Source organism: Mus caroli, chromosome 19 (genome assembly GCF_900094665.2).
Source record: "Mus caroli chromosome 19, CAROLI_EIJ_v1.1, whole genome shotgun sequence".
In the NCBI taxonomy this organism is placed as follows: domain Eukaryota; kingdom Metazoa; phylum Chordata; class Mammalia; order Rodentia; family Muridae; genus Mus; species Mus caroli.
In genome coordinates this window covers 26,362,193-26,428,968 of record NC_034588.1, presented here as the reverse complement: position 1 = coordinate 26,428,968, position 66,776 = coordinate 26,362,193, and the positions used below count along the sequence as shown (strand labels likewise).

Here is a 66,776-nt window from a genome sequence, read left to right as displayed (position 1 = left end):
TCTCTCTCTCTCTCTCTCTCTCTCTCTCTCTCTCTCTCTCTCTCTCTCTCTCCTTCCTTCCCCCATCTCCTCTAGTTGAAAGATTGAAGTAGCAGCAGATGAGAAAGAAAGACTGGTCTGGCTATAGCCTGGTCCTGGCCCTATCCCTTCCACAGTCTGGCATGTGGTCACAGCCTCAGCATTGTATGGATGCTTGTGTGTATTTAGGAGGTTTTCTTCAAGTAGATCTGGGTTAGATCAGACACAGGGGTGGAAAAGCCCCCACCCTCCAGCTCCATGCTGAATCTGGCTGGACTTTGTAGGGATTAGCAGGAAGAAGAGAAAAGACTTCAGGAATGAGAGAATCTGGTGAAGATCCCTGCTCTCTCGTGGATGTAGATGGCAGAATTAAGAACAGGCCTGTTCTTCAAAGCTATAGCAACTCAAGAGGCAGGGGGTGGGGGGTGGGGGGGAAGGCAGGGTGGAAATTAGTATGGGCAACTCCAGACAGAAGCTGGGGACTAAAGGACCTTCAGAACCAGCCGATCTCCCCAGGGCTTCTCCCACCAGAGCTAGTCAGGGCTATGACGCGTTCTGGAGACCAAACTGAAAGGGATTACAGTTCCCGATGCCAATGCCGGGCCTATATCCCTTAGCCTTTCGACCCGGAAGCGGATGAAGAGCATGGGCCAAGCAGAGGAGGCAATTAGACTAACGCTCAGGTAAATGAAATCAGATTCTCACAGTGACTCTCAGGTTTCAGTTTAGGGGAAAAAAAGTGAAGTGGTAATTTACCTTTTCAAATATAGTCAAAGGTATCAGAAGGGACTGCTGACTCACGCTTAGGTGTCCAGTCAGTGGTTCCTGAAGCGGTTCAAGTCCGGGGCTTTTGGCTGCTCTCTAGAATCCCCGGGGGAACTTGGAATGCACAGAGAGGTACCCTGGGGGTACTGTCCAGACACCCCAGCTGGGACTTGGGAGTCTGCTTTTCTCAAAAGTGCTCAGGTGGTTCTCGAGCAGTCTGCCCTGCTTTGATTTGGTGGCTTGGCATCAGGGAATTCATGTGATTGATGTCCACTGACAGACATCATTAAATGGGTCAGAGGGTGGAAAGAAAGGTGAAGCTATGAGACAAGCTTTGCCTCTCTCTCTGTGTGTGTCTGTCTCTCTGTGTCTCTGTCTGTCTGTCTGTCTCTCTCTCTCTCTTTCCCTCCCTCTCTCCCTCCCTCCCTGCTCTCTCAGGTGAGCTCATGTGGTAGTCTCCATTCCAGCAATAGAAGAGGAGAATGCCGTTTAAATTTAAGTTGCTCTCTCGTGGGTGTAGGCGGCAGAGTTAAGAACAGGCCTATTCTTCAAAGCTATAGCAACTCAAGAGGAGGGAGCAGGGTAGAAATTAGTGTGGACAGCTCCAGACAGAAGCCAGTCTTCACCCCTCTCTAGCTGTGTGGCCTGACTGCTCAGAGCCCTGGCCTACAACACAGGGCTTTGTGAATTATAGCCTATAATGTACATAGAACACCTAGAAGTTATTCACTCGAGTATCTAGTATAAAATAGGGCCTACTACTGGCCCCTCTGGTTTAAGGGACATATTAAAAACCAGCAACTTCTTGGTGTCAGAACTCTGAGCCAGGTTAAGTAGAAAACAGAAAAAAAAATTGTTTTAATCCTACCAGCTAATTCACAAATGCCACTTTAATTGCAAGGCTTCTTGTGAAAACGTCCAATTATCAACAGAGGATGTTCTCTTACTGAGTGTTCTCTTCCAAGGCTGGGGATACAGACCTCCACAAGGCAACTGTGTCAGCCTCAGGGGCTTATGCCCAATAGACAATGACAAATGAACAGTGTTGCCACAGGGTGGTGAGGGATGGGGACACTTGTGTACCTTCCAGCCTTCTGAGACAGCTTCCCTACCCAGAGACCTGGGTAGGTCTGTGTCTCTCAGTGTGATGGTGATGGGCTCAGCTTGGGTCGCAGAACTCTGACTAAGGGGACCCAGGGAATGAAGAAAGTACACACAGACATATGTGTACTGTGAAGCTGGGATCAGGTGGGGTTCTCTAATCCACCACTATGGCCAGTACCTGCAACCTTTATAAGGTACAGCGCAGGGGAGGCGCTGGCTAGTCTGGTAGAAGGTCTCGGCAGATGAGTAACCTCAGGCTGTAAACGTTTCCCATGGGCCAGTTGGTCTTGGAGTCCTTGACAGGCTATGCCCATAATGAAACACGCATTCACTCAGAACTTCCCTCACATAGGAATCCCTCTTCTCCCTATATCTTGGCCTGGAACAAGGTGTTAGTGGACACAGTAGGGCAGTGAAGTGGTACCACATGACTCACTACTGGGTAGGTAGCCATAACAACTAATTAATTCTAAATGGAGTGCCTGAAACAATGCCCTGTTAACGGAGGAAGCACAAGTGGGAGGAACCGAGGGAACAGGAGGCCCACAAGACCCCAAGAACCCCCAGGGTCATCCGTTTGAATCCACAGCCTTCACTTCTGCCTTCTCCCCACCCCGTGACCCTAGCTCTTGCTCAGCTCTCAGTCCCTTCCGTGCCCCATGCAGCAGAACTGGTGAACTGATGCTCTAGGCCAAAGATACAGCATGGTGGCCGTTGCTTTGGAAGCAGGCCTTTGACCAGATAGAGCTCTGTTTCACCCCTTGTCAGCTGGAGATGTTAGACAAATGACTCCTCTAATTCCCCATTTGATCATCTGTCAAATGTGGATCATAAAAGACTTGCTTCTTGGAGCTACTGTACAGATAACGCGAGTTGATCCCAGAAGGTCCTCAGACCTTGGCTGGCACACAAGAAGTCCTCTCTGTGGCTTTTAGTCTTATAGGGCAACCAACCCAGGTCACATCTCTCAAATATGAGTGATTTAGTTCATTGACTTAACTCAAATTTTAAAATTGAAAGTATAGCTCCCCACCCCCACCCCTGGCACAAAATGAAACAATGTATCATTGTAAAAATATTTTAAGATACAAAAAAAACGTATATTATAAGGAAGACAGTAAAGAGTAAACCTCCAGATAATTGCTCTGTGGCTTTTGGCAGGCATAGTTGGCAGGCACTCTGTGCCTAAGCACACGTATCTGTAGACATGCCCTTCAAAGTAAGTCCCAATATGTTACAAGGCACTTTAGGGAACCAATTGCAAATACATGGTGGACATAGATCCCTGTGAGTTAATACAGTCCCTATAAGTATTTTGAGACTGACAGAAGTTTTCTTGTCTGGGAGCACCACAATTTATTTAACCTACTACAAGTCACGACCGTTTGACTTGCTTCTGACACGGTGCCTAACAAATCAATGGCAGCTGAAAACACTGCACAGACAAACTCTGAACCTCTGACCAGTCCATCCTGCCAGGCTGTGTGTCTGCAGACCGACCAGGCAGCAGGTGGGATGGCACACGTAAGGCTGTGGCTGCTGCACTAGCTCAGGGTGCAGCTGGGGGAAACCCTGCTGGCTGATGGCCAGTTCGTGGGTAGGCAAATGTCTGGAGGCTTTTCCTGTCCATGGGTTTTAAACATGCCCTTAATAAAGTGGATTGATTTTCCAAGGCTGAGAGGGGAGAATCTAGTGATCTGGTCGGCCTCTGGTGCCTTACAACTTCTCTGAATTTCTGCCTTTTCTAGGAAGAGGTTAGGGAAGTTTAATTGGCAGAAAAACGTCATGTCATTTTTTGAGGAACTTTTTTAGGGTTCAATCCACAGGGTATTTTACCCCACCCAAGCTTGGGATGATTTTCCTCAGACCCCAAACTCTCCTTATTCCTGATGGTGACTCTGCATATCTTCAGTAAATGAAGTCAGGGTGCAAGGTCACATGCACGAATGGTGGCTGGAAGCTGCGTTGGCTTCTATGGGCTAGAGAGGAGAAAAAGATGATGTCAACCAGGGAGGGCATGGCTGGCTGGGGAATGACTATCAAGGCCTGGTCAGCTTGGCCTGGCTCTTCTCACAGGTAGGGAAGGGGATTAAAAGCTTGGACCTTCAAACCAATGGTCACCTTATCTCCATCCACTTCCTCCTGCCTCCCACACCACCAACCACAACCATAGAGATCTAGCAAGGGCCATCCCAGAGCAGGGGCCATCCCAGAGCAGGGGCCATCCCAGAGCAATAGTGTTACCAGTTGCCACTTAAATGCAATTCCCAAGGAGAAAATCAGAAACACAGGCTGAGCCCCACAGAGGTGAGAACACTGCCATACAGTTCCACCTGCTTTGAACATATCCACCATTCTGCTGTTAAAACCCAGACAAATAGAGCCCTCATCGCTCTCATTTCCAAGTAGGGGAACTGGTGCCCAGGGAGTGGACTGTTGAAGGCTGCACAGAATTGTCTAGCTCTGGGTGTCTCTCACTTGCCACTGCTCCTCTTCATTGTTAGCTTCAGTGCTGGTTGTAACAGCATCTCTGATGCTGTCTTCAACCAGGTCCTCCAATGAGAACAGAGTTGTCCAGGAGACTCTAGAAGAGCTGATCTTCAGCAGGCTGCTTAAAGAGAAACCTCAAAGGTGACAAAAACAAACAAACAAACAAAAAAAACAAAGAAACCAAAACAAGCAAACAAACAAACAAACAAACACCCCAACCAACCAAACAAACAAACAAAATCCAACCCAAAACAACAACAAAACAAAAAACTTCCTGGCATAGTAGTGTATGATTAGCCTGGTCCTCAGCAGGCAAGAGACTATGAAAACAAAACAAAACAAAAACAAAAAGAAGAAGAAACAACAACAACAAAAAAAACTCTTCTCAAAAGCTGCTCAAACAAGGGGCTTGAGGGAGGGAGGACTGGAGAAAGGGCATCTTTGCTTTCATTCTTTGTCTGCTCTTGTTCCTTTCCTTGCTGCTTCCTGTGTCTGCTGCCCTCTGTTCTTAGGTGACCTACTTCACAATCAATAGTCACACTGCTAATGTCTCCTGCGGGTGGACATTCTTCATATCATAGACACAAAATTTGTCAGCACAGATTTCCTTGTCTAATAGTGTGAGAAAGTAATCTGATTTAATAAGCGTTTTGGACCACATGTCCAGGTTCAACTTAAGACCTCATTATCCTCGGGGAAACAAATGAGGTATCTAATGAGGTGTGCAAGGGTCAAGGGCCCTTTAAGATGCTCTCTGATGGGAGGTGCTAAGAATGAAGGGAAGCTAGTTATGACGGCTCATGTGTGTAATGCCAGCACTTGGGAGGCTGAGACTAGAGGATAGTTGATAGTTCAAGCTCAGCCTGCAATATGCAGTACGTTCTAGGCAAGCCTCATCTATAGTGTAAGATCCAATTGTTGATAGTTCAAGCCTAGCTATATGTGTGTATACACACACACACACACATACACACAGAGTAAGTTTTAGGCTAGCCTTGGCTATAGTGTACGATCTTATCTTTAAAAATGAGGCAATGTGTCATCTCACAGTAGCCATGGTTGCCTGTACAAGATCTAGATGAGAACAAGCCTGTCAAAATGCCACCTTGGTGAGAAAGCTACTGGCAATTGATGGCTGCCAAAAGAGGGACAATCTCTAGGCACATGCTGATGGTAGAGTGCTCATACCAGAATGGATGATGACGTCACATACGACGTCCATATGGGCAGCACCAATTTACCTGAACGCAGGACTAATAACAACAACAAAGTTGGGTGCAGACAGAGTGGGGTTTGTAGGGGCATTGGAGAGATGTGATGTTGGGTGGATATGCTCAAACATAATGTGTACATGTATGGAACTTTCAAAGGATACATAAAAATAAGCATTTTCAAACAAAATAAAGAGACAGGAAGATGGCAAAGGGTAAAGTCAGAAAGCTATTGTGCAATGAACCGGGAGAAGACTGGCATACTGGAGGGATGGCTGTTCTAGAGAGGGGCTACAGTATCCTTCTCTTACAGATCCAATGGCCATGCCACATGGTAACCAACAGACCCTTTCTCCTATCAAGAGATTTTTATTGGCTAGACATGGTGTTTTAACTAAAACAAAAACAAAAAACAAAAAAACATTTGCTCCCTCTTCTTTCTGATAGGTGTGCATGATGCATGCACACACATGTGCATGTCATTTTCATTTCCAGTAACCTGAAGTTCAAACCAAAGCATTCTCAGAATCGTCTTGACATTTGAGGAAGTAGCCTCCCGCCTTATCTCACCATTCCACACTCACCCTCGGTTGATGGTTTCATAATTACCAAACCTGAGCTTTCCCAAACCTCTCCACAGACTTTCCCAATGTCTCCCTTTCACATAATCTAGGCAAGCTTAAGCAAGAATATTTTCCCCCTGCTCCATGATCTACATTCACCTAAATTTTGTGGCAAATTAGGATTTATGGAGAACCATTTTCCTCTTGGCTCCAGAGGTGTTTACAGCTTAAAGCTTTGGATCAAGCCACCCAGAAACATGACCGTGTCTTTCTAGGCTATATCATGAAATGATGATGACTTTTGGAACAAATTAAACATTATTGATCTAGGATTCAGAAAGGACTCGATCCACTTACAAGGGTCTGCATCATGTAAAATGGAGTACAGTCCTGACGTAGGGCTATAAACAGAGTCTGAAGGAAATTTCCTTCTTTCTGGGACACTCCAGAAGGACAAGCTCACTGTCAGGGCTCAGCAAGGTTGCCTACCTATTGGAAGCTTTTCCCAAGCTATGACCCTCAACACCAGCTATTTCCTGCTTCCATGGCCCGTGAAATGCTGCTTCTATAGAACCAGGCTCACGGTCCTGCTGATAATGACATGAAAAACTTTCAAATCCTTCCCATTGCATTTAAAACAGAATCAAACTGTACTATCTGCCTTGGAGATTGCATGGTGAGCTTTAGACTCACCTTGTGGCTTTCACACTCATGTCTGTCACTCTCTGGCCTCACACTTCCTTTTCTTGAACTTGATAAACTCAATTCCACTTTATTAGTGTTTTGATGAATCTTGGGCTTCTGGCTAGGGCTTCATCAGGTTTGTTATACAAAGCCCATTTAAGTGTGTCTTTTTCAAAAAGCCCTGTCCCGCCCACCCTACTTAAAGTTGGCTCCCAACTCTGCCATTCATCAGTGTGGCCCCTTATTGGCAAGTGTTCTGCCCTGACATGTTTTTTTTTTTTCCTGTTCTTTATCTGCACAGTAATCTCTCACTTAGAATGTGTGTTCCAGGAGACCAGAAGCCTTATTCTTTGATCCCTCGGGATATTCCTTCTTTGTTCTCAGCATCTCTTTGGAAGCTTGACATCTAGCAAATGTCCCATAAAAGTTACTTGAATGATAAGATGAAATGACTTCTAGTCTTTCTAAGCCAACCCTGACAATAGTTCCAAGATTTAGGGCCAAAGTAAAGCAATCCATCACTTGAGGAAATACCAGTATTTTGGTTTTAAGACAAAAGAAAGAAAGAAAGAAAGAAAGAAAGGAAGGAAGGAAGGAAGGAAGGAAGGAAGAGAGAGAGAGAGAGAGAGAGAGAGAGAGAGAGAGAGAGAGAGAGAGAGAGAGAGAGAGAGAGAGAGAGAGAGAGAGAAGAGAAAAGAAAAAAGAAAAAAGAAAAAGAAAAAGAAAAAGAAAAAGAAAAAGAAAAAGAAAAGTTTCCTAGAAAAGTAAAAAGAATAAAGTAATAAAATGAAGGATTCTTCATTAGTAGTCCTAGACCATAGGGAATAAAATCATTAAAAAATTTTATTTTGAGGTTGGGATATGATTCAGCAGTTAAAAGCACTGATTGCTTTTCCAGAGGACTCGGGTTCAATTCCCAGCACCCACAATCTCCCTCATAACCTTCTGTAACTTTAGTCCCAGGGGGTCCAATAGGCATTGCAGACAAATACCACACAGAAATACATTCTGGAAATACTCCTATACATAAAACAATAAATACATGCACACCCACTCCAGTGGAAACTGTGTGACAAGCCCAAAAGCTTGGACGCAAACTTAGTCTCCTGGAACCTTGGCATTCGGTAGCACAAATGCTCCAAACTTGTCCTGTGTCAGTCGGTGAATGGGTCTGTGTGCTTTCTTTCAGTATTGTTTTATTATAGGTGCCTCGAAGGAATGATTTGACAAATAGCTAAGTTAGATTGAACTTTGCTTCCTGGCCTTTCACCAATGTCCGGATGTCCTAGGCAGTCCTTGAGCAGACTATGGGCTTGGAATTTTGTAAGAATGTAACTCATTCAGACAAAATGCCTCCAGTGTTGATAAGAAATCAGGCATTACAATTTGCCAGATAGGAGCTAGAAATCTCAGGTCTAATTCAACAAAGTATACTTAGACTCCTCATTACAGTCAGATATGGCAGACTACATTACATATTAGAATATAGTTGGTGAGTTCCTCTGACAAATGGAGATTCCCTATGGGTACTTAAAAGAGGAGCCAAGTTACTCCCATATGCAGGAATTTACAATGGTCTAGGAAGAAGGAGGGTTGTGGTTTAAGGAGGAACTAGAGTGTTGCATTATTTATGAAAAGGTCAGCAAGAGCAGAACCCCCTGGTGCAAGCTTTCACAAGTTTCAGAGGAATAGCATAAATTGTGACTATGGTGTGAAATCCTCACCTGGCTCCTAGAATGGTTGACTTTAGAAAGGGCCACCTTTTATCTCAGTTTTAACCACTGCCTGGTTCCTGCCAGTCTTTATGTATGCATTTCTCTGTTTTGTGTCAGATAACTTCTTTGTACCTTGGCTGATGTGTCACCTAACTTCTTTGTTTTCTTCTGTAATATATGTCTGATGCGTCTGATGCTTGCTTTGAGAAATTACATTCAGATACAACACACTCTCTGGTGTCCATGTCTGTTTGTCATTTCTCCGACTCCTTGTCCACCTGAGAACCAGGACCCTGACTTCTCCTGTGGGTTGAGGGACTGACTAAGTCCAGTCTGTGGCAAATACATATTTAAAGATGCTTAAAAACTTATTAAACAACTAAAAAAAAAGACTCAATAGATTCAAAATTCTATAAATACCACAACTCACTGTAGGCTTTACATAGATACTGAGCAATAAACATAGTCATTTTGATACCCTCTCTTGCCCTCACTTTACACACATATACCACTTTCTCCCAGGCAACTAGACTGTTTTTCAGCTTCCCTTGAAATGAGGCTCTGCCAGGTATTGCTAAAATTCTGTTGCAAGGAGACACAAACATCTTGCCCTCTTTCTAAGCTCCCAACAACAACCAGAGATACAGTATCCCTAGAGTTCACTCTAGAGAAACCAATACGTGGATTAAGCTTACTTACAGAGCAGTTAGTGAGGAAGGAGTTAAGGGCCTGAAGGAACTTTAAAGCAGCTATGCTGGAATGTCTGAACCCAGCCTGGATGACTCCCCCATGACCAGAGGTTGGAGCCTCTTCCCTCCCTGGCCTCTGTATTCCAGTCCTTCCCTGAATCCATGACCAGTTAAAATAAATAAAATTATTTATTAATTTATTATCAATCATTATTTATTATTTATTTATTATGAATTGCATACAACTGGCTGGGAGGTAAGGCTAGAGACACAGGTGAGAGTCTTAGGGCCCTCCCCCCACCCCCTCCTGTGGGAGAATGTCAATAGCCAACAAACCCAGTGGCCGTGATCTTGTGCAAGTAGGCACAACTGGAGTTGTGAAGACGATGGAAATTTGGCTCAGACGATCATCCTGTACAGATCCTGTGACGGTCCACCAATACAACGTGAAGAAATCCTGTGTTTCCAAACCTTGTTTAAAAAAAAAACAAAAAAAAACTTTTGTTGAGCTTCTTTTTGCTTTTAGTCCAAACAGGTATATGGAACACTCCTAAGAAAACTAACACTCCTGTGTTAAAGGGACTAGAGTCGTTGTTAACCTGTGTCCTTGAATGGTTACCCAGCCCACACCGCTTACCTAGGTCGGTGTGTTGACTTTGTTTGCTGTTGTGAATTTTATTTCGTGTCTGACAGAACATATATATTATTTTTTCAACTTATATATGGTGCAATCAATGTTTTTGCATGTACTAACTCATGTAATTGCCCTAGTAACTCTTCTAGCCAGATACTATCTTTGGCTCCAGTACATATGTGATGAAATCAACACACAAGTTAAGATGTATATGCAGAAAAGACTTTCCTGAGAATCTCTGCTTCTGCCTGAACTTTCCCTTATATGTCTAATAAAAACCTGAGTCCTTAGGAGCTGTCCTTTTCTCTATTTCTTTTATTTATTTTTTTCATTCATCTGGTAATCCATGCAAACCTTAAAAAGTCAAACGGCAGCTTGGTTCAGAGTGGCCAGGGTCTTTGGGATGGCGCTCACTCCCTCAGTTTATGCCATGGACAGAAATGAAGAGACGCTGGGCACCACCCACCATGTTTCATCCCAGTCAGAAAGCCAATGTGAGGCCAAGAGAACAAGAAATTCACCTTGGGTGTTTCCACATGGCTCCACTATGAAACAACACAGAGTCTCCCGCAACACTGAGGGCGCTCAAAGACATTCTAGGAAGGTACAGTTAAAAACACACCTATTACAATTGAAATGGCATACTGCCTTACAGTGATTGCCACACTGGAGTAGAAATCACCTCCAGATTTCAAATATCTAGCAGTTTTAGGGAAAGAGTAGATAATATTTGTTAAAACCTAATGCCACCACATTTACAGTAGAAAAAAACAATTCATTGAAAATTACATAGGTAAGTGTGATATCATTTAAAAATGAAACAAAACACGATGCAAATCTATTTTCTGTTGCTTTTAAGATGCACAGAGAAGAGAGATATCCAACAGATACATGGTTAAAGGATAATGATTTGTTCGTATGGAGAGGCAGACATAGAGAAGGACAGAGGCTGAATAGAGACTGGGGGGACCGTGGGCACGAAGTCAGCAATACATCACGTGACAGCCCACAGGCTGGAGCCCTGACTGGCTGTCATGGTTGTGTCTATGGCTACAGTTGGAAATATCATAGCCTTGAAAGTTAGCCTAGTCCCAGAGAAGCAGAGTTAAAACTCACTAATACTGCTCTAATAGAACTTTCTAGACACACAAAATAAATGAGTTGGTCATCATCACAGACAAAACAGCCTATGAAAAAGTAAATAATATTTGTTTTTTGACACTGTCTTTTGACATGGCAGTAAAATGGGGACGTGATATTTTCAACATGGTAAATGGTACAAGGACAACCAGATCTATATACAAAAATGTGATTTGATCCCCGTCTCATATTATATGTGAAAAAAACTCCACAAAAACTAAAACCTGATTCTGGAAGGATTTCATCTAAATGTGAAACAGAAAATAACAGAGAGTTTAGAAGGAAAGGGGAAATAATTCTTCATTGATTTTTGAGTAAGCAAAATATGTTTACGACAGGATGCAAAAATAATGCTAGCTGTGGGGAAAGGCTGACCAGCTGTAATACGTGCCGTGAACTTCTCTTCCTGGAGTAACTTCATCGAGAGAGGTGACAGACCACCCGTTAGCAGTTGCAGAGGAAGAGTCTCAGCCATGTGTCTGACTGGTATCCGGGACCACTTAAGGATCACTACAAAATCACGAACATAGACAGTCTATCTTTGGTGTCTTTTTTTAGATTTATTTTATTTTTAATTATGTGTATGTATGTGTATCCGTGTTGGGGTGTGTGCACATGAGTACAGTTGCTGGCAGAGGCCAGAAGCAGCCGATTTCTCTGAAGCTGGAGTCACAGGCAATTGTCAGCTGGTAGACATAAGTGCAGGGAACCAAACTTAGATCCCTCATAGGGCAATATATGCTCTTAACAGCTGAGCCATCTCCCCAGACCCTTATACCTTATATTTGTGGGCTGCACCTCAGACTCCTGTGGAATCTTGATAGTAGGTAGTACTGAGCCTTTTCTAACCTTTGCTTTCTCCACATACATGCATACAGATATGTGATACACATAACAAGTGTTAATTTATAGATTATGCATAGAAAGATTCAAACATAAGATTAAAGATTATAATTAGAATAATTGTAGTTCTATGCTATAATAAAATTATAGGAATGGTTTCTCATTCTTAAAATGTGTTGTTGCAATGTAAATCTTAGCAGCCTCAGGATATGATTTATTTTTCCTTATTGAGTCAAATTTTTTTACACTTTCACTTAAGAGGACGCATGATATGACTTCTTATTGGTATACCAGAGTTTCCATCACCACCATTAAGAATGGCTTTAGGGTCATTATTAAGTGACTAAGGGGCCCTTTGGACACAAGCACCGCCATCTTGTGACAGTTGGTCTGATGAACCAGACTACTTCTAAGTGACCAGTGGGTGGGAGCTATGCAGCAAAGGTCTCCTCAGGAAGTTCATGGCCCAGTCATGACACAGAGGGACAAGTGACCGTAGACGTCCATGGTTTATTTCTGACAGTTTTCTGGCTTTTGTGCTGTTCAGCTTCTGTAGGAAGAGGAGCTGTTCCCATAAACCCAAGAGTGTATTTCAGCCTTCGTGTCCTTGAAGGGGATGTCTAAGTCACTTATGTATTCCCCAAGATGCCAGGTGTGGGTAGCAGGCAGCCAGTAAACTGAGAACAAAGAAGGTGTTTATCATTTATTGTGTGTAGACCCCAATCCAGTTTGACCCCAGCTGGATCATGGCTGGACCGTTTTCAGCGGTGAAAAGAGGGATAGCTTCCAGATAGAAAGCTCTTTGTCGTGAAATAAAGTATCTTTTCTAAAAATCAAAATCAAACATGGTCTACCCTAAACTCAACATCTGGTGACTATGTCATCCAGTCTAAGTTTAGCTTTGCAGTAATTCAGCACTTACTGGCATGGAAGGCCCAAATGTCTCTAAAGAAATTGATGCCAGAAATTTACGCACACAAATTGAAAAGAAACTCCAATTAATTTTGACATTATGAAAACTCCAACATCAATGTGCATCAATGTAGCTCTTCAGTCTGCCACAACTTTAATTAGTGCATGTACTAATTAATGACAAATGTAGAAGCTAAACACTTTGCAGGTGGGAGGAGACGTGCCTCAGTGGCTAAAAGCAGACATTGATCTTGCAGAGGACCCAGTTTCAGCTCCTATCACCCACATGGTGGCTTATAGCTATCCATGGCTTCAGTTCCACGAGATCCTCTCCTGTCCTCTGCAGGTACCAGTGATGCATGTGGGGAATTTACATGCATAGAAGCAAGACATTCAAACCCACAGTATAAAATAAACAAATCTTAAAAACTTTAAACTTTTAAAAAATATTTTAAAAACTTAATACTTTTAAAGCTAGCATTTAATTAAGTCCTCCATAACAGTATTGATCTGAAGGGATACAGAGCTTCTGATTCTTAAAATAATTTAATAGACCATTTCCTGAAATCAGCTACACCAATACATGGGTTTCTTGTCACCTACTAATACCAAGTGGTCTGCTGGGCACTTAGATATCAAGTGGGTAGTCCTGACTCCACTTACCATATGAAACAGGTTCAGAGAAGTCAGAGAGCCTCTGATGTCATGCCTGAGGTCATGGGCGTTAAGTCAACTTCCTGTCCTTCCCAAATACAAGTAGGTTTCTCAGTATGGATGGGTTTTTCTTTCACAATGAGTAGTCAGGGTCCTGGCTTGTACAAATAGGTTTTATGTTTGTCTGTCTGTTTGTACTTTTTTTTTCCTGTTTTCCCTAAATGCCTGGATTATTAAAATTATTTTTGAAGTCTTCAACACCTCCAGTATCTTAGAAAGAGATCATTTTATTTGGTTTCATAGACCTTTGCACTGGTGACTTAGTTCAAGCTTGTTGTGGTTTTGAAGGCAGGACAGCTACTCTCAAAGCAGACAGACAGACTTCCCAGGAAGAAAGCAAGACATTAAAATGAGAGGGAAAGCCAGATTCAGGGGATTTCAAGACTCAACAAAGGCACCAAATTACTGACCAGAAAAAGCCCCACCTCTGTTATGCCAAAATTACAAGTGAAGTTTTTAATGTTTGGCCACTCCGAATAAAAGTGCAATGGATAAGCGTACACGTGTGACAATTTGCACACACAAGAAGCTCTAGAAGCAGAAATACTAGGTCATTTGTGATCTGATAGAAATTGCCAGACCATCCAGTACGGGGCCGTGCCACTTGCTATCCCCACTGTCCATAACAAATGTTCTTGGTCACATTTGCACTGTCTGGAAGAAGCCCGTTTCTGTGCTATCAAGGGTTGGCATCTTCTCCATGCTTCAGAGACTGCTGTCCTCTGTGAAGGATGGCTGGCCCTTCAGATTGACTTTCAGTTTAAATTTTAGGATGGCTATTTTACAAGGAAAAGGAGTTTATTTATCTTGTGCTTTCAGAGGCTTCAGAGTCCAATTGGGCACTCCACACCTGGCAACAGCCTCTGATGGCATCAAAGCAGAGTGAGCAACCACCTGGGGCAGGAGCCGAGTGTGTGCAGAGAGCAGTGTGCACAAGGGATCATAGAGAAAGAGCTAGTGAAGGACCCTGAGATCTCATTAGATCAACCATGATATGGATTAATCCCAGCCAAGGAGAGTGAGGCTAGGTTTCCCCAGTAACCATATGACCTGACTCACTTCCCACAGAAACCCACCAATCCTCCTCAGGTCCAGCCACCATCTATTAAAGGCTCCATCCCATCCACGCCACCACTTTGGAGATGACGCATCCAGCACAAGACTGTTTGAGGGACAAACCATATCCAAATCAAATCTCATCTGCTCAGAGTTCACCGTCTTCTCTTCTCACTGTTCCCAGGCACCATGTTCTAAACTCTCATGTTCTAACACATGGATGGATGGTTTCAAATGATTCTTTTTATTTATTTATTTATTTTTATTATATGTAAGTACACTGTAGCTGTCTTCAGACACCCCAGAAGAGGGAGTCAAGATTTCATTACAGATGGTTGTGAGCCACCATGTGGTTGCTGGGATTTGAACTTCAGACCTTCGGAAGAGCAGTCGGGTGCTCTTACCCACTGAGCCATCTCACCAGCCCTCAAATGATTCTTTAAGTTTGTTTAATTTGACTGTTTTAATTAAACGTTTTAAATGAATTTTTACGTTGTCCCTTTGGCAAGACTGCAAGGCATGGGGTGTATCTCTGACTCCCTTGTAGTGCCCAGTAAAATGTAATGGTAAGTCACTGAGATGTTTGTAATGGAAATGGCATGTTAATTTCTGGAGTTAAATGGCACTTTGTATTTCTCAGCTTGGGTGGGGGTCAAGGGAGAGGAAGGCTTACCCTTAGACTCCAAAGACACAGAGTGGAGGGAGACCGAGCTGTTCAGAGGAAATACATTCACCAACATGTTGGCACATGATGCAATCCTGCCAGGAAGCCTTCTGATGGTAAACTCCTTGACTGTCCAGGGACTCAGTTTCCAGGGGGCTGAGATAGTGTGCCGCCATTATTACTACAAAGATGCAGATCTTCATTTATAAACATCCAGAGTCTATCATATGTTATTAGAAATACCAACCATGTTTTGAGAGTATCTGGTTTTAAGAAATTATCCAAAGATCACAAGCTTCTTTAAGTTGAATTGCTGAAGACGTGGTCAAGAGAGACAATGCATTGAATGCCACACATGTTCTTTCTTTCGTTTTTTTTTTTTTTTTAAAGATTTATTTTATTTATATGAGTACACTGTCTCTGTCTTCGGACACACCAGGAAAGGGTATCAAACTCCATTACAGATGGCTGTGAGCCACCATGTGGTTACTGGGAATTGAACTCGGGACCTCTGGGAGAGCAGTCAGTGCTCTTAACCACTGAGCCATCTCTCCAGCCCGACACACACTTTCTTTAATGGTGACTGTGGTGGTGTTTGTTTGAAAACTACAGAACCTTATGGTTCTAGGAAGGTCTTGGGTCCAAGCCCTGAACTTTACTTAGCTCCAGGATTCTGACTTTCTCTTCAGAGCCTGAAGGCTGCAGTAGACACAGCTTCATGTTGCTGCCCGAGCATCTCTGTGTTCACTGATCTGAGCGTGCCCTTCACGTCCTCCATTCTGTGAGGCCTACGCTTTCTCCTCCCACCCGCCCACCCCACATCTCCATTTTGGATGGAAGACTTTTGATAGTTTTTATTAAATCCTTAAAATGAAACAGACCGAAATGTCTCATATATATTTTAAGATCTATTTCTATTTTCTGGGTTTGCATGTTTTGCCTGCATGTATGTATAGACACCATGTGCATGCAGTACCCTCAGAGGCCAGAAGAGGGCACTTGATTGGCTTGATTGCCTGGAAGGTGGTTGTGACTAGCCATTTGAATGCTATGAGCTGAACCTGTGTCCTCCGAAAGAACAGCAAGTGCTCTTATCCACTAAGCTCTCTCCAGCTCCTAATAAATTCCTTAAATAAGTTATTTTGATAATATTCATCATTCAGGATTCAATAGCATACTATATATACATAAATGCTGTGTGGAAAAAAGAATAAAGCCAGGGATGCGAATATTCTAAGAGACTTTTTTTCCCCCCCACTGGAGGTTAAACTGGAATGATTTGAAAGAAAACAAAAACCAAAAACCAAATCCCAGCTGCCCTGAGCTAGCTATGTGCTGTCCCCAACTCGACTGTCCATTGTTCAGTCACCACTCTGCCGTCCTCACCATGCTGGTGAGGACAAAGAACATCCAGACAGAAGCCTAGCATAACTCTCCTGAGAGGCTTCACCTCGCAGCAGATGGGAACAGATGCAGAGACCCACAGCTAAACATCAGGTGGTACTGGAGGAGTCTCGTGGAAGAGTCTGGGACAGAACTGAGTGAGCCAGAGGGGTCAAGGACACAATAAGAAGACCTACAGAGTCAACTAAGCTGGGCCCAGGTGAGCTCACAGAGACTAAACCACCAACCAATGAGCATGCAGGGGCTGTACCTGGACCCCCTACATATTCATAGAAGATGTGTAGCGTGGTCTTCATGTAGATTCCCTTAAAGGCTGGAGCGGAGGTCTTCTCTGATTCTGTTGCCTGCCATTGGATCCCCTTCTCTTAACTGGACTTCCTGGTTGGGCCTCAGTGAGAGAGGATGTGCTTAGGCCTACTACGATTGGATATCCCAGGGTCAGGTGGTACCCAAGGGGGCTTCCCCTTCTCAGAGGAGACAGGGAGGGGCTAATGGGGAGGAATTTTTTTTTTAAAAAGGGAAAACAAATGTTTAATAAATAAAAATATTTATTAAGTTAATGCAATACATTGACAATCTGATGTAAAATAAAATTTACGGTTATACACAACACAAAAGAATAAAGTGCCACACCAATCCAACACCATGAGATGGCATTAAGATTTCAAATAAAATGAATAAATAGAATGTGTTGCCCAACCCGATATTTTCTTAAACTTCATACAAACAAGACATTAACACGAGACTCATCAGTAAGCTTGTGTGAACAGGTAACAAGCTTGTGAGCCGGGGATTCGGCTATGCTCGTCTGTCCTTTGAGACAGGATCTCACTACGTAGCCCAGCCTGTTCCTTCAGTCTTGACATGTGACAGAACAAGGAAAACTGTAAGAAAGTTCTGGGTTCCTCCTCCTCTCCTCCCCCTAGAGAAAACAGTATCTTAGAGGCCCCTGTGTATAAGGAGAGGCAGTAGCCTTCAAGGGCTCACACAGAGCTAATGGGCTCCTTCCAGGGCAGCCAGCAGTCAAGCAGCAATGCTGACATTCCCAGGGAGACCCTGTAATGGGCAAGAGAAGCATCTGTGTTTGAGAGAAGTCAAGGAAGAAGCCAAAATGGCCCCAGGTCTGCTTCTGCCATGAAGACACAAACAAGGTTCCCCCTTGGTACTGGGGTAATTCAGTGTACCCTGGGGACTCATGGTCTCCCTTTGAGCAGACACAGAACAAGCCAAATACAAACTCGGTGATAACGTGCTTTATAAATGCTGTCTACAGATTCAGGCAGCAGACATGGTGTCTGGCCTAGACAGTGTGAGAGATGCCTAGAAGGATGGGGGAGAAAACCTAGAAACAAAGGCAGTTTCCTCTTAGGAGCTTTAGATCCATTCTGGAAGCAGCATAAATATCCATACATTAAATGAAAAGGGCGAAGAGCACAGAAAATGCATAGTGAACTACCATTTAGGTACAGATAGATAGAAAGATAGATAGATAGATAGATAGATAGATAGATAGATAGATAGATAATATAGATTGACAGACACTTTTACATATATTCTACATATTAACTGTCTTTGGGAAAATTTATACATAAAAACAATAGCAGTTGCTTCTAGGAAGGGGGTAGAGAGGATAGGCTGAGGGAATAGAGCTGGTTTGGTTTTTTTCTTCTTCGTCTTTGTCTTGGGGACCATTCTGAGACAGTTCCCAGTTGATTGCGTTTGAATTGTATGTGTGTGCATGTGCAGGAGGGCGCACTTAGGTCTATGAGTACATGGTGTGTGTGTGTGTGTGTGTGTGTGTGTGTGTGTGTGTGTGTGTGTGTGTCTAGGCATCGTTTTTCAGGCTCTGCCAGCTCCTGTAGGCCTGGAGCTTACCAAGCAGGCTAGGCTGGGTGGTCAATGAGAGCTCGGGATCTGCCTGCCTCTGCCTCCCTAGTGCTGGGATCAAAAGCATGCACAAACATACGCAACTGCTTTTTTTTATGCGGGTTCTAGGGCTAAGACTCAGGGCTTCACACTTGTGAGGAAAGTGTTTTACCAAATGAGCTATCACCTCAGATGTCAATATCACTTAAATAGAAACATTAAAAAAAAAAAAACTATTCAACAAGATTCGACACTTCATGGAGAACAAGAAACTGTATGGCAAGGATAGCAAATCAGAGGTAAATGTAATGCTAGACAATGAACTGGAGTTACTTCCCAGTGTCTTTAAAATTCGAGCTAATGAACATTTCTCTGAGTATTTAACACACATATAAACATGTCCGACCGGTACTCCGGCGTACATCTTTAAGCTCAGAGGCCAGCACAGTGCACAAGGCATGGTGTGATATACAATGCTACTCAATAAGCAGTTTTTAAATTAATTTCTTAATGACAAATTCTATCCTGAAAGGACAGTGGCTGAAGAACAGAAATCTGAGAGCTGTTACTCTGTGGGCAAGTGACTTAGTCGCTCAGCTTCCTGGCTATGCAGTGAGTATAACAGAGGTTAGCTGTTGCTATGGTGATGATGGTTGCTATAGTAATGAGATGAGATGTTGAGTGCTATACCTGACACCTGTAAGGCTGATACAGAACAACTGCTATCGAAGAGCCTCGAGGACTGAAAATAAAGATTATTTGAGTCAGAGAGCAGGAGCCTGTCCAACCAACCAGGTGACCTCTGTGTCCCCTGCTTGTATCAGTAGTTACGGAGGATGCTAAGCAGCAGCTGTGTTCGGTGACTACATCTTAACATCTATCATGTCATCAGAATTCACCAGTCATAATCACATGCCCAAAGTGGGAACACATAGACTCAAAATAAATAGAAGGCACTTAATCTTCAACGCTCATGACTCCATCTCTCATCCCGGCACTGGGTAGAGGAAAAGGTCACTGTGCAAGGACCAGCTGTTAAGCCAGGAACCCTCAACCCATTTCCCAAGACGATTGATGGGCAACTTGCTTAGCAGGGTCTCCCTGAAGAAATGTCCGTTGTTCCAGGCTCCTCTCCCAACACTTTCTCTCTTGGTTCTCTCCCTCAGGTTCCATTTTGAGACTTTGGACTCATGTCCCATGGGCCCTTTCTTTCACAGACCACAAGCTGCCAATCGACGATCAGAGGGTTCCACACTGCTTACGTCTCCTCGAATTGTGTATCTGGAGAGTGATCATAGTATAATAATTTCACAGGGGCAGGGAATATGTAGGGGGAAGCGTACGATATGTAAGCTAAACAAATGTGATGTTTGCTAGAGCATAGAGTAACATTGCCATAAGACAGAGACAGATTCTACCTATGTCTGACTACCCTTACATGATGAAAGATGACTAACCATCCTTGCTTGTCCAGGACTGCCCTGGTTTTAAAATGGAAAGTGTTCATGGCTGAGAAATCCTCAGTCTTGAGCAAGTCAGGCTGGTTCCTCAGGGTGACTCAGCATTATACATGGTAATGTACAGGAGGGAACCTGCTTGGGTTTGCCCAAGTTAGCGAAACCACTTTAGTTCTGCCTGGCCTTACTGTTCACTAAAATGAATTATAAAACACTGTAATTTACTACAAAATAGTTCAGTTAGCTGGTTCAGCGTCTTCTTGTTCTTTTTTCTTTTTTTCTTTTTTCTTTTTTGGTTTTTTCGAGACAGAATTTCTCTGTGTAGCCCTGGCTGTCCTGGAACTCACTCTGTAGACCAGGCTGGCCTCGAACTCAGAAATCCACCTACCTCTGCCTCCCGAGTGCTGGGATTAAAGGCGTGCGCCACCACGCCCGGCTGAGTTTTCTACTCTTATAAATACAGACATTAGTAGCAGAATAGATTGAAGCACCTAGCATAAGAACGTACGTCTGTGGTAGCAAGTCTGTGTATTCTTAGGCACCTCGCATCATCTTCTCAGCCCTGTTTTCCCTACTATACAATGGAGATGATTCTCATATTTATCTGATTGGGGGCAGGGTGATGAAATGCCATATCATACACATGAAACAGTTAACAGCTAACCACACAGCAGAATCATTTGCTTAATCAAATGCCCATTCAAATAAGTCAGCAGCGTCCCTGGTTGCAGGGCTACCACACAGACACCGCAGCAGCAAACCCAGAATTTTCTCAGATGTGGCGATCCTTAGGCAGAGGAGCCAGCAGCCCCCACAAACAGCCTCCTTTGAAAGGAGAGGAGATCACTGCTAAAGTATGTCTCTTGTTGGTAACAGTAGCTTTTTCTGCTCTTCCTTTTGCTTTGTTTTTTGTTTTGTTTGTTTTGTTTTTGCTGTGTGGTTGCTGGCCTGCAACTCCCTATCCTCCTGCCTCAGCCTACAGAGCGCATGAAACTGCAGCCCTGCAAGACCCTGCTTGGCTACTCTGTCCCACTCGTTCCCTCAGCTTGCCCCTCCCTCGTTACTCACACTTACCATTTCGGTTTTTTGAGCTTGTATCTTCGACGCCACATTTCTCCACATCTAGCATTCGCACTAAAGAAGAAGAAATCAATTTTAATTCCTTATAGCAAGATGCTACTACAACCCTCGGGGACTCGATTTTCAACTTAAGGTTTTTAGGAGACACCGATCAATCCCTAATCACCAGGCTTTTAGCCCATGAACTTCCTTATTCCAGATCCCAAGCCGCAAAGTTAATTATTCAACAATTTAGGGTACATAGTTTCATTCTCAGATGGTTTTTAGGACTGTCTACTTTGTCTTCCACCCTTCCCTCAGAAACTTCCCACATCCTGAGCTATCTTACCACCTACTGACTCTCTGTTTTCCTCATCCTCAGCCAATCATCCCAGATGCCATTAGGCAACGACTGCGTTCCTGTGCAAGTCCTAGGCTAGCCCTAAGCCAGATGTGTCTCTGAAGCTTAATCCTTACACCCTGGCAACCCTCTTGGTTCTGCTCAGGGCTTATTCTCTGGAAGCAGCTGGTTGCTACCGCCCCAGTTACAACACTTTTCCCATACACGCGCCCTCCAAAAGGGTGATGGGGAATTCCTCTCTGACGATAGATGTTCCCTCCCATATTCTATTTCCCCATTTGGCTTCACGCAAGTCCATACATCATTGGCTCACTTGGTATGCATTTCAAAGTATTTGGTGAAAAGGTTTACTCTAAGTCACTTTACAATAGGAAGGCATTATTTGACTATATTCATTTTCCTAGATTTCAGTCATTCTTATGGGTAAGTACTGAAATAAATATATGGAAATTATTTTAAAAACTGTGTCATTTTGTCTTCAGAAATCTTGCAAAAAAAAAAAGTGCTTTGTGGTAAAGATACCACAGCTCTTTTTAGAAAGAAGTGTTTTCCCACTTAGGGTACCCAGAACCCAGTTCAATAGGTGTTGTGAGGAATACAAGACTTGAGTTCAACTGAGACCAATAGGCACCACAGTGCTCTGTCTTCAGAGTCTGTAGAAAGAAAACTTATGGCTTTCTTCTTTAGCCTCCATTGCTACCTATCCCTGCACCATTGACCTCCAACTCCAGTTAGAGCATCTTCCTTGTTGTCTAAACTTGTGTGCTGGCCAGCTTTACTGTGAACCGCTGAACAGGGAACCTCACAATGCCCCCCACCCCCCGCACCTTGAAAGCTAAGTCTTTTAGCTTCCCTACGCCCTTGTCCAACTGATACCTCTTCATATTACAACAGGGTCCAACACCACACTCCAAGGTAGGAGATGTTGCAGAGCAACAATGTGAACAGGACTTAAGGAAGACTCAGTACATCAGAGTCACTGTTAAAACTTACTCTGTGTAACTGAAAGTAAGCCCAGGAAGTGGAGGGCAGCACCTTTCAAGTCAGTGTTTCCTGGTGGAGGTTCAGCTAGAGGCAGTGTAGGACGCCCTGTGTTGTGGGGCTGTTCTTGTCAGGGTAGTACCATCTCTGGCACTGCCTGCTCAAGGCAATGGTGGAGGGACCCTCATGCACTTCCCTGCAGGCAGTACAGCAATGGAGGAAATACCTTGTTTTCTCAAGAAGAGGAGGACCGTGGACACTACAGTGAGGAACAACAGGAAGGATCCCAGAAGCATCCAGTGAGTCCTGTTCTGTGGAAGATGTGTTGCAGGCAGTTCTGGAAAAGGATAAAGAGAAGCTGACGGAAGGTAAAGCTAGGCTGCGCCATAGCTTCATGATGACTCCTGAAATATAGTTTGATCTTAGGGTGATCTTAATTACTGAAGGTTAATGTCCAGGTAAGGGTTAGAAGAAGACAGGTCTCCTAAGAAACTGGGAGCAGCACAGAGAAGAACTCCAGGCCTGTGACATGTTTAGCGTAATGCCACAGAAAGTGACTGCAATATTAAATGGTAACCATAATGCGGTAACTTCCTTGTGCACTCATTAACATAGACAGTAACAGCTGACGTGGTGTGGAAGGCCAACTCCCGAACATGGGAAAGCAGGGCACTGCTAAGCCGCTTCTGTCTCCCACAACTGTGGTCAAGGTCAGGGACCAGTGCGGGTTGTTTTTCTTCCATGTCTGAGACTCTTGGGCACTCTAGTCATTAGCATCTCCCTGTTTCTCTGCCTGGAGTTTTGAGAAAGAGAAAAACGGGTCCCCGGGCTATGGGATGCTCTGAGATTGCTAACTTCCATCTCCTGCTGTAACTCAGCTCCTATTGGTCCCACTATGAACCCAAGTTACAGATGAGAAGAGACACTCAGAGTGGTTGAGTTACTCCAGGATGTCCTACAAAGAAATGGCCAGAAAACAGCTTTTTGCTGTTTTATTATGATGATGTTTGTTTGTTTTGTCTTTGAGGCAGGGTCTCTTGTAGTCAGTCCATACTGGCCTTGAACTTGCTGTGTAGCTGAGGATGACCTTTAACTGATCCTCCTGCTTCCACCACCGAAGTGTTTGGACTATAGGTGAGCCCTATATAAGTCTATATGGCGCTGGGGTCATAGCGTTGTGGATGCTAGGCAAGTAATCTCCCAACTGAGCTACGACGTCTCCAGCCCCATAAAACATTTAATGGTAGGAAACCAGCAATATAGCTTTTATGAAAAAGTCCAATTCTAGTTAGAGTGTCTTCCTTTTTACTTTACATTTTTCCAAACTTGTGTGCTCCTTTTGGCTCCACGCCCATCCTGGGCTTCATTTTTCATATTGGTTGACTTTTTAATGTAGTTTTATTTATCTTCTCTAAACTTCACAGAGCTATCTCTAGACATCAATGCACTGTTGACCTACATTGGGAGAGGGGTGTCGATGGAGGCAGAAGCAACCCTCCTCAGAGTACCTCTGGGTTCATATTCATATAATGCTCTGAGCCTCTCACCAGACTGTCTCCCATGCCTCCTGTTTCTGTAAGGTAAATGAATTTTAAAGATAGCTGAATTCTCAAACGATTTTCCTACACTCATTTTCGTGCAGCTCATTCTACCCTACAATGCCCTGGCCTGGTGAGTTACAACCCAGCAAGTCGGTTGCCCATAGGCATCAGCCTCATGTTCTATGCACAGGCAGACTTCCTGGAGTTGAAGTATCAGGGAATGCCCTGAAGAGGAGTATGGGAGGAAATTCTTCCTGTTGAATATAAGATACAAAATAACCAATGCATTTGCTTTCTACTACAGCAGCCCGGGAGGGAAGAGAGAGGGCAGCTTTGATGTGACAAGGTTGACATTCCTGAAGCATAAGCTTGCTCTCACATTGCCCGTGGTGCCCAAGTTACAAGAGCATCTCCTACATGCGGCTGTCACCTGTTTCCTGGAGCACAGGAACTTATGTCCTATCCAACCACAAATACTCAATGACTAACATACATTCTGTCAGGAGCAAACACTTAATTCTTGCTGAGTGTTGACCAAGTAGCATTATGGCTTGCACGCAAGAGAAAGAGGAAACAGAATACGTCTAGCCAATGTAAGTGTCATGTATTCATACACTCGGCCAACTACTGCTAAATGACTATGGCGATGGCCATCGTGCTAGGAGTCCGGGGACCGAGTTAGGCAACTCACCTGGGATGATCAGCTCCGCTGTGTGGTTTTGCCCTGACTGTGATCTCCAAAACGTACAGTAGAAAACATCATTCGCTGTGGCGTTGACCCTCAGACTGCTGGTCACATTGAGAAGCATCCCCTCTGTCCGGGAAGTGGTGACACTTCTCTTCCCACTCACGGGTTGGTGGTCACTGTTTGTCCAGATTACCTCAGCTTCTGGGTAACCCTCGGCCTGACATATTAGTTCATGCTCAGAAGTGGCTGGATCCACGGAAATTCTCTGGTTGATTTTGCGGTACGGGGCTAGGTCAGAAACAAAGAGAGGTCAGAGCTCTCCCATCTTAGGGCTAGCCGTGTGGCTTTGTGGTGTCTGCTTACAAAGAGCATCAACTCAGGCTGGCTATTGGAGAAATATGTCCCCGGCTCTGCTACTTTGGCAGCAGGGAGTGAGTGTTAGTCTGCCTCAGGTCTTCTGTTCAAATCTGAGCCATGTTTGGGCTTCAGGAACAACCTCGTTGTAAAAAAAACGCACCAGGGTGTTTACTGAGTAGCAACTAAATTAAGTAAACTGTTACCTAGAAACCACAGGCCTTTCTACCTCAATGTAAATAAAACATATCTATTTCTTCAGCAATCATTGTCCTACTTAGGATTCTTTAGTGAGCCATATAGAGCCCAGGATAGAGGCATAGGTCCCTACTTGATTACCAAAGACGTAATAAGAGCATTGTAATACGATATTTTCACAGGAACTTGACACAGAGTAGCTAAGACAAAGCAAAGCCATAATGTGTTTGGTTGTCCATGAACCAAGAAAAACCACCACTAATAAAATAGGTATAACTACGATTTCAAGTAACAGCTTTGATGAGCACTTGCCCAGTCTTGTATTTATCACATTCAAGACCAACTAAAGATGAGACCACTATACATTTTTAAATAGGCACATCAGGAAATAATGTCACCACAATAGGGTCTATGCCACATGGCCCGTGACCTAATTCTTCTGGGAAATCAGAGGTTTAAATTTGAAATCACTGTCAATGATAAAACATTCGGAGTGAAATATCTGCTTTCCATTTTTGTTTTTCACGGGTGCTGATGGAAGGAGAGTTCTGCTTCACCTAGAAGACCATGGTGAGCAGCTGATGAGTGGATTCGTCTGAAGCTGACTAGACCTCCGCAGCCTCCGTCCCTAAGGTGAGCGTGTGTGGGAGGACACAGGCAGGAAACACCAGAACTGTGCACGTTTGCTCTAGGATCTGTAAAATCAGTCATGCCTCATAAACGGTGACGGCTGTCACTGAATCTGAATGTCTGTCACAGGAAGAGGGGAGCCTATTGATTCATATTTGGGTTTCTATGGATGTTTCCAATTCTCCTGTCTATTTTTGTTTTGTTTTCCCTTTGAGGAAGAGTTGCATGTAGACCAGGCTAGCCTTGAACTTGCTGTGTAGTCAAAGGTAACCTGCCTCTAGCTCCTGAGTGCTGGGGTCACAGGCAACTGAGTTGCCACCGCATGTGGTTCTATGCTGTGCCGGGGATCGAACCAGAACTTCATGAATGGCAGGTAAGCACTCTACCAACTGAGCTACAGACCCGTCCCTCTTGTCTATCTTTAATTGAATTCACCATCTTTAAAAATAAATGCATTACAAAATCTTCTTAAAGAAACTTCAGATCAAAGATAAAGCTCACAATTCAACACAAAGCAAAGGGAAATGTCAGCAGTGACGTTACCAGTCGCTTTCGGACATTAAAAACAAAGATTGAGTTGGATGTGATAAAGCATTGGCTAAAATAAGCTTCAGGGTGACTGAGACCATCTCTATTTGTTAATCATGAATTTCATCTTAACATACACTGATTCTGAGTTGTCAGGATTTCCAAATACTCTTTGTTCCATGTGTTTCTTCTTTTGAATATCTTTTTTTGTACAGTTTCAGAATATATCATGTGTTAGATTGAATCAACCACCTGAAATCAGTGAGTTATTTCCTTCTGATCTTCACAGTGGCCATTTCTTATAATACAAGCTATATCTATTGGCACCAGATACATCCTTTATAATCACACACATGTTTATAACACCTCAAAGACAAGTTCTGTTTGTTTTCAAACCTCTGGTTTACCTCTAGAACACTCTGTTACTGCTGTGATCAAAAACCAGGAAAAGTTCAAATCATGTTCAAAGCCATTCTGTTTCTTGATCCCCACTCCAGAGGTACAAAGACAGGCAACAAAGCGAGGCTAGGAAGGGCACAGAGTTTAGAGATGGGCTAGTTGGGTTCCGAACCTGGCTGCATAATTTTATGGGGGTGGAATTTAGGCAGATCGCATTATTTCTTTGGCCCTCAAATTTTTAATGCCTGAAAAATGGGCACAGCAGTGCTGTGTAACATTGAATCTGAGATGTCACCTAGGGAAAGACACATTCCGATTTGAAAGACAGTCGATAGGAAAGAAAACAAACCATGGTCATGGGCAAGTGCCTCCTCCGAAGAGTTATGTTAAAGATTAAATGAATTCATATGAGCAAGAAGCCCAGGGCACAACCTCTCACATATCCGGTGTTCTGTGAGTGTTAATTATAACATCTACCCCTGCTGTTGTTAGGCAGCTGTGGAGGACTGTGAGCACAGCTGTGGAAGAGCGTGAACACAGAAACAAGAAAGTTCCTACGGCTCACAAGGAACAGTCTAAAATCTCCCAGATTCAAGCCCATTCATACAGCATACACTTTAAGGTAATTTTTTTTAAACCATTCCATCAACAAACACGTTTTTCTTTTCTTATTACACTGCCACTTCATAATATATCAAGGCCAACAGGTTCAACAATAAAACTGACCAAAGCCCCTACCCCTAGAGCTTGTGTTCAAGAGAAGGAAAGAGACAATAAGCATGATATGCTGAGACATCTTAGATAGGCATAGACGACAGAGAAAAGGTTTAAACAGAGCTGAGGGATCTGGTGAGCCATGGCAATCCTTAATTGTTGAACCATGTGATGAACGTGTTTCTTACAGCTGCTTAATACCATCTATAGTCCGAGGACTATTAAATTTTCTGATATTGAGGGCAGTGATTAAAGCTGAATATTTTTCAATTAAAAGCCAGATCCCCGAGGGTCTTCTGTAAACCTTTGAAGGTATAACATGATCCAAAGAGATAATAAAAACTGAGTTAATCCAAAACTACACTCTTTCAGATTTCAGTTTTGAAATGGTTCACCTTTAAAACCCCATGGCGCGTGAACTCCCTGTAGGGCAGCTTCACCACCACACACTTGCAGTGATGGGAAGGAGCCTTGCTGTGAAGTCATTTGCATAGCACAGAATTCAGGAGTTCTACTTCCTTGACATGGAAAGCTCTTACATGCCAGCCACCATGGTGCTAGAAACTGAAACCAGGGTCCTGTACATCACTGGGCATGTCCTCAGTCCTGTTCCTATTTTAATTTTACATTTATTCATATATGTTATATGTATGTATGTATGTATGTATGTCTTTGAGAAAGGATTTTGCCAAATTGCCCAGGTTGCTCTTGAACCAGCTATTTGTTCATAGTGCAGACAAGTCCTAATTGTGTGATTCTCCTGCCTCAGCTTCCCACATAGCTGAGATTACAGATTTGAGCCACAACATCCACCGCAGCCAAGGTTCAGACTCTTGGCCTAGACCAGCTAACTTGCATGCAAATGGCAAGATGAACTGGGAGTAAAATATCGACGTAGTGATTTCTGTAAGAAAACAAAATAGTCAAGCAGGTCTTCAAGTCTGCTTGGTTACCAGCTTTGCCGCATCACACGTCCCTCCGCGGAGAAGCCATCCGCTCCAGAAGATTGTCTCTGGTATCAGAGGTATCACTGAGAAGATCTAGAGTAAATTCTTCCTTACCACAGAGTCACCTACTCCTAACAAGCCATGAGAGACCTCTTGTCACAGAGGCTTACACACACCCTGCGTCCTTCTTCCTGACTGCCCGCCTTGAGCTCCTTCCAGTGCCCCAGGTCCAGCAACTTCGACTGCTCATGGCCTTCCAGCTTCATAATGTCTTTAAATGTCTTGGAACCAAACAGGAGCCTCATATTTGTTGATGTACTAACAGCTGCTCAAGATATTAACAACCATATCCCGAGTCTCCTTTCATGAGTGTCACAAACGAAGAATTGTAAGTAAAAGGTAATGGAAGTTAGAGCCAAGCACTGAAATAAGGCAAGTGACATCTTCATAACCATGGGAGCTCTAAGCGACCCAGCATCACAGACCCATTAATATACTGTCGGATGGACACATTTTTCCTAATCTCTACATAAGTTTGAGTTAATAACTGCCGTGATCCCTTATGAGAAACGTGAATTTTTCCTATGTATAATATTGACCTTCACACTAGTTTAGGAGTAAAAAGAGCAAAGGAGACTATCTGATTCTAGCCAAATAGTTTTAAAGTTACTATGAAAACCAAAAAGGAGCAGGCAGACCATCTGCAACGTCTGCCTGGAGAAGATGGGGTTCAGCTCAGAGTCCATCAAGGTGAAGTTTCCTCAGACCATGAAAGGGACCTGATTCGAGGGACACCACTGTGGGAGGTATGTGAAGAAGAGAGCCTTGGGGATTTCCGGTCCTGGTGGGCAACTGGACTGGCTGTGTGCATGCCTGCGATGAGTGAAGCTCTCAGGTCTATGTAACCCAACAGTGAAAGCAGGGGTGGTTAGCAAGGTGTTTTCCTTCCCTTAGCTAGTTCCAACCCAGAACTGTGAACTCAAGGGACCTGATGACATTTCTGTGGCTCGTTACCCAGGAACTTACACTCATAGTTCCTCCTCAGCACTCCCAGAGATGCAGGCCCTGAAAATGAATGCATGCCTGCTGAGTGTAGCCTGTACCCTCTCTGTGGAAGGACGGCTTCTTCTACACTTAAGATCTTCACTTCTCATCCTTCATAGATTAACCTTAATGTTTTTAAAGTGACACCCACCTTGAGTTCAGTCAGTAGAAGATATAGATAGATAGATAGATAGATAGATAGATAGATAGATAGATAGATAGATATAGAGATATATGCACACACACACATATATATACATACATTATATATTGTGTATATATATATAAAATGTGTATGTATATGTAGATATGTGTGTTTATATATGTATAAATATATAAAACTTTGTATGATATATGATATGATATATATATATACACATTGTATATACATATATACATATATACACATTGAATTTTGTATGGAGGTATTCAAAGGAAAGAAAATATGCTAAGCCTGATAGATTAAATATAAACAGTAATCCAATCAAAAAGTCATGGAGGGATGTACAAATAGTAGTTACTGGATATTTATGCTTAGAAGATGGTGGTTAGGGAAGAGGGGCATTTTTATGATTCTATTTCTTTCCATGACATTCAAATTACTTGTAAAAAAATTATGTGTGTGTGTGTGTATGTATGTTTGTATGTATATATATTTACAAAAAGCTTGCAAAAGTGAAATGCCAGGTGTTTGCTTTTTATCATAAATGCAATATATAATTATGCACATAATTATATATTGTAGTATATATTATTATACATTATGTTATATGAAATATATGCATATTATATCTTATTGCATGTTACACAGTTATATCTACACATCTATGTAATATATTATATATATTGCACTTATGATAAGAAACAAACACCTGGCATTTCACCTTTGGTACTTACCGCAGAGCATGGCTGAGTATTATCTGGTACTGAATCTCAAGTTACTGTCAAACACACAGTGCTAGGCTTTTTCACTGGTGAAGTGTGTGAACGAACGAATGAACAAACGAGCGAGAAAAAGAACAGGCTGCTGTTGTTCTGTGAGACGTGCATGCAAACTCTCAAGAACGAAGAGCTCTCAACATTAGGGAGCTGTTTTAAATATGGATGAAGCCTTCCTCATCCAGGGTAATTCTTACCATTGACTTTCAGCGTGATTCGCTTGTAGTCCGCACCACCGTAGCTGATCATGCAGCAGTAAACGCCTGCGTCCTGCAGCTTGACATCTGTGATCTGAAGGGCAGCATTTCCCTTCAAAAGCTGCTCCTTTGGCAGCGAGGCTCTCCCCCTGAAGTTGCTGTGTTGAGGCTTAAGGTCCTCCTCTCCCGCCACAAACTGAATCACTTGCTCATCTTCCTTTTCCCAGTACACCACTAACGCAAGCAGGTCCAGCTCCCGTTCTACAGGGAATCTGCACTCCATCGTGACGTTGCTGCCATACTCCACCACGTACAAGTCCTTTGGAGCCGTGATAATAAACGCTGAAAAGGAAAGAGGACCAGCCCTCAGAAGACAGAAAACTCCTCCAAACACATCTGAAAAACTGGGTAAAAGGTTACCATCATTTTATTTAGGGAATCACATGAACACTAAAATTCTTCTTTAAAATAACTTCATGGGGGGCGGGGTGACGCAAGCAATCTAGATAATATATTCCCAGTCTTATTTAAAAGGAACCAATATATAAAAATATATTATAGGAAACGGATCACCTGTTAGTTCTGTATCACCTGATATTTTTATATTCATCCCCTGGGGGGGGGGGCGGCGGTTGTTATTCATTCCTTCATTTGTTTCTGGTGCTGGGATTGCACCCAGGGCTTTTTTTTTTTTTTTTTTTTTTTTACATCAGCCAAGTGTTCTACTACTAAACCACACCCAAAGCTCCAGTATTTTCCTTCATCCTTTCCAAGTAACTTATTTTTTTTCTTCACAAATTTTACTTATTTTTAAGATTTTATTTATTTATTAAAAATATATACAATATATTTGCCAAGTAACTTATTTATGGCAAAGGAGAACGAGAATGTGCTTGGATAAGCAAAGTTTATTCCTTATAATTATTTTAGGGGATGGAGTGATCGCCCAGTAAGTAAACGATTTGCTGTGCAGCACATGGGCCCAAGTTCAAATCCCCAGAGACCAGGTAGAAGCCAGGTGCAGTAGCATGTGCCTATAATCTCAGTGGACTGGGAGGTAGAGACAGGAGAGCCCCCAGGAGATTCTGAGCCAGCCGGACTACAGGACTCAGCAATGTACAACAAATAAGAGACCTTGTCTCAAACAAGGTTGAAGGTGAGGACTAAGCTCTAGGTTGTCCTATGAATGCTATATGTGTGCCTAGCAACTGCACATAAACACAGACCCCCTCTACACACACACACACATACACACCCCACAAATTACTTCCATTTTTAACTCATGGCTAAAGTATTGAAAATATAGAACCCACTGAAAAGATTTGGTGACTTACCCCGTAGCAAGTGACAGCAGGCTGTGACTATAATGACAGCAAATATCCTCATGTTTTGGGAACTATCTAGTAACAGGAAACACAGAGAGGTCTGCTTAGTTCCAATAGCAGAGCAAGGAGACACTAGTAGATGTGTCCTTGTCATATATACATAAGCCCTAAAAGCCAGTCTGGAAAGCGCAGACAAGCCAGCTATAACTGAAGCAATTATGAGGGCTGGCCAACAACCGACTTGCAAGTGTGGAAACACAGCTGAACAGTCCAAAATTCAATGCTTTCGTTTTGTAAGTCAAAGCCATGTAGAACCAAGTGGAAAGAAGTCAGTATGATGGGATCAGCAGCTTTACATTGAGTTATAAGCCCCCCAGATTGTTAATGTACATTCAAACTCAGCCAAGGATCCCCTCAACCCCCTCAGATGTACCATGCGTTCTTTCAACATTGTAACGTATTTGAAAACTAAAACCTGCTTTAGGCAAAGCTTCAAAGCAAAGAACATCCAATTTTCACTTTCACTTTTCAATGCTTCCTCCCCATTAAAATCTCACCTCTGCCTCTCACCCATTCCACATGATAATTCTTTTCCCCAGTAAAGAGAGTACAGTGGTAACAGGTATGGGAAGGAAGGAGACTTCCATCTGGCCTGGTTACTCTAAGGTCTGGATGTCTGAATCCTAGTCTCCCCTCCGCTGAACACTTTCCTAATTCACTCGGCAAACACTGAGTATCTCCTCTGAGTCTGGCAGTATTTTGGGCACTGCTGAAGCAGCGGTGGGAAACAGGAGCCATTCTTCCATGAAACCGGTGTCTAAAGGAGTGTGCTCAAAGGTGAGCGCTACATTCCAGCCAGTCTAATAATTTACATTTTCTGCTTCTGTGTTATTTGCATGTTTACAACTTTCATGGGAGAGTCAGTCTTCCCTTACTGTTTCTCTGACCTGTGTGCTCATTCACAGTCAATCTGAAAGGTGTATAAAGCTGGCGAGGACGGCTTCTGCATCCCAGCCTCTGAACTCAGTGAGAAAACTATACATCGGTCAAGAGGAAGACGGATGAGAGTCTCACATAGCTCGAAGGATAATCAATAAAAACGGAAAGAACGCTCTCGATGAGAAAGTCCATGGAAGATCTGTGATACCATTTGGACCTTCTGCTCTACCAAAATTACAGACTCCTCATAGGTAGCGTTAGTGAAGATACAGGATTTCTTGACCTTTCCTGGGAAGGATGTGAAATTGTATAGCTTCTTAAAGGTCAATTTTGTAATCTGTTAAAACTTTAACTGTGCATGTCATATGATCTCTCTATTCCTGTCTTGGAAATTCATCCTAGACAACATAAGTCATATGTAACAGAGATGACACAGCCAACAACAGTCCCAGACTTGAAATACCCCATGTATTAGCTAATAAAACTGTGTATACTCAAAATACCGTGACAGATAGATTTTAGTATATGCACAGGGGATGAGTTTGCAGAGAAGTAGGAAGGAGCTTAGAGGGTAGTATGTAAAGCAAAAATATTCTTGTGTTGTAGAACAACCCCACTCCTCTTGAAGACACTGCCTGACAGTGATTATCTGCAAAGGTAATTGTGACTTTTATAGGGAAGACACGTAAGTTCTTACACATTTATACCTTAAAAAAAAGATTTATTTACTTATTTTATGTATGTGAGTACACTGTCACTGTCTCTAGACACACCAGAAGAGGACTTCAGATCCCATTACAGATGGTTGTGAGGCACCATGTGGTTGGTGCAATTTGAACTCAGTACCTCCGGAAGAGCAGCCAGTGCTCTTAACTGCTGAGCCATCTCTTCAGCCCACATTTATACTTTTTTTTTAAGGGAGAAAGATAGAAAACGAGAGATGAAATCACAAATTTTTTCTTCATTTTTTTTTGTGTGTCCAATTTTCAAATGAATGAATAATCATTTGACTTATCTTATTAGGAAAAATAAATCATTACACCTACCAAATTTCTTGTGAGGGACCCTGAAACGGAGCTCAGACGTCTTCACTGAGGTAGGGTGACCATTTCAGTTTATTTTTATGGTTGGATATTGTTGATGTTGTTATAAAAACAAATGTAGGCACATTACACACATTCTCCTTTAGGGATCATTTGGTAATATTGGCTAACATATTTATTTGGTTGCCAAAGATTGCTTGGGAAGGAGGAGAGCTGTTACTGATGTGATGAAATAGAGGCCCAAGATGCTGCCAAGACCCTACCCTGCCGCCACCTCCCCCCCCCCACCGCCCCAAGTCAACAGAGACTGAGATGGCCTACAGCACCACCAGTGCCAAGCTGGAGAAATGGTGACCACTCTCAGCATGTCTGTCAATAGTTTCTGTTCAGCCATTTTCCTCTATGCTTTTAAAGATTGATTTATTTTATGTGTAAGAGTGTTTTGTCTGGGACTGGAGGGATGGCTCAGAGGTTAAGAGCACTGGCTGCTCTTACCAAAGTCCTGAGTTTAATTCCTAGCAACCATATGGTGGCTTACAACCATCTATGAGACCTGGTGCCCTCCTCTGGCCTTCAGGTGTACACGCAGGCAAAACCCCGTATAAATAATAAGAAAGAAATCTGTTTTTTTGGAGTGTTTTTGTTTTTGTTTTTTAAGAATGTTTTGCCTGCTTGTATGTCTGCTTGCCATATGTGTGCCTAGTACCTCTGAGGTATCTCTCCAGCCCCCGTTGTTTTACACATGTAGTAGCCATTTTTAAAATGTAAGATTATGGCATAATTTCCCCAAGTCTTGTATTTAACAGGCCCCTAACACGGAGCACCTTTGCTGTTATGTGTTGTCCCTTTTTTTCAGAATCACAAATATGTGTGTGTTTGGCCAATGTTTGGGCGAGTACCAGTTGTGTACCAGGTCCAAGTTTAGGCTCGAATGATAGATTTCCCTAAAGTGAACGGCGGATCTAGGGAGAAAGACTACAGCAGCTGATGCCACTGCATCTTTGCGCAGCACAAACATTACTTTTTAAATCCCCCCCCATTCAATTCTTGAAAAATGCAACTTGATTTGTTTAAATAAATATTTAGCTCTCAATCGTTACCTGATTACTTATTTGGACTGTTAAGGTCATAGCCTTCTTGCTGATTATTATGAATCATTGATGTTAGAAAAGGGCAGATGCAACAGCATCTGAGAGACTGGGGGAAGAGGCTAGCCTGGGCTACATAGTGAGCCTCTGTCTCAAACAACAACAAAAGCAGGAAAATAAAAGCAAACAACAACGAAACAAAAAATAAACAAACCAAACCAAACCAAGGACATTTACAAAAAGAGCAAAATCAAATGACTCATTATTAATCCTATCTCTCCAGTTCATCTGCCCAAGCAGATGAGGCAGGATGACATCCAGGCGTGTGAGGACACAGTGACTGTAGCAATGAGGCCCTGGGAGAAATGGCCAAGCCGAGTACTAGGCAGTCACACTGAGGGACATGATATCCACTGAAGACTATACCTAATTTTTCCTACATTGATGGCAGACTCAGTTGGAACACTTATCTATTGATTATGAGTCTGCTTTAAAAGCCTAGTATAAAGTCTGAAAGGTGATGGGTTGGGTCTGATACTCACCTTCTTCAGTAGCATATCCTCCCCTCCCTGGCTCTCAGGGTGCAGGTGTGAGCAGTAGAAGATAAAAAGGGGAAATTCTGGGACCATGTAAATCAGCATGGCCTTTGACCTCTAAACCTGCACCTCTTACATGGGCTAAGAGTCCAGGATCGCCTTCTCCCTCCGGCAGAAACTGTAACCTTTCACAAATTCCCAGACAAGAGCTGAGAGCCTTTCACAGAGTTTAACGTAAAGAAGTGGCGCTCATTCAAGATGGGGAAATAGGTTTGTCCCAGGGGAAGTCCAGATGAAGATCTTGGAACGCCACTTCTCTATCTTCCCATGGGTGGGAGGGTGGGGGTGGGGTGGGGGGGAGTGCCTGGGGGGGGAGGGGAAGCAGATGCGAACTTCCTTTCTCAAAACAGTGAAAATTTACCCAGTTTTCAAATTCTATCAAATGATCCTGAACTCTGTGCTCAAATTCCTCCCTTCTCCATCCCTCCTTAGAGTGGCATGTAACCACTGTCATATCTTCCTATCTATGATGCTCAGCTGGGAAAGGTGAATATTTTCTGAGTATAAAGTTCTCCTTAAACACCGCCGGTCACTGTCGTCGTCGTCAGCTGCGGATACATTCTGGAATGCATTCTCAGTTTTTTTTTTCTACACAAAGGCCTTTCAGACACTCAAACATAATGAAGTACTTATACATATAAGAGTTTATCTAAATGAAATACCCAGCCATATTCCAGACAGTCACATACACAGATGGTCAGTGGATGACTGAGCCAGTAAGGCACTATCGCTAACCTGTGCACTCCTCAGTGGGAGAGTGATGCCCTTTAATAACCCAGCACAATGGAATATAGCAATTAAAAAAAAACTGGCTAAGTAATTCATAGAAAAACACCTGTAATAATTTATTCAAAAAAGATAGAATATTTTACTTTCACCTCTTATGACAACCCCAACCTAAACTTTAACATAGCCTAGGGCACTGGGTCTAAGAACTGTTTGGGGCATTTTCTTCCAAAAACCCTTTAGGTTCTCTGGGCAGATAGAATGAAAATCTTAAGCTCCAGCATCCTAGACCTTGACAGAGGAAGGGACCTCAGGAGATGCTTCAAGTGGAAAGACTTACCCAGTCATTGCTAGCAAACCGTCAAAGTCGCGCTAGGACCAATTCATCATCTCTTCTGACCCAGCTACCTACCCCCAAGATCCATAGATAAACACACAAAACTGCGGATTCTGAGCTCTTAACTTTCCCAGGAAACCGGTTCCCCTCTCCGTTCTAAAAAGGTCTAGGGATTCTGGCTCTTTAACGTGCCCTGCAAGCGGATTCCGCGAGAAGATGCTCCCTACCTGCAGGCGAGGAGACTAGCCGGCGACGTCTAAGTGCAGCCTGGCTTGAGGCTTGGGGACCACGATTTCCTGGTCTTATCTTGAGCGCAGAGCCCCGCCCACTCCTCGGAAACCTTGTCCAACCTCCGCTGTCTGTGAAACCGAAGCCACCCAGTCCCTCTGAGCATCAGTTTATCCCATAGTATTTCCTGCGAGTTTATCCCATAGTATTTCCTGCAGATGACTTTAGAGTCAGTTTTGGGATATTCACCGTTTATAGAAAAAACGAAACTAGGCTTCGGTGCGGTGACATGCCTTAATTCCAGTACTCAGGAGCCAGTGGCAGGTGGATCTCTCTGGTCTATAGAGAGAGCTCCAAGACAACCGGGCTACTACTGAGACCCTGTTGATAAAAAGAAAAACAAAAACCAAACACTATTTAAAAAACGAAACTAAAAGTGAAAGTGAAACCCGCATTAGCTTTCTTGTAAATCAGGGTCCCTGAAAGAAACAGTCCAGTCCAGAGTAAACAACTCAGCTCTATTGGGGGGTGGGGGGCAGTGGAGCCTGAGGTCTCCGGAAGGGGAGGGTGTGCGTGGAGATCCACATAGGTTGCTTCCTCTACAGCTCCCACCTTGGTTTTTGAAAGAGGGTCTCTCTTACCTAACCTCGGGCTCGCAGCTGGCCAAACTAGCCGGCCAGAGTGGTCCAGGGATCCCCATCCACGCCCCTGCTGCCAGGGCTAGGGACTCAGAAATGGGCCATCTCTGCAATTATTATGGGTAATGAGGACCCGAATTTCAAATCTTCAGGCTTGAGCAGTGAGCGTTTTCGAAGCAAAATATCTGAAGTCATAAGATCTCCGACTTAAATTTTATCTTCAGAATCCAGACACTTCAGATTACCATCTGATTCCCCATCTCTTTCAAGCCCTTTCTGGATACGTGGATACGTGACAGTCTTGACATAACTTTACATATAGAGTTACACAACCTATAAAGTTAATATCAGGCAAATGACTCAGTTTTAATTCTAGAAAGTAGGTGTGTCTGTATAATAGGAAATATATTTTTAAATCGTGGATTTGGTGACTTCCTCAAAGTTCCTCGACATAATGAAACCAGTTGCCTTGCCGTTCAAGAACTTCCCATCTCGAACCGTGCCCTTTGTGAACGCTGTGGATCACGGCCAGTCTCGGGATCCAGGTGGGGGAAGTCTAGTCTAAGCGATGTTGAGAGAGCCCTTCTGCGAACTGGAAGTGTGGACTTTTTCTAAGACAAAACCTTGGGAACTCCACAGAGCACTGTCATCTTTAAACATTTCACTGTTGGACTTCAAGGACCTTCTTCATTCTCTGCTTTCCCCCACTTACTTACTAAAACTACTATTCTATTCTGGGTGAATACTGGGGTGTCCGCTGGCTTGGTTGTAATGAGATTTTCACATTCTCAAAGCATCTCCATTTTAAACTTGGAAGTCATTGGGGTTGATGCTGCCTTAAGAATCTATAGAGAATGTGGAAATCTAAACAGCAACAGTAAAATTGGAATAAGACCAGAGCCTCGGCTGAGATAGTCCCTCTTCCAAATGTCTTTTGAACCCCAATAATAGAATAAAGCAATTAAAGTTAGAGATAACGTTAGTTGGCTGACTGAAAATAAAATATAGACTTTATATGTGGAAATTCAGTCTAAACATATGTGTGTGTATATACACATGCACAGACAAAACATATTTCTAGTTAATAGGGTTTTTTTGTTTGGTTGGTTTTGGTTTTTTGAGACAGGGTTTCTCTGTGTAGCCCCTGGCTGTCCTGGAACTCTGTAGACCAGGCTGGCCTTGAACCCAGAAATCCGCCTGCCTCTGCCTCCCCAGTGCTGGGATTAAAGGCGTGTGCCACCACGCCTGGCCAAGCTTTATGATAGGTTAGTATGGTTGTGACTATTCAGATCTGTAAAAAAATCACTTTAGAGACCCACTCCTTAGCTGAGTTCCCTTGGTTCCCTAAGGATCTGAGAGGTGAGGATTAAGCCACACCCCCTGAGTAGTCTCTGTGATATGTGAATTCCTTCTAAAGCTAGAAGAGGTGAGGTGGTTTGGTTTGGTTTGGTTTGGTTTGTTAAAGCATTGCTTAAGGTCTACATAAATACTCCACAGAAAAGGCAAGGGGTGACTGAACCTGGTCTCTCTGAAGCTCTCCATGGGAACTGGGGCCTGCTGCTTTCGCTGATTTGCATATGAGTAATCTGAAGAGTCGCCCCACCCCCACTCCTCCACCTGTTTCTACTCCTCCGACATTTATTTTCCAATGAAGTTCACCGTGCCCCCTTAATGAAGTTTTGGTATCCTCCAGAAATAGAAAGTAAGGATGTGACTTTTACACACACACACACACACACACACACATGTATGTATGTATATATATATATATATATATATATATATATATATATATATATAATCACCATCTCAAAAATACACATAAGCCAAAATAGCCTAGGCAAGGAGAGAAGTATTCCTGAAAATGATATGCGTTTTTGTGATTTGGACAAAATGAATAGAGAAACGGTCAGACAAGAGAAAAACAGCAGCTAGCCAAGGCTGAAGAGTGGAACAAATCTCTAATGTCATTTCTAATCTTGCTGTTTCCTGTTCATACCCCACCTGGCCTATTCATTTCAGGGAGATAAACCTCCTTGCTGCTCACAGTCTGCTTAGCTGATGATGAAGACCAACCAACCATCTCAAGGGTAAGGCACTACACAAAGTGATTCCGGAGATACCCAACCTGCAGGAGGGACAAACTGCAAAGGCTGGAGGGGAGCAAGCGTGGAAAGTTCCTGCAGAGAATATTACTGTGCTGCAGTCTAGACTGAAAGGCTGGCTCTCGTCACATCTCAGAGGGCCTGGAGGGTTAAGGAGATAGGTTGGTTCAGGTTGGTTCCCAGTGGTAATGCAAAGTCATTGGAGAGTGCAGAAGCGAAGGTCAGGCCACGTGAGTCTGGAGTTACAGTTAGTTGTAAGCTGCTAAGAATCAAACCTTGGTGCTTTGGGGTGTCCGTAACTGGATAAGCTCTCTACAGCCCTAGTTCTCAGAGCTCAGGGACTATTTTCTGAAGGGGAATGAGGAAGAGGAGGAGGAGGAAGAAGAGGAGGAGGAGGAAGAGGAAAAGATCACTCAGGGGAGGAGAACAGGCTGAGATTCACAGGTTGAGAACAGGGTCATGTGCGTAGCATGGGTTGCAGGAGAAGGAAGTTAGCAAGCAGGTGCTTAGTCAATACTGACATCACAGCTGAAAAGCACCCTAAAGAGAAGCAGCTACAAGTTTCCTGCTCATCAGTTGTGCGGTTATTTACATACAGCCGTGGAAGGCTAAAGCCCACACCCTCATCACCATTCCCCAGGGCTTCCCCAGTCAAGCTTCTCTTGGGATGCTATGAAATGCTTGGGCTGCGCCACATGAAGCCTCATCTGATTCAGGTTACACTCTGAGATGTGCCAGCCCCTGCTCGGAACAGCCTTCCTTGGCTACAGCATCATTAAAAAAAAAAAAAAAAAAAAAAAAGCCTATCAAATTAATAAGATGAAATCACAATAATGATTAAAAGTGTCAGTAATAGTAAAACAGGTAGTATTTTCAAATGTCAGACTCTCCCATGCATACACTGGGTTACCTAACTTGTGTTATGAGTTGTGTTTCCTGGAGTCGCCTCTACTTCAGGGCTGTGTAATTGGAGACAACTCGCTCAAGTAACTTGTGGAAGCTTACGTGTTCAGGAAAGGATACTAGTGGGAATGAAACCCGGAACGGTGCCCCAGTGTCTGCTACACAGCGGCCACACAGGTGGACTGTCAGGTGAGCGTCCTCATCCACTGCCATCAATCACAGTGTGTGGATTTTAAGGCCCTGACTTACTACTGTATGCCCCAGCCATTCTACCCCTACTACCCAAGACAACTGACAACATGCTCACAAAACTAGCAATGTTCTTCATACTAGACTAAATAGAGCCATGCAAATGTCCATCGGTCTTAATGGACACACAAAATGCCTTATATTCATACACTGGACTACTATTTAGTCCCAACAAGAAATGGAGCCATGATCCATGCTATAATTTACCTGTTTAATTTTTATTTCCATTCAACATGTATTTATTCCCTGTGTGCGCAAGTGCACACTCATGCGCGGAACACTTAGGGATGTCAGAGGACAGCTTACAATAATGGGTTCTTCCCTTCCACTATGTGGATCCCGGGAATAGGACTGGGTCTCAGGGTGGTAAGCATGTTTACCCACTGAGCCATCTCACCAGCCCCCTACTATAGCTTAGATGAACGAACACACACACACACACACACACACACACACACACACACACACACGTTAAAGTAAAAGAAGTCAGCTTGGCATGGTGGTGCACGCCTTTAATCCCAGCACTTGGGAGGAAGAGGCAGGTGAATTTCTGAGTTCGAGGCCAGCCTGGTCTACAAAGTGAGTTCCAGGACAGCCAGGGCTACACAGAGAAACCCTGTCTCAAACAACAACAACAACAAAACAAAAACAATAACAAAAACAAAAGAAGTCCGTTTCATTTATACAAACTATCTAGAATATATAAGTCTTTGAAAAGGTAGAACATAGATTAAGATGGGGTCTCTAGGTTGACTGTATATGACATTATCCATAAAAATAGGTTCTATAGACTGACTGAGAAAACCAGCTCATGATGAGGGAAGGATCTGGTGAGGTCTTGCACACACAGTGCAAATGTTAACCACCTCTGCTCCCAGTCTTCTGGGCAGAAAACACATTCTAAATCTTTCTCTTTGAAGCTACAACCCTGTGTGTTTAACATTCTTGGTTCCCACAGTGTTTATCTGAAGGTACAACGACCTCTGTTCCTCCTACAGGTTACAGAGCTGGGAACAGAACGGAGACAAGTTTAGTCTGCACGTATAGACACTACTTTCTATCTTAGGGATCGGCTGCTTATTTCTCTCCAAAAGCATTTACTCCTAGCAACACCCACCCACTCCCACAAATAGAACTAAATAAAGATACTGTTGCAATTTTCCCATCCAAGTAATGTTTGGAATGAGGGATCTAAAAGTCAGAATAAGGAACACTGGAACTAAAAACTTCTATACAAGCCTGCGAGGTTAGATATACCTGGAAGAGGCTAGACTGCCTTCTCTAAGGTGTGGAGCCAACAAATGCTAATGCAGAGACCTTCCTAAAGGTTGTGACGCACATACTATTTTCCCAACCGGTTACATAGTAAATGCTAATGAGTCCAATGTTTCCTCAGTGAAGTTCGGAGTTGTACTATAGACAGACAATTCTAGTAGGAGTACGAAATATGGAAAACGCATAGGGAAATACGGAAATTCTGGTCACTGTCTGCTTTTGTTCCCTGGTTACCTTTAAGCGAGATTTGGTGGTGGGTTTTTTTTTATTGTTGTTGTTTTGTTTTGTTTTGTTTTTGAGGCTCAGGACTCCGAGGACTTGAAACATTTCCACGCTGCTTCCTTGGGCCTTCCCTCAAAATCACGCACCTTACAAGACCATGCAGGTTGGAATTTGCGTTTCTGTCCCGCCCCACCCACCTCCCGGCTCCAGGCGCCTGCACCGGAAGAACACCCGAGCACTTAAAGGAGCCAAAGGCCACGCTGATTGGTTGAAGCTCGTGATCCACTGTCATAGCCAACCAATCCTGGGGCTCTGCCGAAGCAAGGTACTGTCCCTGCGCTGACCGCTCTGGAGCTCTGGCTAGAGGCCTCTGCTGTGGTCACCGTCCCCCCGCACCGTGTCGCGTGAGTGCTTCGGGTCACAGACACCTGGGAGGGAGGGGTCGGCTCCGTCGCACGGTCCCGCACAGCTGCAGCTCCGGCTGGACAGGGAAGGCCAGGGCTCTGGGTTCTGCTGATGCCTCCCGAGGCTGACAGGTATTGCCAACCCAGTTCTGTGAGTGTGATCTCTCTGTACCATTGTCACCAAGTTGGGACAAGACTGCAGAGTGCAATGGACAGGAAAATGGAATTCCTTTAGGGAAATACCTATATGACGCTAAACTGGCTCAACAGAGCGAGAGTGGAAACAAAACAAACACCCCCAGAGGTCATGTGCTTCCTGTGCTGGTTTGGAAGATTTATTGAGAATGATGTTGTGACTAGCCAAAAATTCTGGTACTAAATCAGGGAAGAAATCTGGATGACAGAAATCGTGTAGAATTTCTTTCCTTCTAAATCGAATCCTGGTTCCTCCGATGACCAGAGAAAGTCTGTCTGGGATTTGCACAATCAGCATACCCTTCCCAACACACCTTTCCAGAGTAATTTGAATCATGGCCTCTTGGAACTGGAGACACCCCTGCTTCCCCATCCTCAACCCAAAACCAACAAACAAACAAAATCCAGGAGCAGCCTGGACTCACATCTGTATCCTCCATCCTATAGGACACTGTAGTTGTCTGTGTTGCCTGTAATAAGTCAGTTTGGGGCCACGCTTACTTGTCGCTGATAATATCGTGTCTCTGGGAGAGAGAAATTTGAAGGTATTTGGGACGTCGGGAAGAGTGCAGCATGGCTTTGTTAGGTATGATCAGAAGACGTTGGAAACACTGTTCAAGGGTGAAGTTACAGGGTGTGGCATGCTCATTTGCAGGTGAGATCTCCAGAGGGACACTCCTGTTTGCCTTCTATCTTTAACCGTGTACCTGAGATTTCCCCCGACACATCCAAAGTCCAAGTCCAAGAGTGCAAGGCCCAGAAGGAGGTAAGCCTAAATCCTAGCTAGATTTCCAAAGTGTTTCTCTTCTCTTCTCTAGACGATTGACAGAAAGATGGTCCGACCACTTCAAGGGATGGAGAGCTTACCCCTTAGGCCAAGGGACTGAAGGGAGTGTGGGGGGGGGGGGTAGACTAGAGAACAGTCGGTTTCTTTGAAGATGTTTGAAGATGCTTGCAGCAGATGTAAAAATCCATCCGTCTGCTCCGACATGCAAAAGAAAACTAAAGGATGTTGAGCAGCCTGACAAGGTTGGTCTTCTGTCAAGCATTCCTATTTTGTGCAAGTGTTTGTGTGAGATAGAAGCCACAGAGACTATCACGATGGATGATAACACTTCTCCTGCAGGCTCAGCTGGAAATGACTCATGTGAGCTGCCAATACTTAGATAAGAGAGCAAATGGCTAGAGCCCCCTCCATGATGAGTGCCCTCTGCCTCTGCTGGTAGGGTGCTAAGTGGGACAGTGAGAGACGGGAGGAATCATGATGTCCCAGGGCTGTGGAAGGCTCTCTCTTCCTTCCTGGGAAGTAGTTCAACCTCTGCTCAGCCTCGCAGCCAACTGGCTCAAGGGCTGCTTAATTCCGGGGTGCGATCTTTGTCTTTGTTAGAATACACGGAAATCATTGAAACCAGGCTGTCAGTTCATACTCCCCTGGAGCCCGACTAACAGGGTAACCATCCCAATTGATGCGAACTACCTCTGTTCTCCATGCTCCATGCTAGGTTACTCTAAACCCAGGGATTTCCTTATGAGGAAAGCTGTGGAAATAACTGTTGTCCGGGATTTCCTCAGATTATACATAAATCCTGGCTGTGAAGCATTGAGACGAGCTGCTGTGGTGGGAAGGTATTTAACAGCCTAAGACAGCACTGAAGAAAGTAGAGATGTTGTGACATCCCCCTGGGCCTTATGGTCTTCTGAAAAAAATCAATAACTAACCAAAGTGTTTTTCTGAACATACTTAGTTGTATTTAGAACAAAGTTAGGAGTTCTTACCCATCTATAGTTTATAGCCCTCTGGAGTAGCTGTTATACCTAAATAACAATGCCGTGCCTGATGTAGAGGGTGGCTCAAGTCAGTTTTTAAGGAAATGATGGTTAAAAGGTGATATAGATCATAAAGGGAAAGAAAATCAAAATTTGAATTCATGTCCCAGGCTAGTAAAACAAAACAACCATTCTATTTTTTAAATTTTACTGTAAAATTCAATGAATTATATTGAGCATATTATTATAAAAAGAGGTCTGTACTTCTTCAGGCTAGCCTAAGTGTTTCGGAGAACAGTAACATTGGCTAAGGTAAACCACAATGTTTGGTATATTCGGTGTAATAAATGCATTTTTCTCTCAATGGTATTTCCAACTTGCAATGAGCTTATTGTGCTGTAACTTCCATTGGAAGAAATAATGGAGAAACTCTACAATGTGGTCATTTTAAAACTCCATTTCTGGGCTGAGGAGATGGCTTGGTGGGTAAAGCACTTGCCATGCAACCGTGAAGACCTGTGCTGAAAGCTTGCACATCAATGACGACCTGGGCCCAGAGGCACACATCTGTAATTGCAGTGGTGAGATGAGAGGCAGGCACAGGAGGATCCCTGGAAGCTCCCGACCAGCTAGCCTGGGGTACACAGCCAAGAGGAACATTCTAGAAAGACTGTCTCAAACAAGGTGGAAAGTGCAGAACAATACCTGGGGTTACCCTCTGACCTGGAGGAGCGCCGTGGCACACACCCACCTGCACTCACGCACATGAATGAATATATACACTCACACAAACTTCCCATTCCTGGGGATCCATTTGCAAAGGTGTGTGAGCATCCTCACCCTGCCCTTTTGAGAGCCTCGGTAACTTGGAGAGAATGAAGGCGAGGCTGGAGAAAACTGGCTAGGGGGAAATCAGCTGCAGGAGGATGAGACCTGTGTCAGAGAAGGAGGGGAGCATGAGACGTCAGGAGGAATACTGAAGAATTGACCCTAAGACACTTACATCTTAAGACACAAGGTCAAGAGGGACAGACGGACGTTCTGAGCTCACATCCTCAGTTGCATGGTCTTCCTGTCTGTCAGAACAGCGGATGAGAAGGTGAATCACATTAGGCTTATAGAAGGGAAAACCGAGGTAACGTGGCACTGCGTGTTCACAGAGCAGGGAGAGATGGGAAATCATTTCAGTCAGCTGTTCTTGGCTGAGGAAAGGATGCTCAGGCTGGGTAAGAAGTATGCCTGAGGTTAGATAGCTACTTAGAATTTACACTGTTCCCTAGGGCCTCTCTCTCTCTCTCTCTCTCTCTCTCTCTCTCTCTCTCTCTCTCTCCATTATCCCAGTTGATAGGAGCCCAGAGCCTGTATAAGGATGCACAGAGTCTATTATTTAAATATGCCTTGCATTTTCCACTTTAGGTCAAGATGGGGTTTATATTCTCGAAATCTATGAACGAAAACATGAAAAACCAACAGGAGTTCATGGTTACACATGCTCGGCTTCAGGTATGTGCTAGTTAAGATGCTATGTTCCTAATCATGTTAAGTTTCTAGAATGGTGCTCTAGAGGCACAGTCTTCTTCGACTCCCTTTGACTCCTAATCAAGACGCTCTTGGGCTCCATCCTCAAAGACAAGGTGAAGTGGATGGCCAAATAACTGGTGAACAGCCCGTGTTTCCAGTCCAGATACTTGAGCCAAAATTTCTATACCACTAGGTAATTGCTTAGAGTATATTATGAACAGAATATGGCTCTTCCGCGAGGCATTCTGAATTCCTAAAACCTGTGAGTATATTAGGAATGTGATGCCTTACATGGAAAGGGAATTTACAATATGTTCATCTAAAGAAGTGTTATTCTGGATTATCAATATGGATCCATTGTAACTTCCAGGACCTTTATAAGAACGTGTGAGAGAGAGAAAGAGAGAGAGAGAGAGAGAGAGAGAGAGAGAGAGAGAGAGAGAGAGAGAGAGAGAGAGAGAGAGAGAGAGAGAGAGAGAGAATTAGATGTTATACTGTTACCCATAAAAGTCTTAAACACAGCCATAACCTGAGAACCACTCTACTGGCTTTGAAGATGGAGAGAACCGGGGCCATGGGCCAAAAAATGCAGGCAGCCTTAATAAGCTGGAAAAGCCAAAGAAACAGAGAGACAGAGCCTCGCCAGCCCGATTTGGCCCTTTAACCACAGATCATAACTTGTGAAAGCTGCACTAGGAAATGGTTATAGACTGTGGCGCTTGACCTTGGATTGTACAGTAGATGTTTAGAAAAAAAAAGTCAAACAGATTGCTGAATTATCTAATATAAGCTGTCAAAGTATTTTTAAAATATTACAAGACACAGCTGAATGTTAAAATGTTCGACCTAAATTGTCTTGCTAAGGTTTTAGACAATGGTCATGATGAAGCCCCTATGGTCTGTTATGGCTCTAAGAGTAGAAAGCCTTACTCTTGGGCGGTACAAGTGAGAGATAACCTAGACACCTGGATGAATCAATTCATAGCATCCTGACTGTGCACATGACCTGTCCTCGGTCTCCTGGTCTGTACCCTAGAGGCAATACACACTTCTGAGATGCTCCAAGAAGTAAAAATTATGCACATTCTATAGAATGTACATTCTATAGAATGTGTACTCTAATGCCTCTTGCTTATATTAGGTGTTGCTATCATTGCTATTAAAAATATTTTTTAAGTGTTAGGGTTTCATATAGCCCAGGCTAGCTTCAAGCTGGTTATGTAGTCTAAGATGGCCTTGCGCTTGTAGTCCTTCTGTCTGTCTCTTCAGTGATAGGAGTATTGGTATGTACCACCATACCCCACTGATGTTAAAAAGTTAAGTTTCGGTGTGGGATAATGGTTCCTTGGGGGAAAATTGAAAGAATGGACAAGTTACTTACTATAATGGAGCAATGGCCAGAGGAGACGTATAGGTTAGGAATCAGCCCAGTATCTCAGAAATAAGAATGGCGTGTGTGGGTGGAAACTACAAGAGTTTCATTCTTATATCAGACTGCATGACCTCAGGATCTGTGACGATCTGGGGCTTCTATTCCTCTTTATTCCTCTTGGAAGTTACAGAAAACCAGAGACTCCTACACCAGAGGAGTTCATCACTGCGCGGAAGCAGTGTGAGCTAAGTACCGATGTCACTTCCTCCTGCTACTCAAAGCCCATGCACTCTGTGGGTCAGCTATGGGGAAGACTGAGTGTCGGGAATCTCCTGCTTCTGTGGGGAACCATGAACAGGAGGAATGTGGAGGCGTTTGCTTCGTTTCACGCCCCAGGGTTGTTCACTGACATGCAAGCAAGATATCGCTCAGCTCCGGTAGCTAGGGCCTCGCTTTTTTTTTTTTTTTTTTTTGACCTACCCATCAAGACTGTACAGAATGTTCAAGGTCCCTGGTGGTCACCTGACTGGCCAGAGGCAAGAGAACGGCTTTAAGTCCTCTCCATGGATGCCAGTGAGCAGGTTTTCAGTATGTGCCGTTGAGATCGAGCTGTGTCAGCCATCACTCTTCAGATTAGCTAAACCCAAAGCGAGCCCAACCTGGGAACCCAGCCCCCTTGGAGCCCGTAGCTTTGTCTCAGCTGGAAGAAGAAAGATTGGAATTCTCCTGAGGGCTGTGGCTACCGCACCTGCATGCAACCAAGGAGAGACTGAGGTGTGGTCTCACCAGTTGCATCCTCAAACACGCCACCTTCGTTTTCCAGCAGACAGACCCCTACGTTCTATTTGTCCTGTCTCGGATTCCTGACTCTACAGTGGACATGTCACACCTGAGCCTCACGTAGCTTCCACAGAGCAAAGGTTATTTTAAACAAAAACTCACCAAATTACTTACCATCAGTTACAGGCTGATGTTAAATCCCTCAACAACTTGTATGCTGGAAACCCAACCCCAATCAGACTTCATTTGGAGATTGGGTCTATACAGAGGTGATCGAGTTAAAATAAATCCTTAGGGTGGGTATTAATCTGATACGTTGTTGACTTTTAAGAGGAAATTTAATCATGCACCCCAAATATGTCATTTACAAACCAGTGACAGAGGTCTCCTCACAGCTTGTTCAGGAATCAAATACATTGATTTTTTGATTTCTAGATTCCAGAACTGAGACAAAAACAAAAACCCTCTTTTTTTTCCCTATTGTTTAAACTAGCCAGATCGTGGTCTCTGTTTTTTGGGGGGTGGGGGAGGCGCAGTGGTGGCAGGTGTGCAGCCTTAGCAAGCAAAAGAGGGAAGCACTTGGAACCTGCGTCCAGAAGGGGGCGCTGGTGCAACGAGCAAGGAGCTCCCTGCAGCTCAACTGCAATTTTCTGCTTTTCTCCCTATTTCTCTAAACCTTTGCCAGGAGCATCAGAGAGGTCATGAGTGGGAGAGATTTTGGTCACCATGAGGTTTTTGTACAGAATGGCGCATCAGTTTCACTGCACACTTACCTGTGTGCACGGCAGTATCTGAATTGCATCAGGCTCCTATCCTCACTGCAAACTTTGCAAACCGACTACATCGGTTAAATTCCATGAAAAGAATGCATCCTAAGTGTTGTAGGGTCCCTACCTACATAGTTTCGGGAGTTTAGACATTTTTGCAGATGTTCAGTGATTATTATGTCAAGGCCTTTGTTTTCCTCCTCAAGAACCACAAAAAGGTTTGTTTTTATTTTCCTTAAAAAAAAAAAAAAAAAAAAAGGATGGTTTTTGAGAATTTCATACAAGGCTTGGGGCTACGGTTAAGTGGTAGAGCATTTGCCCAGCATGCACATGGTTCTGGATTCATTACTGCTGGGGGTGGGGGGAGGAGGGGAGGGGGTAGTGTTTAAGATGGAAGGGACTCACATTAGTAGTTACAACGATATTACCGTCAATTTTTAGTTTTCCGGTAGAAACTGCTTCTTCTAACTTCCGTTACTGAGAATGAGCTAGCTATACAGTTAAAATGAGCAGTTTTCACAGTGCCACTAGGTGGCACACAAACAACTTTATAACAAAGTAAAACCTGGAAAGAGTCCTGGTGTTATGATGTAGGCTGGAAAGGGGAAACCTAACACAGAGAAAGAAATATACAGACGTCTGCCCGAGTTATGCAGTGGGACTGTAGACAGAGAGCAGTATGGTCATGCAAAGATTGGTGGGCAGCAAAAGTTTGTCGTTTGCTGTGTTCAGGGAACAACATGAGAGAAAAACAAAATCCAACCAAACATGAGAGCCAGGCTGTCTGTGTGCTGAAAAGTTAATGTAGTATAGATTCTCTTAGTTTTTAGTGAGATTGGATTTTGCACATGGAAGATGTAGTGTTCTGACCCTGGTTAATTTGTATTGGAGCCACCTGAAAAGAGGGAATTTCAGTTGAAGAACTACTTCAATTAGATTGCATCATGTCTGTGAGAGATTATCTTGACTAATGAATGATAAGCGCTCAGCCCACTGTGGGCAGCACCATTCCTAGGCAGGTAAGTCTGGGCTGCATAAGGAAGATAGCTGGATAGGAGCCCCTGGCTAGAAAATGGTGTTTTCCACATGGTCCCTACCTCCAGGTTCCAGCCTTGAGTTCTAGACCTGACTTCCCTCCGTGATGGATTGCAACCTGTAAAATTAAATAAATCCTGTCCTTCTAACATTGTTTTTTGGTCATGGGGGTCACAGTTACAGAAGCAGTTCCTAATGTGGAAATAATAAAAGACACTTCCAGACACACCGAGGGGTTTCTGTGTTTTAGACATGACGATGGTCAGCGGTTTATGTGAATTTCGGTGGTGTGCTTATCAAGTGCTAAAATACCTTGGTGATTTCTTCTCTCAAGGGATCACACACTCTTGAAGAGGGTAAAGATGGCAGCCAATGAGTTCAGTAGTGTGTTAAGAACCAAGAACGATGTATATTAGTATGTCTGCTGACTATAGAATGGCAGGGGCTTATCTAAAGGCCACCTATTCAGTTAACACTTAGTCCTGGCACTGAACCGATGCCAGCTTGTTAATGAGAGAATAAACATGAAAACATGGGGTTGAGACCTTTGCCCTCTGTCTGTTCTGACATGGTTCAAGTTGTTTATGTAGAACTTTTCTCAGAAGAAAAAATATTTAGATCATGTTTAATGAGCACACTTTTAAATCTATTAGGAAAACTGATGTTAGTTTTAGGTTTATTGTTAGGTTTTGTTTAGAATATTTGACGAATCTAGCTATTGGTTTAGGTGGTTACTTATAATAATTATACCATTGGAGACATGAGTTTACTACATATGGGTATACTTTAGTTTTTCAGTCATTAAACATTGTTTAGATGACAAATACTACTAAGACATAATTTTCAGTTACATTTTTCCAAAAGAAAAACATTAACTTCAAGTTTCATTTGTTTCAAAATTTTTGAACATGAAGACCTCAACATTTTTAAAACTACGGTAGAACGAGAGATTACGTCATTACCTTTCTTCTTCCTCCCTCCCACCTGATCCATGAGGTCTCTCTGATGCCTCCTTACTAAGACTCCCACTGCCGTAGGTGAATCATTGTTGCTGTTGTCATTGTTGTTGTTGTTGTTGCTGTCCTTTGAGACAGGGTGGCAATGTAGCCCAACTTGGCCTCAATTCACAATTCTTCTTTCTGTGTCTCCTCTTGAGTTCTAGAAGGACGGTCATACCCTCCCAAGCCTGGTGCCGAACTCTTAACCTGTATCCTGTGAGAGAGAGAGCTTTACAACTGTGTTTGAGTCCAGTCGTTATCTTTGACAACAACTTCTGCATAGTTTGATGGCCCCTTTCCCCTTGTGCACACTGTGTGTTTGTCATGTCATGCAGTCAGTCCCGGGATCTTGTCACGGTCTCATCTCATCTGGGGCATCCTCTGAGTTCTTGGCTGTCTTATACATTTTGATGCGCTGAGTTCACTCTTTACCATAAAGTTTATTCCTGTGACAAGGACAGTGTGTTCTGTGTCCACCCCAGCATCATCCTGTTTATGATCTTTAGAAAGATCTTTAGAAAGCTTTCTGCTTCTGCCTTGGAGAGTTCCTTGTCATAGACTGATAACTATGTGATGCTTTATTGGGGATAAAGAGAAAAATGTATCCTGTGATAGTTCGTTTAGACAGTAGTTCTTAATCCCAGCTGCATACTAGAACTACCTAAATGCCCTGAAAAACACTAAACTAAACTAAACTTATGCTGACCTAACCTTCCAATTAATATTCTGAATAATTCTTTTGGTACGCTAGTATGGTTACCGAAGAGCTCCACAGATGTTTACGGCTCAGGACACAGATGATGAACGTGCCTGGATCTTGTTTTGATTTAGATGCCTTTTCATAGGAACACAGATTATTAATTAGTGTATTTATATCACTTTGGAAGGTATGCATTGGTATGTGAGTTTGGAAAATAAGTAGTCTGGCAAGGATAGGTTTTACACACTCACTATTCATGTGTACAAAGTCATATGATGTCTCTTTAACAGAACTCAAAATGAGTCTCAGCTTCTACTGATCAAGGCAATTTGGGCAAGACAAAGTGGCTCAATTGCTTCTTGCTCTTTCTTCTTCTCTGTTCATTTTTCCTTGGACCAATCTTGGTTTGACCTAGGCGACCGCAGGTGGTACAGGCGCTAGAGGAGGCTTCTCTGATTGAGCGGAGCTTCTCTGCTGACTCCTAGGAACACGGGGTGATCTGCTCTGAGGACTGTGCTCCAGGGGGAGTCTGGCCCTGACTTCTACACTCTTCAATGCTGTGGATCCTTGAGACCCAGTTATCTTCTCCAGCTATCTCTGGCTCATATTCTCTGCCCAAGTCTCTGCTATGAGTGTAGCATTCTGGTATGCTACCTCCGTCTAATTTTTAGCTATCCCCTGTAAACCTTTTCATGGGAAAGGGAACCATGTGGACACTTATGTAGCTGAGATGAACCCAACTGTCTCTCTCAGGCCTGCCTGAACCCAGATCTGCCTTGTCTCTCTACTTTGGATTCCCCCCTCCCAGAATCCTCTCTGTTTAGGGATTCTCCAGGCCCACCTGGGGTTATCTTAGTATGCTCCTGTACTACAACTCCCAGGAGAGGCCACGTGGCTAAGCCTTATCCTTACACCAAAACGCATTTTCCTCTCTCAGTTCCTGCCACGGTAGAACGAGGACACGACGAGAAACTGAGTCACGTTACGTTTCTTCCATCACGAACTCTAGCTTTCTGTTTCTTAGCTTTGCTGATGATGTGTGCTGTCGAGGTTTTAGAATTTAAAAGACAAGAAGAAGCAGTTTCTCTCTGAAGAAAGAGGGGCTTACGTTTCATTTTGCTACTACTCTGTGATTTTTCTTTTCTTTTTTTTTTTAAAATCCAACCAGATATTGTGTCCTGTAGTTTGGGCTGTTCAAAGCCAAGAAAGGCACTGATTGAAGTGCCACAAGACAAAACATGTGACAAACAAAAATCTCTATTGACATCCCTCCATCACTGTATGAAGACCTGGCATTTCAGTTTGTAGTGGGTGCATTTGGAAGGCAACATGAATGGAGAACAGCACAGTGCCTGTTTAGTGACCCAGAAATCTTTCTTTCACACAAAACAGAGAAGCCAGGGAACATAGCCGTGACTTGGATCCATAGCCATACAGTCAAGACCTCAGGGAGCAGGGCACATTGGAAGGAATTGTCACTGCCAAAGGTACAGTTGCACAGAGCTGTTCAGGAAACCTAGTGGGAATCTACTGTGATTTAAACAAAAGAAAGGAGGAACAGAGGAAGGAGAACAAAGGAAGGAGGAAAAGCCGATGTGACACGGTTCCAAGGTGGCAGGTGACTAACTGCCCTTTTGTCTTTTGTGCTTAGCTGGAAAGGCAGCTGACCATGCAGAATGAGATGAGAGAAAGGCAAATGGCTATGCAGATCGCCTGGTCTCGGGAATTCCTCAAATATTTTGGAACGTTTTTTGGCATTGCAACCATCTCTTTAGCAACTGGGTATGCTTACCATTTACTTGAAGAGTTTCTGAAATAACAAAGTCTTTGCAGTGGTCATAGCGCTCGCTCGTTAAGTTGGCTGGAGTAGGCCTTTGAGTTTCGAGCCCTGAGTATTACGTAAACAAAGAAAGCGCCCCTGGCTTACTCCTCTCACAGCTCATCCTGCCTTCAGTTCCTGATGTTCCTTTTGTCTGTTTCTCTAGTCTATAAGTTAAAGAGAGCTCACTAGACACCAAGATGGATGGCCTCTGTGCTCATCCCAGCCGTCCTGAATAGTAGCTCTCAATCATTGTCTGCTTTCAAAGGGGGAATCTAAGCCTTGAGGTCAAAGGAAGATTAACAAGTCACAGACCCTCCCCTTGAGAGCCGAAAAAAATCTGGCAAGGTTTGTTGGACAAGGAAATTCAATTGTTCAATTTCTACAGAAGGCTCAGATGAATTAAATAGCCTACGAGATAGGATACATTCTTCCAAAGGTGTTTTTTGTTTTTTTAACAAGGATAAGATATGTATTTGCAGGTTATGTTTGACATTTATTGTTTTGTTTCTGAAACAGAGCACTAAAGCGAAAGAAGCCAGCCTTTCTCGTTCCTATAGTCCCGCTGAGCTTCATCTTCACCTACCAGTATGACCTGGGCTACGGAACTCTTCTACAGAGAATGAAAAGTAGGTCTTCCTCAGCTAGAGCGTCTGTGTGGTAAATAGTCTGTGCTTCAGGACTGGGGCTGAGAGATGGCTCCGTTGGTAATGCGCTCACTCTTCAAGCAGGAGGCCTCAGTTCAGCCTCCAGGACCCATGTGAAAAAGCCAGGTGTGACGGTACAGGTTTGTAATCTCAGTACACGGGAGGCAGAGACACAGATCTCTGGGGCTCCTGGCTAGCCAGACGAGCCTCCTTGGCAGGCTCCAGGCTAGTCTAAGATCTTGTGTCATGCACAAAAACAAACACAGAGATAACGCCTGAGGAGACTGGTGGTTAACCTCAGGCCTCCTCACGCAAGTACACACACATGAACATATACATGCACACGCGCGCGCACACACACACACACACACACCCTCCTTATAAATCTTTGACTAATGTGGATTCTGATAGGACCATTTTCCTACAATCCAGAGAACCAGCATCTCTTTAGTGGCATGGAGTCAGCTTTTAGTAGCTCATAAGAACTGACTGCTAAATGTTTAGAAATTTTGCATGGTGGATATGAGGAACACTTGTTTTTTTAAAAAATTAAACAAAATGGGTTTACTTATTTATTTATAACTAAACAAAATAGGTATAAGTCTACAGACTGATAATTAAATTATAATAAACACTAAATTTTGTTTAAAACAAAAAAGCGTTAAATACGCAGAACTCATCTGTCTTAAATTACTTTTCTATTCTGTATAATCATAGATTATTTGTATCCATTGTATCTGCATTATGCAAATGTAGACGCAGCATACAGATGCAACAACAACAACAAAAAACCAGCATCACTCATTGGTGGCTTGTGATTGGCCAGGTGAGGAGTATTTACATTGTGGAAACTGGCGAAACACCAAGTCAAGGCTTACCCTTGTCTTCTGCTGATCATCTGGGCCAGGGATTGGAAAACGTTGACATTTTAAACCTTTGGGAAAGAATTCTAATGACTTCTATAAGTATTCTTCCTTTTGCAGACAACTTATTCGTTTTTAGTGTCAATTCTCAGTTGTTTGTGTGTGTGGTATATTGGTCAGATCAAGGTAGTTAAAGTGATCGCCTCATGCATTTATCTTTTCTTTTGTGTACTATTTCTGAGACACAGTCTCCCTGTGTGGCCTAGGCTGACCTTGAACTCATGATCGTCTTGTCTTTCCTCCTGCGTGATAGAATATAAGCATGTAATGTGTTTCCCCTGAGTGGTGTATTCCTTCTCCTGAGTCAGATGGGTGAGGTGCTTAACTCTGAGATTTAAGGTCATGGATCCAGTCCCCACAGTGTGTCCCTGGATCAGCAACCAGGCCCTCTTAGGGAACCCTTAGGACGTCTTCATCAGCTTACCCGTGTCTGCATTTTATTTAAGGTGAAGCTGAGGACATATTGGAAACAGAAAAGACGAAGCTGGAGCTGCCAAAAGGACTGATCACCTTTGAAAGCCTTGAGAAAGCCAGAAGGGAACAGAGTAAACTCTTCTCAGACAAATGAAGTCACAGTTACCCTCAGAGCACACATCGTGTCTCCAAAGCACAAAGTTGTTGGCTTGAATCATGGTGTTTACAGTTTTTTAAATGATCAAGATTTTGATATGATGCATTTTTATTTTAGAATATTAAAATTCAAAATGAATTTGTTGAACTATTTTAAAATAAAATTTCTAACACTCCACCAAATCATGGCAGTATTCTAAATAGCATTCAAATTTCTTGTGTGTATGTGTGTTTTATAAGTATTCAAGGGCAAAATTAATAAATTATGTTGTTCTGAATTTGACCCCAATGTCCTGCTGCTTGAGGTCCTGTGAGACAGACTGTCCTCGGTATTCAGTGCTCCCAGGCTGTTGTGTCCTGTCTCACACAAAAGAACGACCAATACACCGTGAACTACAACGTTTGGGGGGGGGGAGGAGGGGGAGGAAGAGATGATGAAGTTGAGAGATATAAATGGGGGTCAGTAGGGAGTGTGAGAAGGGAAATGGGTTGATTTTATTTCATTGTATACATATATGATAGCCTTAAACAACCAATCAACCAATAAATAAGTAGGTAGATAGATAGATAGATAGATAGATAGATAGATAGATAGATAGATAGATAGATGTTAGATAGAATAAATTATAGAGGAAAGAGATGGTGATTTCATCTGATGGATCCAGGCACAATGGAATATACCATAATATCAACTAATCAGGAGGCTAGGGCAGGAAGTTCTTAAGTTTGAGACTAGGCTGAGCAGTGTAACAAGATTCTGTCACACACACACACACACACACACAATCTCATAATACTAGTGTGTCATTGGTGTCCAAAATGGTTCATCAAGAGTTTTAAATTTAGAATTATTCTGCTATGTGAGCTTTCGAACATCAGTGTCCAGCAGTTGGAACTTCAAAGCTGTGTCGCTAAAGACCTTACAGAACATTTAGCTGCTGTGCAACCCACCCAGGCCCGTGGCGCTCTTGGACTGTCAGACCCTTCCTGCTGTCTCCTTGTCTTGAGGTAGAGTTCATTAATAACTCACATTCAAACAGCTACTCCTACAAGAGTCTTCCCCACGTACAGAGAGACAAAACCCAAAGCCGGTCTAAACCACTGCTTTTAAGCACAGCTATGTTAAAACCTGGTTCAACTGGCCTTAGACTTGATTATTCAAAGCTTCCCCTTTTCCTATTACACTATCCTTTTACTGAATTGACAACCATTTCATCTGTAACTCTTGCATTATCTTAGTCATCTATGTTAATTAAATATTTAGTGCATCTTAACTACAACTTTTATTAAATTCCTAATACTGAATCAGTTATGGTCTCTTAGCTAGCTTATTATTACAGCCTTTTGTGTGGCTTCAGGAAAAAAATGAGGTAATAAAGCATGAGAAAGCATGAAAGGCGAGAGAAAGCTGAAGTCGCTTTATGAACCAACATTTAGAGACTCACGGAAACCACACTCGATGGTTCTGCCAATGGTCAGAGACAAGTTGGGGTGGGACACTTAACAGGTGGCTTTCCACTTCTGGAGACATGCTGGCAGAGTAAGGCAAAACTATGTAGTGAGTTCAAGACCAACCTGGATGACATGAGACTCTTACAAAACCAAAATCAAAAGTACGTGGGTTAGAAGAGAATAGACAAGGGACAGACTCAGATTGTCAAAATTAGGCTGGGCATGGAGTTTGGGGGTAGAGTACTTGGCTACTGTGTATGGAGCCCAGGGTTCAATTCCTAGCCTGGAAAGACACACACACACACACACACACACACACACACACACACACACGGGAGACAGACAGATATAGAGACAAACTTCATATGATATTATATATAGCACATATGTTTATTCACTCACAGACGTCAAATTTCAAAACCTCTGCAACTGATATGATTCAAATGTCAGCCATCTAATTGACATGTTGTATAGATTTCAACAATTCCAACACATGAATCCAAATGTGAATGGGTATTCTAGTCACTTTCACCAGAACATAGATTTTTTTTTTCTTTTCTGTTCTGCCATTCTGAGAAAGGAGTAGGCTCTTGCTGAGAAATCCTTATTAAATACAGACTGTTTCTCAAACATTGTGGTGTTTCCTGCCCTTGGGGGGTGGGCGGGAAAGTATCTATTCTGCATGAGGATTGGAAATGTTCCCTTGGCTTTAGCCTTGTGGGTACCCGCAGGAGACTTCAGGAAGACAGTGCATACTACCAAAGTGTAGAAAGCAGTGTCTGGCACTTTCAGTATCTACTGATTTTTTTTTTTTCCAAATACCTACTTTGGTTAGTCTGGTGACTGTTGAAGACTAGAGCAGTTCCTGGGTTATATACAGGAAGAACACAAGGCCCAGAAATGTGTGTACAGGGACAATCTGAAAGGTCTAAAAGTCAAGAAGAGGGCTGAGGGGGAGCAGTCTGTGAGGGGAGGGGCTCACTTGAATGCTTCCACTAGTAGACAAGCCATGCGTAGCTGCCAGTGACCACAGTGGGATCCTCTCACAAGCCAGTTCGTTTTTATATAGCTAATAGAGTGTGATCTCTTCTGACGCACACATACATGTATCCCCACTGCCGTGACTTTGTTGTTCTGAGCATAAACACCACCTAAATAGCAGAACTGTTCGTACTTCCAAAAATCTGAATGTTTTTACACCTTCCATCAGTATGAGACATCGTCTAAATCAGTAGTTCTCTACTTTCCTAGTGCTGCAACCCTTTAATCCAGTTTCTCATGTCGTGGTGACCCCCAACCATAGAATTATTTTGTTGCTATTTCATAACTGCAACTTTGCTGCTGTTATGAATCATAGGGTAAATATTTGATGTGCAGGATATCTGATATACGACCTCTATGAAAAGGTCATTCGATCCCCCCCCCAGGGGTCATGACCCACAGGTTGAGAAACACTGGCCTAAGACCAAAGAAGAACATCCAAGTTTTTCTATTATAAATTTTCTGCCGGATTCTGCTATTGTGATTAAGCATTGACCGCTGCCACAAGTCTTAGATGCTGACTCAGCGCTGTCTGCCACATTCACTTCTGTCTAGACACATAAGGCAGGGATAACTTCAGTTAGAACAGCTTTCTCCAAACACATTTGGTGCCCATTACTGGAATTGCTTCAGTTACTATCCCCTGCATAACCTCCATTCTTCTGTGTCATTTTTTGTTCTTATTTTTTAATGAGAGACCTGTTCTGGCCAAGTCTCCTTTAAATAAAATAGCTCATGCATTGTGATTCCACTTATGAAATCTTTGGCAACACTAACCTCAGTTGACCATAACAGCATTTTCCTGGAAAGTTCAGCACTGACTAGAAAGAATCATGAGGGGAAATAGAACTGTCTGTGTCATGACAAAGATATGGCATACACCGGTGTCCTTGTTTGTCAAACTGCATGCCTAATATTTGTGCATTTCAAGGTGTATTATCTAAAATTATAATAACTATCACCATAATTTCCATTGTTATAATTGGATGAGTTGGAGACTATAGTGTGGTGTGTGTGTGTGTGTGTGTGTGTGTGTGTGTGTGTGTGTGTGGTGTGTGTTTGTGTGGGTAGGTGTGTGGTGTGTAGTGTGTGTGTGTGGTGGGAGGGTGTGGGTGTGTGTGTATGTATGGTGTGGGGTGTGTATGTATGTGTGTATGGTGTGTGTGTGGTGTGGGGTGTGTGTAGTGTGGGGTGTGCGTATATATATGTGTGTGTGTGTGTGGTGTGTGGAGTGTGTGTAGTGTGGGGTGTGTGTGTATGTGTGTGTGTGTAGTGTGTGTGTGTATGTGTGTGTGTGGTGTGAGGGTGTGTGTATGTGTGTGTGGTATGTGTGGGGATGTGGGGGTGTAGTGTGGGGGTGTGTATGTGTGTGTATGTGGTGGGGGAGTGTAGTGTGTGGTGTGTGTGTGTATGTGTGTGTGTGCGTGGTGTGTGTGTGTAGGGTGGGGTGTGTGTAGTGTGGGGTGTGTGTATGTGTGTGGGGTATGTGCAGTGTGGAATGTGTGTGTGTAGTGTGTGTATATGTATGTGTGGTGTGGGGAAGTGGGGGCTGTAGTGTGTGAGGGGTGTGTGTGTGTAATGTGTGTGTGCATGTATATGTGTATGTGGTGTGGTATGTGTGTGTGTGCATGTATATGTGTATGTGGTGTGGTGTGGTGTGTGTGTGTGTGTGTGTGTATGCTGTACTGTGTGTGTATATGCCTGTATGTAGAGAGAGAGGGGAAATTGTAGATACAGGTGAAATAAGAATGGTAGAATACCAGTCATGGAAAACCAGTACGTGGGTGTCTTTATGTGACATATATATTTTATATGTAATTAATAATCTTTATAATTAATAATCTTTAAAAACTAAGGTATTTCCTAAATCTGTCTGATTTGCAAACTTGATTTTTCTAGACTTCTGAAATTCCTTGCATTAGAAAACATAAATACCATAAGCATAATGTTGAGTGAAAAAACCAAAATATTCAGAGGGGTTCATTCAACATGGCAATGAGATTCTTGAAACAGAACCCGGGTCAAGGAGGTGACGTTACCAAGATGATGGAGTGGGAGGTAGAAATCTTCATCCCCCATCCCCCCAGGGGAAAAAAGCCAGTTATTTATAAAACAAAACACCCTTGAGAAGGCCCATTAAAATTCTGCAATACAGTGGAGCAGAATAAGATGGAGCATCTATGTCAATAGGCCAGTTGATGCTCGTCTGAGACATCCGGATGGCTAGGAACAAAAAGGAGAGGCTAGAGGCTCTGTAGCATCAGCGGTATACTGTAAGCTGTAAGGGGGAATCACTGTGTTCCCAGGAAGCTTGTTCTTCAAAGGATGCCACAGAATACTCAGCAGCCGTTCCTTCCTGGAAACCACAGAGACCTGACTGTATGTTCCCCACCTCTCCCAGCCTTTTGTACCCTGACCCCCACCCACGCTGCTCCAGAAATGCCCGCATTCTAGATCTATGCTCTTTGGCTCTATTGCCTGGCTCACATCTCAGACACCAGACTTACTCTTTGCTAACTTGTACTTGGACCCCCAGTGTGAACATCCTAAGCCTTGGATGCTAAGGTTCTCTTCAAGGTGGCCAGCACTGAACTCACCATCTGTCAGGTGACAGAAAACCTAAATAAGAAACAAGGAAGTTGAATTACACTTCCTAGCACACTGACGTAACATTTCCTCCGTCATCTGCTGAACACACACTCGTAACAACTGTTCAGGGGCCCTTCTGCATGGTGGAGCATGGGTTAAGTCTCGGAACACAGCACCAAAATTTTCAGAAGATTAAAGTCATATCAAATATCCTTTCTGACCACAGTAGTTGGAGCTAGAAAATAGTATTGATGAATCATGGAAAATTAACAAACCTATAGAAATTAAACAATATGTTCCCAACTGACAATTATATCTGAAAAAAATTTTTAAATGTTAAAGATTTAAATAAAAATACAATATTCCAAAATGTATTGGTGGTCACAAAAGTTTTGACAAGAGAGAAGGTTGTCATGGTACGTACTCAGTGATAAGTGGATATTAGCCCCAAATTTCAGAATATCCAAGGTTCAATTCACAGACCATATGAAGCCTAAGAAGAAGGATGGATGCTTCAGTGCTTTTTAGTAGGGTGAACAAAATACTCACAGGAGGAAATATGGAGACAAAGTGTGAAGCAGAGACTGAAGGAAAGACCATCCAGAGACTGCCCTACCTGGGGATCCATCCCATAAACAGCCACCAAACCAGGACGCTATTGTGAATGCTGATGGACCCCTGATATGGCTATCTCCTGAGAGGCTCTGCCAGAGCCTGACAAGTACAGAGGAAGAAGCTTACAACCATTGGACTGAACTAGGGGGTCCCTGATGGAGGAGTTGGAGAAGGAACTAAAGGAGCTAAGGGGGTTTGCAGCCCCATGGAGGGAGCAACAGTGTCAACTTGCCAGACCCCCTGGAACTTCCGGGGACTGGACCACCAACCAAAGAGTACACATGGAGGGACCCATGGCACTGGCCACATATGTGGCAGAAGATGGCCTTGTTGGACATCAGTGGGAGGAGAGGCCCTCGGACCTGAGGGTGTTCAATGTCCCAGTGGGAATGCAGGGGGTGGGGTGGGGGGTGGGGGAGCACCCTCATAGAGGCAGGGGCTTGGGGATGTGATAGGGGGCTTCCAAAGAGGATACCTGGAAAGGGGAAAACATTTGAAGTGTAAATAAAGAAAATATTGGGGAGGGAGAGAGAAGGAGGAGGAGGAGGAGGAGAAGTTGTAGTGGTCGTCATTTTGAATCATCTTCTAATTGAGTCACTTTGCTTGAGTGAGTGGTTCCCTACTTGGGTTATGGAGGTGACGAAACACCCACCCACTGGTGGTGAGCACTTAAGAGGGTCACACGGGAGTGGCAGGTGTGAAAAGATTGAATGGGTAAAACCCCTGTGTGAGACAGGCGTTGGCAGTATTGAGAGGGTGACATGAGTCCTGATTGCCAAGAGAGTATGTGATTGGCTTATTTGAATACTCCAGCAGGCTAGCAGAGAATTGAGGCTCACTCCTCTGGGACCAGCAAGAGTAATACTGCATTCTCTTCAGTAGGAAGGGTGTTTCACAGAGAGGGAGAGTAGCTTGTGGGCAGACCTTCAGAGGCCCTTCCAGCTTTAGCTGGTATCATGGCAGCACGTGAGATTCCTGGCCATTCATTTGAAGCTTTAAAACCAAGTCAACCCCATTGCTTCACCAGGAAGGAGAGTAAGCATTTGATATATGGGAGGACAGGACCACGATTGTTATGATGACTCTCTCTAGGGTTTACAAACCTGTGGAGAACTGTTGGTTCCATTTGCTCTGACACAGCCAAGAGAAAACATCTGTGGTTTCCAGGATTCTTAGTATAAAATATGTTTTTATTTAACTGAAATGGTCTTGTCCTTGCCCAAAGACTCTTGACCGAAGCCCAGTAAGTAGTTCTTTGGAAATAAAACACTCCCACTTCAGTGGCTAATCAATGCAGCCAAACAAAGGCTGGGTGGCTTGTCCCTTATCACCCACCTTAGAGCATTGAGGCTAATACTTATGAGGTTTTTGGTTGGCAGGTTTTATGTGTATGGCTAGCTATCGGTCAGTGGTCCTTGGTTCTACATAAGTGGTTCTCAATATGGCCCCTGAGAGGTTTTCTTATTATTTATTTATTTATGTACGTGAGTACACAGTAGGTGTCTTCAGACACACACCAGAAGAGTGTATCGGATCCCATTACAGATGATTGTGAGCCACATTGTGGTTGCTGAGAATTGAACTCAGGACCTCTGGAAGAGCAGTCAGTGTTCTTAACCACTCAGCCATCTCTCCAGCCTGACTCCACAGAGTTTATTTGTGAGATCTGAGAAGGGTATGTAGGAATTATATCATCAGAAGTATGGTATCTTGTCTGGGGTCCTAATTCTAGGCACCTGCCATCTTTCAATGGGCCTATTTCATTACTAGCAATAGAACTTAGTATGAGTCCCAGGTTCCATGAGAGGGCAGAGAGTGGATTGTGGTTGTGATGTTCCAAGAATGTCTGTGGTAATGGCCGAACTATGTAGCCAGAAATCAAACTGTGACACAGCGTCAGTGTCTGGTGTAACGTGAAAGCCACAGACCACAGAAAAGGGCACACTTCAGTGGCCAACTGGTTTTTTAAACAATCAGCTAGAGAGATGGCTCAGGAGTTAAGAAAACTTGTTCTTCCCGAGGACCCACATTCCATTCCCAGCACCCAGATGCCAGCTCACAATCACTCTTAAGTCCAATTCTACAGGTATTAAACATACCCTCTTCTCATGTGCTCGGGCGTCAAGCATGCACAGACACATGTTTGAGCAAAAATACTCATGCATGTAAAATAAAATAAGTAATCTAAAAACCAAACCCAAGCCAAATGCCTATTTGAAGTCTGAAGCGCGAGTCCTGGAGCCTTGGGTGTGGCTGGGGCACTGCCGAGCTTCCCCAAGCCCATGTGCTACTATCTGAGTACACTAATAAGCAATGAGAAGTGGCTCTCTCTCTCTCTCTGTTACTCTCTTAACTGAGAAATTCCCAATAGTTTCCTAGCGAGAAGACCTTGGAGATCAATTTTTCACTGTTACTTTTCATTCTCGGTAAGGCAGCAGGTAGGGAACACTGGAGGAGTGATTGCAGGGATGGCTGGGAACTAGAGAGTTACCGCCATGTTTTACCCAGAATCCTTGGAAATGCGCATCTTCACTTTATTCTTCAAGCCCTGAGTTGCAATAAAATGGTAGAGTACAAGGCAACCAACAGAGGTGTAGGGGCACACGGATCATCACTGGCCCCAGGAACAGACTGCCCGCAGTTGGCAGAGTGGAGAACTGTAAGAACTGGTCAGGAAACACAAAGCTACAGGAAGTTACTGGTGGCCAGCTTTAAAAGGGTCTTTTAAAAACTGAGTGTCCCATGGCTTTGTGAGCCACTGGCCATGCCTGACTGTCTGTCATGGCAGTCAGGAGCTAGCGCAGGTAGGAAACCATGAGCAGAGGAATTCAATAATAGGCTGTGGGAACTCAGAGGCGCTTGACCATCTGACATAGGCAGGACCTGTGCTCTTTGAAATGGCGATGTCAACCCAGAAGAACCTGGGCAATGGGACACAGATGACATCTGGATATAGAAGCAGCCCTGCACACCCAGCCCTTCCTATATCCGCCTTTCCTTTCCAAATGAAGAACTTCAGACAGAGGTCCCACCCTCAGAATACACACTTATAAGACTGGGTTTTACATGCTGTCCTGGGCATATATCCAGAAGATGTTCCAACTGGTAAGAAGGACACATGTTCCACTATGTTCATAGCAGCCTTATTTATAATAGCCAGAAGCTGGAAAGAACCCAGATGTCCCTGGGATACATATCCAGAAGTGAGTTAGCTTCATTCTTCATCCCCAAATCTCAGTGTAATAAGACTTAGAAATCAGGATTAGTTTTATATACCATCACACTTTTAGCTGGTTTGGTTACTTCTATACTATTTCTCACCAAGTAGCCTGTAAGATTGTAAAAACAAAACAAAACAAAACAAACAAACAACCCCCCAAAACCAAAACTAGATGTGTATGTAGAAACCTAGAGTGTGGGGAGGGATGGACAGAGGAAGGCTGCGTCTGCCTGGTACATGCTGTACACATGAACTGAAATGTCACACTGAGCCATAAGAATACATAAAATTAATATGCTGTCAAAATAAAAAGAAAAATATTTATTTCAGGAACTAACAAGATGCAGGCTAAGTGGACTATATATATATATATATATATATATATATATATATATATATATATATATATATATGAAGGTGCAATGACCTTAGAAATAAATAACTCAGCAAATTGCCCAAAGCAACAATATGTTGTCCACAGGAAATTCCCTTCACCAGTAGGCACACACTGAGCAGAGATAATAAAGCATTCCACACTAATGAAAAGCAGTGGCAGACAGGAGCACCTACACTTGCACAGGGTAAAAGTCACTCTGAGATAAACTGCAAAAGGAGACAGAAAGCGATCCATCCAGCAAGAGGACATAGCAATTACAGATGAACATTGACCCATGCTATAATGCAATTTATAAAACACTATAAAACATTAGAGACGAAGGGGAGAACATCTCCAGCGCAGTCAGAGTCGGGGCTTGAGCATCCTTTCAACAGGGGACAGACATGTAGATGCCAAGAAACACCGGAACTAACCCACACTGATGACACTAGTGGAACTTTTCAACCCAACAGCTGCCGAGGGCACACGCCTTTCATGCACACGCCCGCGTTCTCTACAATAGAGCACAGCAAAGCAAAAGAGCACACTTTAGAACATCAAAATCATACCACGTGTATCTTTCTGGTCATAAGGAATAAAGCTAGAGATTGAGAATAAAAGGAACATCAGAAATTGTATTAACCTACACAGACTGAGCAACTGATACCGAGTAAATACTAAGTCAGTAAAGAAATAACAAAGGAAATCAAAATTGCTTTCAGTCTTGTCTATAGACTCCTACCACAATTAATGATTTAAAAAATTATACTATATTAGTCTGATGATTGGTCAAAAAACCATAATGTAGCTCTCTTTTCTTGTATCTCTTTAATCAATTTATGTAAAAGAATAACTGAGCCTAAAAGAAGAAAATTCTTAAAACTTGCAGAAATGAAAACAACACAAGAAAGGTTAAGGAATTTTTAAAAAGTCAGTAGCCAGCTGGAGAGATGGCTCAGCGGTTGGGAGCGCTGACTGCTCTTCCAAAGGTCCTGAGTTCAATTCCCAGCAGCCACATAGCCATCTGTGGTGGTATCAGATGCCCTCTTCTGGTGTTTCTGAGGACAGCAACAGTGTGCTCACATAAAATGGATAAATAAATCTTTTTAAAAAATAAGTAAATAAAAGTCAGTAGCAAGGGGAAATTTATAGCAATAAGAAAAATGATGAAATTTCAAGTAACAGCCAAATTGTGTATTTCAAAGACCAAAAGGCAAGGGCAGGTCAAATCCAAAATAACAAATTCAAAAAGTAACAATATCAAAAAGTAAGTAGAGACTAAATTATAATTGAAATGAGGAGCTGGCTCTGGAGAAGATGGACAAAACTGAGAAACTTTTAGTTAGAACAACTGAGGCAAAATAAAGGAGAAGATGCAACTGACTAAAATTACAGGCAAAGATCAAGGCCAAATAACTCATGACGATGTTTGTTTGTTTTTTTGTTTTTTTTTTTTTTTAGGGTTTTTTAGGGTTTTTTACTAAGACATCATCCGGTTAGAGTCAAGAATGTTTGCTTAATTTCCAGTGTTTTTTTGTTTGTTTGTTTGTTTGTTTGTTTGTTTGTTTTTTATGTATTGTAGAGTTTTGGGTCTTTAGTCTGGTCATAACTCACAGCTGAGGTACCACAACTGAGGAGACTTTGGTTTTGGTTTTTAAATTATGTTTGCTACAAAATACTATAGTTGCTTCATTGAGGACAACGTTAAAAGAAAGGAAGGAAAGGAAAGGAAAGGAAAGGAAAGGAAAGGAAAGGAAAGGAAAGGAAAGGAAAGGAAAGGAAAGGAAAGGAAAGGAAAGGAA

At 43.3% G+C, this 66,776-nt stretch overlaps 2 protein-coding genes across 3 annotated transcripts; one reads left to right on the top strand and one right to left on the bottom strand.

The window, feature by feature from the left end:
- Positions 1-17,199: 17,199 nt before the first annotated feature.
- On the bottom strand, positions 17,200-36,954 carry Cd274 (CD274 molecule). The gene is made up of 7 exons (XM_021152544.2): positions 36,791-36,954; positions 31,844-31,909; positions 30,510-30,851; positions 24,563-24,847; positions 22,557-22,667; positions 21,004-21,063; positions 17,200-19,753 (listed from the first exon to the last, which is right to left on the bottom strand). Exons 2-7 carry the CDS (start codon positions 31,893-31,895, stop codon positions 19,731-19,733), a joined length of 873 nt encoding a protein of 290 aa, XP_021008203.1. The 5' UTR covers positions 31,896-31,909; positions 36,791-36,954; the 3' UTR covers positions 17,200-19,730.
- Positions 36,955-42,494: 5,540 nt separating this feature from the next.
- Plgrkt (plasminogen receptor with a C-terminal lysine) lies at positions 42,495-55,928 on the top strand. Of its 2 annotated transcripts, none has more exons than XM_021152304.1 (6): positions 42,495-42,587; positions 43,438-43,548; positions 45,966-46,052; positions 53,374-53,504; positions 54,061-54,170; positions 55,558-55,859. In XM_021152304.1, the coding sequence occupies exons 3-6, from the start codon at positions 45,972-45,974 to the stop codon at positions 55,677-55,679; spliced, it is 444 nt and encodes a 147-aa protein (XP_021007963.1). In that variant the 5' UTR covers positions 42,495-42,587; positions 43,438-43,548; positions 45,966-45,971; the 3' UTR covers positions 55,680-55,859. The 2 variants fall into 2 exon arrangements, with proteins under 2 accessions (XP_021007963.1, XP_021007964.1); XM_021152305.2 differs by lacking the exon at positions 42,495-42,587 and adding an exon at positions 42,595-42,719 and having other exon boundaries at positions 55,558-55,928.
- The last annotated feature ends 10,848 nt before the right edge of the window (positions 55,929-66,776 follow it).

Coding starts and splice junctions, on each gene's coding strand:
- Cd274 (XM_021152544.2), bottom strand. CDS start 31,895: ATGAGGATATTTGCTGTCATTATAGTCACAGCCTGCTGTCACTTGCTA. Junction 30,852..31,843: donor CTGCTGTCACTTGCTACGGG/GTAAGTCACCAA, acceptor TTTCCTTTTCAG/CGTTTATTATCACGGCTCCA. Junction 21,064..22,556: donor CCTCTTCTTGAGAAAACAAG/GTATTTCCTCCA, acceptor CTTCTTCTTTAG/TGCGAATGCTAGATGTGGAG.
- Plgrkt (XM_021152305.2), top strand. CDS start 45,972: ATGGGGTTTATATTCTCGAAATCTATGAACGAAAACATGAAAAACCAA. Junction 46,053..53,373: donor TTACACATGCTCGGCTTCAG/GTATGTGCTAGT, acceptor TTTTGTGCTTAG/CTGGAAAGGCAGCTGACCAT. Junction 53,505..54,060: donor ACCATCTCTTTAGCAACTGG/GTATGCTTACCA, acceptor TTTCTGAAACAG/AGCACTAAAGCGAAAGAAGC.